Source organism: Ovis canadensis, chromosome X (genome assembly GCF_042477335.2).
Source record: "Ovis canadensis isolate MfBH-ARS-UI-01 breed Bighorn chromosome X, ARS-UI_OviCan_v2, whole genome shotgun sequence".
Lineage (NCBI taxonomy): Eukaryota > Metazoa > Chordata > Mammalia > Artiodactyla > Bovidae > Ovis > Ovis canadensis.
The window spans coordinates 57,629,433-57,698,089 of NC_091727.1; the positions used below are offsets into that span (position 1 = coordinate 57,629,433).

Below are 68,657 nucleotides of genomic sequence, written 5' to 3' on the forward strand. Positions count from 1 at the left end.
GCTGAAGAACTCGTCGACCATTCTATGGTTGTTCAGCCTTTGAAGCAAATTAGAAAAATGAAAAAGCTTGATAAGTGGGTGCCTCCCCACTGTGCATGCGTGCTCTGTCCTTTAGTTGTGTCTGACTCTTTGTGACCCTATGGACAGAGGAGCCTGGCAGGCTCCTCTGTCCATAGGCTTCTCCAGGCAAGACTACTGGAGTGGGTTGCCATGCCTTCCTTCAGGGAATCTTCCTATTTTGGACCCAAGTCACCTGAGTCTCCTGCATTGCTGGCAATTCTTTGTTCACTGAGCCACCTGGGAAGCCTGCCTCATAGCTGACTGCAAATTAAAAAAAAAAAATCATTGTTTTGAAGTAACATCTTCTCTTATTCTGTGCAATGACAATGAACCATTTCTTGATCAGCTTGTGATGTGCAACAAATAGTGTATTTTATATGACCACTGGTGATGACCAGCTCAGTGGTTGGACAGAGAAGAAGCTCCACAGCACTTTCCAAAGCCAAACTTGCACCAAAAAAAGGTCATGGTCACTTTGGTGATCTGCTGCCAGTCTGATCCATTACAGCTTTCTGAATCCCAGCGAAACCATTACATCTGAGAAATAATGCTCAGCAAATTAATGAGATGTACTGAAAACTGCAACACCTGCAACCAGCACTGGTCGGCAGGGAAGGCCCAGTTCTTCTCCATGACAACGGCTGCTGGCACGTTGCATAACCAACACTTCAAAAGTTGAATGAATTGGGCTACGGAGTTTTGCCTCATCCACTTCATTCACCTGACCTCTTGCCAACTGGCTACCACTTCCTCAAGCATCAGGACAACTTATTGCAGGGAAAATGCTTCCTAAGAGTATGCCAAATCCTGAAACAAGGATTTTTATGCTACAAGAATGTGTGTGTTAGTCACTCAGTCATTGCTGACTCTTTTCGACCCCACAGACTGTAGCCTGCCAGGCTTTTATGTCCATGGGATTCTCCAGGCAAGAATACTGGAGTGGATCGCCATTCCCTTCTCCAGAGGATCTTTCTGACCCAGGGATCAAACCCTGATCTCCTGCGTCATAGGAATATTCTTCACAATTTGCGCTACAGGGAAGTCTGCTACAAGAATAAGCAAACTTATTTCTTGCTGGCAAAGATGTGTTGATTGTAATGGTTCCTATTTTGATTAATAAAGATGTGATTGAGCCTAGTTATATGATGGGCTGCAGTCCATGGTGTCGCTAAGAGTCGGACACGACTGAGTGGCTTCACTTTCACCTTTCACTTTCATGCATTGGAGAAGGAAATGGCAACCCACTCCAGTGTTCTTGCCTGGAGGATCCCAGGGACAGGGGAGCCTGGTGGTGAAAGGTTGTTGTTGAACGAAAAGACACCGGGATTCTTGGCCTCTGGAGGAGAAGAATTCAATCCGGGGCCAGAGACAAGGCTTGATTGCTCAGAGCTTTTGTGTACTAAAGTTTTATTAAAATATGAAGGAGATAGAGAAAGCTTCTGACATAGGCATCAGAAGGGGGCAGAAAGAGTACCCCCCTGCTAGTCTTCAGCTGGATGTTATATAGTCACTAACAGTCTGTTAATGAAAGAAAGGAATGTCTTAAAACTCAGAATGGCACCAAGCCATAAAATGATTAACTTGAATCATAAAATGATTAACTTGAATCTTGTAGAAGGGCAGAGTATCATACAAATAGTTTCATTTATATAGATTACTGGAACAATATCTGAGTATAACATACTGGTTTGTCAAGTAGGTTCTGAGCCATTAGGCGGAACCGACTTGAAGACAGATTTTGGGGTAAATGCATAGTACATTAACGTAGCTTGAGACAAATATTTTCATAAGAAAAATGCATTGGTTATCTCAAGGTTTGAGAATAGTTAACTTCAGGTGAAACCAAGTGTCATTATGGCAATACAGCATTTTAAGAGAAACCTCCTTTTAAATTTGTATAGAGAAGAAAAAAATATCACTGGTTTGTTTCCCCCTGCCGCTTAAGAGAGACAAAAATGTCTGATACTTGCAGGCTATTTTCTCTGTTTGGAGACCCCTGGCCTTCCTGCCTGTTACCCTCATTCCCCCCTTTTCTTTTAGGAGAATTATGTTGTCTAGGGAAGAGGGGCATCGTTTTCATTCCATAACTGCTTCAGGGAAAAGGGGCATCGTTTTCGTTCCATAACTGCTTCAGAGCTGACAAGGGGCGTTGTCCCTAAATTGATGAGGCAACATATTCTCTTAATCCTCATATTGAGGATATCTGATCCAGGGGCCCCAAATAGTAGTTGGAAGAAGCTGCAGCAGTAGCAGGAGTTTGAGCAACCATTTGTAATTTAAAAGCTTTCATGCGACTAGAAACAAATCCAGTTACACAGTTCCAGACGCAAGGCAAAATAGTCATTAAAACAAGTTAAAATCAAAATAAAAGTCATGTTATATCCATGAAGTGCAACGCGTTGCACCAGTCCATTTTACGGTTGTTAGATGCCATCAGATGAAGAAGAGGCATCACGTATGATTGTTGTCGAAGGTATTCACAGACTTGGAGAAAGTATTTTCCTTGAAGTGGAGATGTCCACCATGCGAAGCCTTCTACTGATGAAGAGGGGAGCACTCTGCAGACCCAGCAGTTAGACCGCTTGTGGAATGCAGCATAGGAGTGAGCCCAGGACAGGAAGGCATTGTCTTGAGGATCAAATGGCAGACTCAGGATTTTTGGAGTCAGCAGAAGTAAGCTCAGATAGATTATCAGGCCCATCTGAAAAGTACAAAGTCAGAGCATAGAAAGTAAAGACATAAAATGAGTCTCTTAGTTCTTGTTAGGATGCCACCTCTTAACTCGAGTGTGATGTACCCACGAATCAATTTCTGGCACTTTGACAGCTGTGGGAGAAGAAAGAATAACCTGGTAAGGGCTTTCCCAGAGGGGCTCTAGGGATGGGCCCCCAGATCCCAATGTTTTTATGAGGACCTCTGTTCCTGGCTCAAATAGAGGCTTGCTTGACTCAGAGGCTGGGTCAGGAGTCGTCTCCTGGAGTTCTGTTAATGCCTGTTGAAAAGTGGGCTGCTGTCTATGGGGTCGCACGGAGTCGGACACGAATGAAGCGACTTAGCAGCAGCAGTAGCAGCATAATGACTTAAAATTCATGATCTGAAACCACAATTACTTTTGTACCAACCTAATAGTTACCCTGAAGTTACCTTTAGCAAGTTTCTTTGTTTCTTCGTGTGAATTTGAGTTATTAATTTGGGGTCCGTTTTTTGCCATGTATCATGCAGGATCTTTTAATTTCTTTTCTTCCAAGGAGTAAGCGTCTTAATTTCATGGCTGCAGTCACCATCTGCAGTGATTTTGGAGCCCCCCCAAAATAAAGTCTGACACTGTTTCTACTGTTTCCCCATCTATTTCCCATGAAGTGATGGGACTGGATGCCATGATCTTTGTTTTCTGAATGTTGAGCTTTAAGCCAACTTTTCACTCTCCTCTTTCACTTTCATCAAGAGGCTTTTTAGTTCCTCTTCACTTTCTGTCATAAGGGTGGTGTCATCTCCATATCTGAGGTTATTGATATTTCTCCCGGCAATCTTGATTCCAGCTTGTGCTTCTTCCAGCCCAGCGTTTCTCATGATGTACTCTGCATATAAGTTAAATAAGCAGGGTGACAATATACAGCCTTGACATATTCCTTTTCCTATTTGGAACCAGTCTGTTGTTCCATGTCCAGTTCTAACTGTTGCTTCCTGACCTGCATATAGATTTCTCAAGAGGCAGGTCAGGTGGTCTGGTATTCCCATCTCTTGAAGAATTAGACAGTAAATCAACAGTTGGAGTTTGGGGACGTTAACATTGAAATGCTTATTTCTACCCAAGTAGAAGTGTTGAGGAGGCAGTTGGAGTTTGAATCCCAAGAGGCCTGGGCTAGAGATGTGAATTTGGGAGTAACAGTAATTACAGGCTACTTTTAAAGAATCAGACTGGGACTTCCCTGGTGGTCCAGTGGTTGAAAGTCCACCTTGCAGTGCTGGGGACACGGGTTCCATCCCCTGGTCAGGGAACTAGGATTCCACATGCTTTAAGGCCAGTAAGCCCCTGCACCACAATTAGAGAGCCCACGTGCCAACAACTGAGACCGGATGCAGCCAAATACATTTTTTAAAATAAATAAAATAAAAAGAATTAGAATGACAGAGCTCTGGAGGAGCTCATACTGGCCATCAAGTGCTCCAGCCTGAGGCCACACAGGCTGTTTCCACTCAGTCGTGAGGAAGTACAATCATCCCACCTTCCATGGTCCTGAAAGGGAGAAAAAAAAGAAAATCCTAGCAAACAGCAGGAATGACAACCACAGAGAGCCAATGGACTTATTTTTGTGTTTTTACTTCTGCAAAAGTCTATCCCCATCCATTGTAATTGGGGTTGAGTCTTAGCTCTCCCCCCTATCCCACCCTGCCACCCTGCATGGCTTGACTCCATCTGCAATCTGTCTCCTAAAGAATGCCTCAGAATAATTGGTCCTTTGATGGCTCCCTTGAAAAGCACCACTCAAGGTATTTTGGAGGGTTGCTTTGGGGGAATTTGGGGGAAGGAAGGGAGGTAGATGTGTCTGCTCATTAAACCATTTTGCCACACTCTCCCAGAAGGCTCCAAAATACAGCGAATTGGAACATGTCCCTCTGTGCTTCAGGCTCACCAGCCTTACTTCACTTCCTTGAACATGCCACGCTGCTTCTCAGCTTAGATCTTTCTCTTGTGCAATTCCCTTGCCTGAAATGCTTTCCCCCTATACCCATCTCCCTGGGTAACTCCTCCTGGACCTTTAGATCTCAGCATAGATACGCTTTCTCAGGGGGAATTTTCCCAGTCCCCTCCCCCACTATGGGTGGTAGACCCTCTTACACTGGGTACTTGACAACTCTGGTGTACAGGCTAAATTTGGTTGAGTACTGCCAGACAATTGCCCAAAATGGCTGCTCAAGCCCAGACTCTCACCAACAGTACGTGAAGGTCCCTGTATCTCCATAAGACTGCCAAATTCCATGTGGTTCAGTTTTCTAATTTTTTCCAGTATGATGGATATAAAGTAATATTTCATTTTATTGGCTTTTGAGCAGTGAGCAGCTGGACTCTACCTTTCAGGAACAAGTCTAAGGTGAAGAAGTCATATCACCTAACTTTTTTTCTATTAAAAATGGAAAAATTTGTTCAATTAAAAAAATTGCACTTCTCTAATGATTAGTAAAATTGAGCATGTCTTCACATGCTTGATAACCTCATGGGTTTCCTCTTGTGTGAGCTGTCTTTGCCCATTTTTCTTTGAGGCTCTTGTTTCTTTCTTGCTGTTTCTCAAAGTCACTTTTATATTCTGGATGTTTAATCTCTGGTGATTTCAGCTATAGCAAATAGATATTTGCTGTTTCATCTGTTAACTTTGTGTATAGGGTCTTTTATTAAACAGAAACTGTTAATTTTGATATGTACATTGTCATTAACATTCTTCCGTGTGGTTTGTGCTTTTGAAGTTTTGTTCAGGAAGTCCCTCCCCATCCCTAGGTCACATGGTATATTTTTCTATTAACCTATAGTGTTTTCTTTTACATGAAAATCTTTAACCTGTCCGGAGCTATTGTTTGTATATGGTGTGAGGTAGGATTCCAACTTATTTTCTTTCAGTTTTCCATACACCATCTTACCTTTCTGGCCTTAGAACACATCCTAATACCTGGTAAGTCAAGTCTACTTTTTTATCTTTTTCAGAAATGATTTAGCACTTCACAAATCTCTATTCTTTTTTATAGATATTTATTTATTGAGGTATAATCCACATACACAAGATTCATCATTTTAAAGTGTACAATTCAATGGTTTTTAGTATATTCACTAAGTTGGTCACCCATCACTGTTATCTAACACCAGAACATTTTCATCACCTCAAAAAGAAACCCTGTACTTATTTGCAGCCACCCCTGTTCCCTTCTCTTCTCCCCTCAGCCCCTGGCAACTACTAATCAACTATCTCTATGAATTTGCTTATTCTGAGCATTTCACATAAATGGAATCACAAATTATGTGACTTTTTGTGTCTGGCTCCTTTTCACTCTGCATATTTTCAGGTTTCATCCATATTGCAACATGTATCAGTACTTTGTTTCTTTTTATGGATGAGTAATATTCCATTTTATACCTCATTTTGTCTATCCAGGCATCAGTTGACAGATATTTGAGTTGTTTTTATTTGGGGGCTATTATGAAAAATGCTGCTTTGAACATTCATGTAAAAGTTTTGTGTGGACTCTTTATATACTTTACTGAATAAGATTTATTGATTTTCCTTAAAATGTTCAGCTGGGATTTAAATTTAGATTATATAGAAATTATATAGTAATTTGGATGTAACTGAAATAGTTATAATATGAAATGGTCTCACCCAAGAGAGTGAAACATGTCTTCTTTTATTCAGATTATCTTTTGTGTAACAATATTACCACAAACTTCTCAGCTTAAAACATTAACTAACAGTATCTGTGGGTCAGGAGTCAGGGTATGGTTTAACTGGGTTCTTTGCTTAGGGTCTCACAAAGTTGAAATGAAGGTGTTGACCAGGGCTACAGTCTCATCTGATGCTTGTCTGGGGAACGATCTGTTTTCAAGCTCACTCAGGTTGTTGGCATAATTCAGTTCCTTGCAGTCATAGGACAGAAGGCTTCAATTTCTTGCTGGCTGTCAGCTGGGGTCACTCTTAGCTCCTAAAGGCCACCCTCTATTCCTTGCCATGTGAGGTTCCCCAAAGTGGTCAACTGTTTCATGAAAGCCAGCAAGGGAGTGGGAGTTGCCTCACAAGTTGATCATTTCCACCTCATTTTTTAACATGATTATCTACATGTAATCACATACATCTGATCACCTTTGGACACACACATACTCAAAGGGAAGGGATTACCCAAGGATGATAATAAAAGGAGACAAGGATCATGGGAGCCATCTTAATTGTGTGTCCATTACATTATCCTGAGCATATAATCTTCAGGTTCATAAGGGGATGTGTATAAGGATTTGGGGGCTTCCCAGGTGGCTCAAGTGGTAAAGAATCCGCCTTCCAATGCAGGAGCCACAGGAGATGCAGGCTTGATCCCTGGATCAGGAAGATCCCCTGGCAACCCACTCCAGTATTCTCCTTTTTCCTCCAACCAGGTTTATTAAACTTAACAAAATTCTATATACAAGGTGACCTAAATATGCTGCTTCAAAACATGATACTTTCCTTAACTGGTATTTTGATACATCAATCCACAGAGTGTCAAAATGCAGCCTACTCTAAAATTAATAGAAAAGTGCTCAATACGTGTTACATGAATGGTCTAATAGTTCTATAAGATAATTAACATAAGGTACGACCGAGTCCCTGTGACAGGCTGCTGGAGAACTGATACGGGTTGTCAGGAGGCCATTTTACGAACTGCCACTGTAATGCCATTGTGTTTCTGGATCATAATGTTCGCATTATTTGATTCTAGATACACCACAAGAATATCAGTGGGGTCCGAGGTTAGCTTAGCTGCTTGCTGGGCTAGAACAGATATCACCCGAGCATGCTCATCTGATAGGGTTCCGCAGCAACCTAGATTGAGTCCCTGTGAATCTGTGCCCAGGACTCCGAAAATGGATGGGTTCTTCATTGTGTCCTCCAAGTGCTGCTCTAAGGTAGCCTCCATCCCGCTGCGTGTCACCTCCTTCTTTGCCATGGGTGTGAGGTGCTCCTTGGTCTCCACTCCATTATTCTCACCGAGCAAGAGTTGGACCTGACTGAGCATGCACAATAGAAGCAGTTAGAATGGATTAGATATACTCACAGCAACACAAATAGATCTTTCTTTTATTCACTTTTGATTTATGTCATGTTACCATACTTTTAAAATTCCAACCAAAATGAAAATACCTTTTAAAAATCTGGTTATAATAATGATACATATTCATTGAAACTTTTTTTCAGATAACAGAGAAAAATGTAAAGGAGAATGTGACAAAGCATCTGTCGTCTCCCCCTGCACCCACAATAACCACTGATATGCCCTTCCTATCATTTTTCCCCCGATAGATACAGAAATTTTACCAAAGTTTTGTTTTGTTTGCTGTATCATTTTACATGGCTTAAAATCCTTTTGGAATTTATGAGTGAAATCAATCTACGTATCTATGGAAGACAAGTAGATAGAGACAACAAAATAAAGACAGACACAGGAGGAAGATTGCAGAGATGAAGTGAGAGAAAGAATCAGAGGCAGGAAGAGATAGATGGGAGGGGAAGACAGAGAGACCTATGGGCAATAAGGTCAGAAAGAGAAACAGAGCAATGGAGAGATGAAGATACTGGGAAAGAGACAAGGAAAGGATAGAAAGGAGCTTTTATTGAGCTCCTTCTAAATGCCATTTTTTTAAAGTTTTTTTTTTTTAAATTGAATTTGTTATGACATTGCTTTGTTTTATGTTTTGGTTTTCCGCTAGGAGGCATGTAGGATCTTAGCTTCCTGATGAAGGATTGAATCCATGGCTCCCTGCATTGGAAGGTGAAGTCTCAACCACAGGACCACCAGGGAAGGCCTCTAAATACCATTCTTATTAAACCTTCAAAGCCACTCTGGGAGGCAGTTACTGGTAACTGCTTTATGCAGGTAAGGGACAGCACCTTAGAATGGTGGACTAATTGAACTCATCACTCTGTAAAGGCTATGGTCCATAGGCCTTCCGTAACTGTTTATCCAATGAACAAAATTGTATATCTCTTTCCCAAGAAGTGGGGCGGCAGGGGCGACCAGACCCCCATTCCACTTCACTGAGTCATTTTTCCTGCCTGTCTGCTGAGGCGACAGCAAGGTCTGTTGCTCTGGCTACTGGCCTCCGACTGCCATGGCAACCGCCATCAAAGGCTCCAGCTCATCACCTTGCCCCTCGGGAATCTCCTTGGCAACGGGCAGGATGCAGAGGCTGAAGGAGCTAAAGGCTGCGCCTGCGTAGAGTGACGGGATGGGGTGGGCAGGGAAAGGCAAGATTCCTCAGCGTGCGCAGCCGCAAAGCACCGCAGCGGTGCTGGGTAGCTCAGGCGCTGCGCACTTGCCAGTCAGTCCGCCCGTCCGGAGCCCGGCTCGCTGGGGCAGCATGGCGGGGTCGCCACTGCTCCACGGGCCGCGGGCCGGGGGCGTCAGCCTTTTGGTGCTTCTGCTCTTGGGCTTACTTGGGCCACCCCGCACTCTTTGCGCAAGGCCGGTAAAGGTGCGACCCGGGTCGGGCGCCGGGTGGGGGTGGGAGGGAGGATGCTACAGGTGAGTGTCGGTGCCTGGTCGCCTGCCCCTTATCCTCGCTGGCCCCAGTTCTCGGAACCTGTGGAGAGATCGGCCATGGGGGCCTGGGGTCCAGCCTCCAGCCTGCGCCCAGGCCATGCCAGCCTCTGTCTCTTGGGTGTGCGGGTGGCAGTGTCTGGGGGTCGTCTGGCCGCCGCGCCCTGCGCATCCCTCCGCACTAGGCGCTGGGCCCGGCCTCGCCCCGCCCGCCGCCTATGGCGCTGTCCACAGACGTAGCACACAGTAAGGCGGGGGATGCGGGCCCCAGTCTGTGTCCGCAAGATGTGATGACAGGGATATGAGTGTGTGCTGTCTCTGTGTGTTTCTTTTGATGTAAGCGCTTACGAGCGTCCATGCAAAGGTGCCATTGTGGGTCCAGGTGTGCATTGTGTGTGATGCTTCTGTGTGTGAGTTTTCTCAGTGTGACACCGGTGTGTTTGTGATTCCTGTGGTGATGGTGTGACTTATGGGTGTGTCTGTGTGTTTGGGTGTGTGTCTGTGTGATTGTCTTTTTGTTTGGGAGGGAGTGGTCTTTGCATCCCCTAGGTGCACACCCCATTTCAGTTCTGTTGAACTGAGAGACTGGGATTTTGTATATGTGTTGATGAGACTGTTTCTTTGTGGAGCTGTGTCATTGTAGAGAGAGGAGCCATGATGTCGCTCTCTGTGCAGCATTATGTCTTTAAGGGTGGTGCGTGTTCTTGCATCTAGATGGCTTGGCGATTGTAACTGCATAGCATGGTTAGTGTGAATGTGTGCAGCCCCCCCGAGTGTGGATGGGCAGTGTTGGGTTGCATATTTGACATCTCAAGGCTTGTCACTCCAAGTAGTGTGGGTGAGGCCACGATTGACGTGTGATTCCCTGGAGGGTCTCAGGGGTGGTAGCCATCAAGGGCACTTGGAGCACATCCTTCTCTAATGTAGAGTTCAAGGCTGTCTGCGTCAAGGATGGTTTTTTAAAAGTATTCTTTATATATGAGAATATATCTAAACATATGTATATATACAGTGTAAGAAATAATGATAAAATAATCCCTTTGTGTGCCCATTACTCAGCTTAAATCAAACATGACCAATAGTTAGAAGCTCCTGGGTGCCTCTCGCCACAGCAGTCTCTCTCTTCCATAATCATTATCCTGTATTTTCTGTTAATTGATCCCTTTTGTTTGTAGCTTATCATTTATGTCTGTATCTCTAAACAATATCTTGTTTAATTTTTCCTCACAGAGATGGAATCATACTGGGTGTCTGACTCCTGGTAGTCACTAGGGGTCACTAGGAAGTCATCAGGGTGTCTGGTTGTAACAGGTAGTCTGCAGTGGAATTCTGGAACTTGATTTTTTTAACGCATTGGTTGTGAGATTCATCCACATTGAAGTATGTGGCTATAATTAATTTATTTTTATTACTGAATAATATTTTACACTGTGAGTATATCATGAGTGTATCATGATTTATAGATGCATTTTCAATATGCCAGCAACAACATTTGGGTTGTTTCTAGGGTTTCTTTTTTCCTCCCTTCACTTTTGTGCTGTTGTGAACAGTGCTGCTGTAATTTTTCATGAACCCTTGTCCAGTAGTAATATGCACAAAAGCTACTCTTGGGTGTAACATCCCAGGAGTGGGGCATATGATATGTGCATCTTTCAAGACGTTGCCAAATTGTTCCTCAACGTTATTTTGACAGTTGAGTTCCCAGCAACAATGTATAAAAGCTTCCATTTTTTCTACGTCGACATCAACATTTGACATAGTCAGACTTTAATTTTGGCAGTCTTTTGCACTCCCCCTGCATAGTGTATCTCATTGGTGTTTTAATTTGCATTTTCCTGGTTACTAATGAGGTTCACTAGTTTTCATCTGCTTAGTAACTGTTTTTGGTTCCTTTTTTTGTGAAATACTTGATCATCAGTTTTGCCCATTTTTATATTAATTTGCTTTTCTCTTGCTGCTTTTTAGGAATTTTTGGTATATTGGACACTGTTCCTTTATTGATTATTTGTGTTACAAGCATATTCTCCTACTCTGATTTTACTTTTCATTCTTTTAATGGTGTCTTGGGATAAAAATAAATTCTTAGCTTGAATGTAGTCAAATTAAGTTTTTCCCTTTCCATTGTTCCCAAATTTGGATTACTTGTTTTTCCTGCACAATTTACTGAAGTTGTTCCCGTCCCTCACAGCTCTGCAGGGTCCCCTCTGTCATAGCAACTGTCAGTATGTATGAATCAGTTTCCAAGCTCTGTTCAATCCTATTTCTTTCACTGCACTGAATCTGTGGTTTAACTTGCCCATTCAATTTTTAATGTCATTTATTTTTCTAAATGTTCTGTATGTCTCTTTTTCAAACCTTTATGGCCATTTAATGGTCTTTTGTTCCTTTCTCATACTTGTGATATCTTTTATTTCTTTAAACTTACTGAAATTGCTTCAAAACTGCCTGAACTGAACATTAGGCATTGGGTAATTTATTTTACAGATAGACTTGTATATACAAATGATATATGTATACAAAAGATATATAAATGATACATGAACACAGTTTTTCATTACAACATTATTTATAAGAATAGAAAAAGATTGGAAACATCCTCAATGTTCATCAGTTGGACTGGTTAAATAAACTATTGTGTACATCCATAGGAGAAGGATTCAAAGCAGAAGAAAGGAAGGATCGAAGAGAGAAAGGATGCTTTTAGGGTAGGATCTAGACATAGATTCCAAAAAACAAGGCATAGAACAGTCTGCTACCTTTTGGGTAAAACAGATGGACAGTAGGAATCTGTAAAATGCAAATAGAAGTTCCTATTGTCCACAACATTAATATAGAAAAATCCATTGCTGTCATATCTACCATCTCTATTCCTATAAAGAAGCCTGGTCTTCAGCAGCCCCCGGGGTCAAAGTCTGAGTCACTAGGAAACCGTTCGCGGTGCGGGGGGTTGGGGTTGAATCTAGGGGTCTTTGGTGGCCCTAAGTGTGACCAGAGATATTTGTGGGTTTCCATTGGCCTTAGGGGTGTCTACTCATATTCGAGGGCCCACGGCACCTTTGGTGGCATCTAGGGATATTTGAGGTCCGCGGAGTCCTGCGGGTTGGGAGTCTCTGGCCGGGCGAACGCTGAAGACCTACCCCCTCCAACCTGTCTTCCCGCAGGAGCCCCGCAGCCTGGGCGCAGCCTCGCCGCCCTTGTCTGAGGCCAGTGGTCATCGCCGCTTCCGGCGGGCGGCGCCGAGGGGAGAGGCTGCGGGGGCTGTGCAGGAGCTGGCGCGGGCGCTGGCGCACCTGCTGGAAGCCGAACGGCAGGAGCGGGCGCGGGCTGAGGCGCAGGAGGCCGAGGATCAGCAGGCGCGCGTCCTGGCGCAGCTCCGGCGCATCTGGGGCGCACCCCGCACCAGTGACCCGGCCCTGGGCCTGGAGAACGACCCCGACGCGCCCGCCGCGCAGCTCGCCCGCGCCCTGCTCCGCGCCCGCCTGGACCCGGCGGCCCTGGCAGCCCAGCTTGTCCCCCCGCCTGCCCCCGCCGCGGCGCTCAGACTCCGGCCCCCAGTCTACGACGATGGCCCCGCGGGCCCCGATAGCGAGGACGCCGGCGACGAGTCGCCAGACCTGGACCCTGAGTTGCTGAGGTACCTCCACGAAGGGCGGTCGGGGGGCGGGCGCCATCATCCTAGGAGGAAGAGGGCGAGGAGCGGCGGAGGGCCTTCTTTACAGGGTGGAGGTGCGAACACCTAGGTCCTGGGACCCTAGGTGGGGGCAGAGGTGCCTGGCTGGCTCCCTTCATCCGAATGACTGGAGTGGGAGGCGAGGACCCTTGTCTCCAGAAAGCAGTGGGACGCCTGAGTGGGAGGAGGCTGCCAGGTCCCAGAGAGGTTAGAGGTGCCGGCGCCCTCCAGGTCCTAGGGCCGAGGCGTTGACTCACGGACACCTCCTCACTGCAGGTATTTGTTGGGGCGGATCCTAACGGGAATCGCCGACACCGAAGCCGTCGCTGCCCCGCGTCGCCTCCGCCGTGCCGCTGACCAGGATATGGGCCCTGAGCTACCCCCTGAGGGCGTGCTGGGGGCCCTGCTGCGTGTGAAGCGTCTGGAGACCCCTGCACCCCAAGCGCCCGCGCGCCGCCTCCTGCCCTGAGCACCGCCTGGATCCCGTGCACCCTCCTGTCCAGGACACCCTGCCATCTCCAGCCAGCCACAGTTGCTGCCCTCGAACCCCAGGATCCCCACCCAACCCCACAATAAATACAGTCTGAAGCAGCTATGTACTTGTTTGTGTGAGTGACTCTCTAGGGGGCTAGTGGACTAAGTTGTGATGGCCCTTCTTAGACAAAGGAAGAGGAGCCCCAGCCCTCGGTCCAGCACTTTTAAGACAACCCCCTCCCTGCAGTCTCTGCCTCTCCTCCCTGGGGAGATCTCCATGTGGGCAATGGCAGTGCCTACCAGATTTTGTGCCCCATTTCTAGGCCTCGGTTGGGAATAGGGGCCCCAGAAGTCTTTGAGGGCCACTTTCAGCAGCACCTTCTCGGAGTCCATCCCAAGGACCAAGCTGTTTGTGAGGCAGGTGAATAGAGCTTGGATGGTGCTGGGATGTCCACTTGCACACATGAACTCCCTGACATAGGGAGGGGCTACCTGAGGGAAGAGAAAGGGAGTGGGCTGCTGGCCAGGGGTCAGCCCTCCCAATGCTGTCACCTTCTGGGCCTTCAGATTATTGAGAAAATGTATTCATCAAGGTAGGAGGATAGGATGAATTTTGCTAGCTTGATATGTAATGTTTAAATATCTAATTAGATATTAATAGTATAGAGGCCACTCTTACTGTACTGTTATCCCAGCCCTAAAGATATTGGGAGTCAGGGTGGCGGTAACTGGTGCGCACTGGCTATTCCCTCTGCCCCTAGTTTTCCACAAGATTTTGCTCAAATATCACTAAGGCTTTCCTTGACCTCCACGACACTCTGTTCCTCCACCTGCCTTTACTACATAGCCTCATGTCCTATCTACAAGGGCAGGGATTTTCAGTGTCTTGGCTCTACATCTTCTGTATCCAAAGCAGGGCCTGGCACATAGGGGTTTTCCCCCACATTTCTTGAATGGAAGAATTCTCACAACTCAGTAACATTCTCCCCACTCAGTCTCATTCCCACCCACATAACACTTGGCATGGAGGCAGTTTTGAAACCTAAGAACACCATTTATTTAATTTTGCACAGAATCTCTCAACTTGACATAACACAACCAACACCATGTCCCACACTGCCAAAAAGCCCATCACCAAAAGAAAACCTCCCCAGGAGAAAGACACCAACAGTGTCCCACACAGCTACTTGCTGGTAGGGGGTTGCTCATGTGAAGGAACCATCACCCTGGTCTGGGGGAGGGTCCACTTTTCTAGACTGAAGACCTTCAGGCCACAGAGCAGCCACAGTGGCACATGGCTTTCTGGTGCCGGCCTTTATCCCCACCTGGCCCTGTCGTGGCCTCCTTTGCCATGGCCTCCCGGACCCTTTGGATCTCATGGATGAGTAGGGAAAAGGCCTCCACCACACCCTGGCGTGTCTTGGCTGAGGTCTCTACGAAAGGGGCCCCCCAGCTTTTTGCGAGGGCTGCAGCAGCGGCACGAGCATCTCCAGTACTGGTCACAAGGTCACATTTGTTGCCCACAAGGACAAGGGGCTGGGTGTGGTGTGGGCCCCAGGTGGCCCGCATCTGCTGCAGCTGGGCTAGAGATGAGGGGTCATCGAGGGCGAAGACACCCAGCACACCATCGCCAATCGCCACACACTGGTCACGCAGGGCCTGATGAGTGGCCAGCCCTGCCGTGTCCAGCACATTCAGAATGCAGCCTCCGTGGTCTAGGGCCATCTCCTTCCAGTAGGAATCCTGGATGGTGGGGTCGTGGTCTTCCACAAAGCACTGGTTGTTCAGTTGAATGGTCAGTGCACTCTTTCCCACACCACTTGCGCCCACCACCACTGCCTTGTACTCAGGCAGCTTCTTGCCTACACCCTTGGAGGGTGACCCCCAAGCCCTGTGGCTCTGCTCCCGGGATCTAGGGCTCCAGGTGCCCAGGCCCAAATCAAACATGTCAGGCTTTGTTGACTGTGCCATGACTCCAACGGGCAGCTCAGGGAAGAGATGTGGACAGCAGGCCCTGCAGATGGGAAGAAAAGAAAGACAATGGGGGTGGGGGGGGTGGGGGATTAGGTGAGACCATTTAGGGACGGGGGACAGCCAGGTGTCATTGAATCAACATTTATTGAGTGCCTAGTGTGTACCAATCACCTAACATAGTATATACATTATTCATGTTGTCTATTCTCTCTTATTCCCCTTTACAACATAAACTCTGTGAAGGCAGGGATTTTTAAAACACCTTGATTAACTTATATACCGTAAAGTTAACCTAAAGTCTATAATTGTTTTTTAAATTCATTCATGGAATTGTGTGACCATCACCGTAATCTAATTTTAGAACATTTCCAGTCACCTGGAAAAGATACCCCCTGCCCATTAACAGTTCCTTCCCATTCTGGAAGGACGGCAAGAATTTCATCAGTTTTGATTTCAGATCATGTCAGTGTTGGACCCCAGCCCAGCATACTGCCAGTCACAGTTTGTGCTGAGCAACATTCCTGCCCCCAGGAGTTTATGTTCTAAAAGAAGGAAACATCAAGAGGGAGGGAATATATGAATACCTATGGCTCATCCATGTTGATGTATTGAAGAAACCAATGCAATATTGTAATTATCCTTCAATTAAAAATAAAATTTAAAAAGATGGAAACAATAAACCAAAGAATTAAGGTAATTATGATGTCTGTTAATCATAATCATTGGAATTTAGTCTTTATTACTTATTCAACATATAGCTATTGAGAACCTACTGTGTGGCAAGGACAAAGAGGTGGGGGAAAAAAGAGATTAATAAACCCTGGCCCTCCTGAACGTGACTTTCTAGTCAGGAAAACAGACAACAAAGATAAATCAGTAAGAATGCTCCAGTAATAGGTGATAAGCAGGGAGAAGGTGCTTAGTTAATGTTAGGCATTTCTATTATAATTTAATTTTCATTCACTAATTCAGGGACCTTCCTGCATGCCAGGCATTGTGATGGGTGTGGAGATGGGAGGTAGGGTTGGGGGCAGGAGGTGTGGGGGTGGTGAAGTGGCTGAGAACAAAATAAAGTCCCTGCTCTTGGGAGGATTCTGGAAGTGAGAAAGAGACAATAAACAAGATAAGCAAGTAAATTACCATGCAGTTAGAAGACACAGCAGGTGCTCAATTAGCGTCTACTATTAATAGAATGTCACCATTAACCCTTTCTGGAGAAGGAAATGGCAACCCACTCCAGTATTCTTGCTTGGAGAATCCCATGGACGGAGGAGCTTGGTGGGCTACAGTCCACGGGTCACAAGGAGTAGGACACGGCTGAGCAACTTCACTTTCACTTTCATTAACCCTTTCAATACACATCCCTGATCCCGGTTTGGTGTGTGGCCTCAGGATATGCATCATAATGGTTGAGGCCCCAAGTCTCCCCGGAAGCCCCAGGGCAGTGGCAGCTAGGCGGGATGGGGGAATTCTGTGGCATTTGGGATCCGAGGGTCAGAGTTGGGGTTGGGGGGAAGGTCCCAGGTGGAGATCCAGCTGTGGGGCCTCAGCCCAGAGAGGATCCCTGAAAAGAGCTGTGGAATGTGCCCTCCCGCCAGGAAAGCGGACCTGATAGGGAGAGGTTAGCAGAAGACAGAGCTCTGGTGGTCCCCCCACCCCGGTTGGGGGCAGAAACGGAGAGATCCGATCATGAGGATGGGCTGAGGAGAGAGGGCCAGCCAGGAGCCAGGGCAGCAATGCAGGCCGTAGGGGACCTGTATGAGAGCAGAACGGGATTTGGGATGTTCCGGAGGCTGGCCTGACAGGGTTTTTGCTGAGGGTTTGGAGGCAGGGGACGGGGTGCAGGCGGCTGGAGAGGTGGCCGCTGTCACCTGAGACAGGGCCGGGTGTGAGGGGCCTTCGCTCTGGGCGGGGGTCACCAGGGCTGAGGCTGCCATGCAACGAGGAACCGGAACAGCGAGGCTTGGGAAAGTGAGTGGCGATGACTCACCCGAGGTCACACAGACCATTGCAGGGTGGCAGGGGAATGGGGAAGCAACGGTGCCAACTGCCAGTGGAGGGTGGTCGGGGACCCCTCCCCCAGGCATGGACCGCTGTCGCCTCCCTCACCCAAGGAGGCAGGGGCATGTCCACCCAACGGCAGTCCCCTCCATCTCCTCCCAAGGTGGCCTGGGCTCCGCACCACTTCAATTAGGCATCCCCTGACTAAAGCCCAAGAGGCTGGCCCGGTGTGGGGCTGGGATGGTCGCACACCCGGTTTCACCCCAAAGCCGCACTCGGCCTGCACCTTCCCGCCCGCTCCGCTTTGGGGCCTACACCCTCACCCAGGTCCATACTCACGTCCTCACAAAGGCGGCTGGAGGTTGCTGGTCTCTGAGGAGGGGAGACAAACAGGGGAAACTGCCCTCACACCTGACCTCGGCCACACCCCCACAGCCTTAAGTAGAAGGACCGCCCAGATCGGTGTGGGGGCGGGGCGCAGGGGGAGGCCTGGCGCCCCGGCTCACCTCAGTTCCAGGAAGGCCGGTGGCGACCCCCAACCGCCGCTCTGACAGAGGAGATGCTCCCTCAGGTCCCAGTGGCGGGATGGGGAAGGGGAGGAAGGGAGTGCACATGCGCATCAGGCTGCCCTCAGGCCCCTCTGCTGGCGCACCCCTGTCAGCGCTCCCAGGTGAGTGTGCCCTGAGGTATTCTTGAAGTGTGCTGTAAGCGCTGACTACCCTGTGTACCTCATGCATCCTTCTGTACCCCTTCTTTACCTTGCCCCCACCTGGGACGTGATTTTCTGTGTTTAGTATGGGGCGGTTGTCACATTTTTAACCTGAGTGTCCCGTCTTTGCGAAATGTTTTGTGAGGGCCTCTCTGAGGCCTGGGAGCTTGCGCTGCCTCAAGCAGGTGTTTTGGTAGCATGGGAGAGAGTTGCATCCGGTCCTGAAGGGAGGAGAAAGTTGCAAAGCAGGTGTTATTCTGTAAAGGTCTAAAGAACCTGATTTGAGATAGATATGTGCCAAGCTACATTTCCCAGACTCCCTTGCAGCTATGGCTGTCATGTGACACAATTCTGACCAATGAAATGTAAGTAGGAGTTGTGGAGGTGGGGCAACCAGAATGCTCCTTTAAAGGGGATGACTGAGCTGACCAGCAGCCCCTTTCCCCATTCTCTTTTCTTGATTGGGTGAGGCTCTGATAGTCATCTTGGGAGCACGAGGGTGGCCATGAAAAAAAGTCCAGGAAACATCAGCCTGGACTCCTCTGAGTAGCCAAAACAATTCTCATTATGTAGGGGAAATAAAACCCCCCAATTATCCTCCAATTCCCCACCCTTAGTAGTAGATAGATACTCAGTAGTAGATACCCCTTCCCCTAGGAAAGCTACCCATGACCACCAAATCTAAGCATGGTAAACCTGGACATTGTTCCCCCCTCCCCACCCCCACAATCAAGGCAAAAAGACATATGGGAAGGCTGAGGCCTAATGAGGACACTTCATGATCATTTTTCTCACCTTCCCAGCCCAGGGTGTAGCTGGGACTGGCTGTGAGCCTTCTGTTTCTAAGGCAGGTGCTCCTTGTCTCACAGAGTTCACCATTTAATCTCTTATGGAGCCAGTTAAGCTTCTTGCTCTATTGTCAGTTAATTTTGGGGGGGCACTGGTTGAACAAGGGGTTGACCTGATAAAGACCCATAAAGACCCACACCTTCATTCCTTCATCACTCATCAGCTCTGTTGGCCAGAAGGGTGGGCTTCTTTACCCACTCAAGGTTAAAAGCTTTCTCCAGGTGTTGTAAGAGTTTGTACTTTATTGCATATGCAACCCTGCCATACTTCAGTTGATTCTTCTGCCCTCCAAAGTAGGTTTATAGCAGGCCCCTTTGGGGTCACTGAGCTGTGCCCCCCTTTCCTTTTGGGGCAGAGTAGATAGAGTCCCTTGAGCAGGCAGTAGGCAGGGAGAGATACACAATCGATGACCACAGTCTTCATATAAGTACGTACACTTAAACCAGCACCCTGGGGGAGTTGGAAAGGGTCTTCAGGATGGGATGAACTAAGGCTGGTCTGTCTTGGGACTCTGAAGGTAAAGGAGCACATCCTGGGATTTAGTCTGAATGGGGTATGTCTTCCCCAAACTTGTTCCGGTGGACGATGTTCTTCACTGCTAGGAGATCCTGAGGAGGAGGCAAGAGAGGGGAGGTAAAGTGAGCACCCCTCTACCTTAGCTAGGAGGCTGCCCCAATTCCAGCCCTCAACCACACTGTCTCTTGGCCTATCCCACATGCAGAAGGGTTTCCAATTGTCCCTTACCCAATCACAAAAGGTGTGTGTGTAGGGGAGGGAGTATGAGTATGCACACATTAGAGGGTCTGCCCAGGGCCCACCTTGTGGTGGACATAGGCCTGACAGTGGTAACACCAGGCAGACAGGTCGGCATAGCTGAGTACTAGTGGGTGTCCCGAACTTTCATGGTGTTGGAGCATATGAGCGTTGATGTAACGGCCGCAATAGATCTGAGGTTGGGGAAAGAGTGTTGGGTAGAGATTAGACCCACCTAGGGTTTGCTCCTGGGTCAACCTCCACCCCACACTCTTCTTTAGCAGCATACCTGATAGCAAGACAGACACACCCAGTTCTCTTGGAGTGTTCCACAGTCCTGACAAGGCTGGGTCACATTCAGCCCTGTCTCAGGTATGGGGCATACTGCTGCCAAATGAGGACACCAAAGCAGTGGTCTCACAGCATAAAACATGACCTGAGGTGGGTAAAACTGAGTAAGCTAGGGACTCTATCTCCCCATTATACGTTCTTTTAGCACATACTCCTAGGTCGAGGCACAAATGGGTGTGAGAAGGAAGCCACCATTCTAGCCTCTCCCTGAGCTCACCTGGTCAGTGTCAGCATGATCTCCAAAGACCTGCACTGGCACTGACTCATTCGTGTCCTGACCTCCAGCTGCCTCTCCTAGTAGTCCTTCCTCTTCTGAGGGCTCCTGTACACATGGAGAGGAAAGATATATCTAGGAGGCCTGATCCTCATCCCTTCTTCCCCTTACCTGGGTGTGGTGGGCCTTACCTGAGTCGTGCTATCTAGGTCCAATATTCTGAGGTTTGCCGTCAGCTTACTAGGGGATGTCTGGGCTGCAGCTTCTTGCACGGGTAAGGCAGGAGGAATCCTGTTGTTGACGCATGAGGCTGGCGGGTTTTGGATCAACTCAGCTCCTCCTGTGGCCCCCTCTGAGATGGTCTGGTCCAGTGCAGCTCCTTGTGTGGCTGTGTCTGAGGACTGGCCCTGAGTAAGTTCTACTGGAGCTGTCGCTGACTCAGTCTGATCTGGAGTGGACTCTTTCACAGATGCTTCTGAGGCGGCCTGTCCCATGCCTGCCCCCAGGATGTTCCCTTCCACTGTGGTCGTCACATTGGCTAACTCAGAACTGGCTGGTTGGGATGGCTTCTTGGTGATCAACTTAGAACTGGACAGTCCCTCTATGTTTTTGCGCTCTGGAACCATGGGAGGGAGATTCTTGAATGTGGGTGCTATCTTTTCTCTCACCTCTGATCCCTGCCCTCCCCTGAGCCCCCATTGCCCCCAATGCCCTGTGCCCACTCACTCATGACCCGCAAACTGCGCCAGTATCTTCGATGGACTTGGATGGTTTTAGTGATAGAATCCTGGGCTCCAGATAGTGGGGGCCGCAGCCGGGTCAGCAGGGGCAGTGGATCCCCAAGGAGGGAACGAGTGCAGGCAGCCATGGACTCTGAGATGGACGTCAGGTTATAGCCACCCTTTGTTAAGGAAAAGAGGAGGGAAAGGTATGATGGGGTAGTCCTCAGGGAATTCAGGAGACACAATGTCTTGCCTCCCAATCTCCCCTTGGGGCCCTGAAAGTCTGGAGGGTGGGTACTGGGGACAAGTAAGTAGAACCCACATGTGTCAGATGAGTAGCACCTACTGTGTGAGATGGTTGTGAGGGTGATAAACTTGTGATGTAATGTGCAAGATAATATTAACCACAACCACAACAGCACTGATGGCAACAATAGTAAGAACTAATGTTCATCAAGTGCTTGCTATGTGCTAGACCCTAGGTTTTTTTGGCCAAGCCTTGCAGCATGTGGGATCTTAGTTCCCTAACCAGGGATCAAACCCCTTCCCTGCAGTGGAAGCACAGAGTCTTAACCACTGGACCACCAGGGAAGTCCTAGACCCTATTCTAAGCACTGAATCCTCACAGTCACATGGACCGAACTAGTGCAGGAACCTGCATCCACAGTAATGGGAACCCCTGGCCCCACCCACCCAGAAGCCCCTGCCCTGCCCTGGTATAGGAACAACTGATCTTTCTCTCTACATGAACCTCTGTCCTGATCTGGCAAGGGATCCCCTGTTTCTCACACTCTATAGGAACCCCAGTCTCTGCTCTTTTTCCTGATAAAGAAACTTTGGCTCAGAGTGATTAGATGACTTGTCGGAGATCCTAACAGATGGTAAGAAGTAGCACTGAGGTTGAAACCTGGGCTACCTGAGCAGAGAGTCCACCACTCCGCCCTGCCACAAGCAGGCCTGAGCACATGGTGGGACATCTTACTAGTCAATTAATCTTTCTGTGACTTTTTGTCCTCATCTGTAAAGGAGCAATAATAACAGCACAGAAGGTTGCTGAGAGAGTAAAACTAACATATGAACAATGTGTAACAATAAGCTACAGCTCTTGTACAAGGCTTATGACATTCCAGGCACCCCTCCACGATTAGCCAGCCACACCTTACAGACAAGGATACTGAGGTACAAGGGTCAGGGGCACTGAGTAATTTACAAAAGGTCAGTGAACTTCCTTTGTCCTGGGATTTTGTTGGATACAGCTCAAGCAGAGGTAAAAAGCACAGACTTTGGCGCCAGGCTTCTTGGGTCCAAGCCTGCCTCTGCCATTATTAAATGTGTGATCTCTGGCTAGTCACTACAGCTCTCTGTGTTTCAGCTTCCCTGATCTTGAGAGAGGAAAATGGTAAGGTCAGCAGACCTTACCTCCCAAGACTGCTTTAAGTAAATGCATTAGTTACGCATGTTAAGTACTGAGGGAAGTGTCCTGCACATAGTGAGTACTCAATTAAAGCTGCTCATGCTGGTGTTATTAATGCACAGTGTATGCCCACAATCCCAGGTGGGGACACCCAAGCCTTCCCGACCATCCTCCGACCATGGGAAGAGGGACTAAGAGAGTTACCTCTAGGATTAGGATGATATGGCCATTGGCCAAGCCCATCAGCAGGTGGGTGAGGTGGGCATAGCCCTCAGGCGACACCTGGCAGCCACCCAGAGGATCCCCCCGAGCAGCGTCGAAGCCAGCTGAGACCAGCACCAGTTCTGGGTTAAACTGAGGCAGAGAGAGAAGAGACACACTGAGCATGAAGGAGGGGGCATGGGGACTTAGTAGCTCAGGGAGACCCAGAGACATGGAGACAAGGACAAATGAAAACAGGGTGATGCAAGTCAGAGGGATTGAGACATGGGACCTGGAGCCCAGGAGACACAAGCCCAGAGCCCTGAAAATAGGGAGGGCAGGACATGGAGACACAAGAGAGACTTGGAGACATGGACACATCAGACACAGATTTTGAGACACAAGATAGAGAGATGCAGATGTGAGAAATGCATGGATGGGGACATGAAGCAGAATTGTAAGCTGTGGAGACTCATGTCAAGAGACAGTGACATGAAACAGAGAGATTATGTTCTCACAATATACACCCAAGGCTGAGACCAAGAGGCAAACACTCCCCTCCCTGGATCAAACATGGGACACATGTGCACAACACAGGGTTTTATACACAGTGCTAAAGAGAGGTACACACATGCTTCCATCATAGAAGATTACAACAAAAGTGCCACACACAGAAGACGGTCACACACAGCCACACACAATCAAACAGTCTCATACAGACTGGACTATTCATGGTATTAGTCACACATACACACACACACATAATTTCTCAGAGGGAACAGTAATCCACAGCTACTCCTGCACCAACACAATTATACACGTCACCACCAAAAGCAAAACAGTCATACATGCTGTTGCACCCACAGGAAATGGACACTTGCACAGTCACACACATACTATTTCAGAGTTACACAAACACAGATGGTAGTCACAGCCACTGTGCACAGACATACATACACATCTGAGCATGCATGTCTGCACAGAGGTCACAAAAATGGCACTCACATTCATCAACCCTCAGAGTAAATCATGCATACATGATTTGCCACGGACATACATGGTTTATACATGGAGAAGAGTTACCTATAGCTACTTAGTGTCAGGCAAATATATATTAATATATAGGCCATAGCAGACAGTTGGAGAGATGACTGTCAGAGAGAGAGCTGTGCACAATATCACAGCCATCACACAGAGCAATGGTAGTGACAAATAGCTACCCGTAGAGTCTCACACATACTCGAACCCCTCAACACCGTGCAGTTCCATAAAGATGGCAGTCACATGGGGCCACCATCACACACAGACCAGCACTAGTGATGGTGTACACATGGGACATGTTCACAACCAGCCATAATTGCAGGCAAGATTACTCTCACACACCCAGAAGTCCTCACAGTTACACACAGAGGGCAGTCACAGACAGATACTGCACAGACATACCCAAAGGCCATCACACAGTCACATCCCCTCACCCAAAGCCATCACTACTGTCACCCACAGGCCCTCTCACAGGATCAGTCACCTGTAAGTTGGACACATGCACACTCACTACCACATACAGAGTCTCATCACGTGCACCCCGAATCATACCTCATAAGCAATGGGAAGCACCAGACGGTGCCAGGCAGCCAGGTAGTCAGCATCACCCATGCGGGGCCCATTCCAGGCCACATTGACAGTGAATCCTGTGCCTGTAGCTTTACCTATCCGGGTACAGGCACCCTCATTCCCCATGGGAAAGAAGGTACCATGATCATAGCGGTGCAGGGAAATGTACAGCACACTGTGGGGACAGGGTGGGAAGGGGGGACAACAGCTGGTTAGCAAGGTGCCCCTGAGGCATGGCCTGCCCATCTCCCTGACCACACTCCAGCCCCTGCCCCAGCCCCTCACCTGGGGTCCTCCTCAAATATGTGCTGAGTTCCATTACCATGATGGATGTCCCAGTCCACGATCAGGATCCTGAGGAGGGGACAGCACCTTAGTTACCTGGCAACACTGGTTCCCTGGGGGAGGGCAGGGGCTACATCCCTGGAGTCTGTGTGCCGGGACATTTACTGCGGGTGGCAGGACCCTGAGTCCCTGGGGAAAGCGCTGGGTGGCAGGCTTGTGGGTCCTATCAGAGTCCTAAGGGCTTCACAGTGGGCCAGAGCAGGTGCTCAGGGCCAGATCCTGGGCCCCATGTGGATAAGTGCCATGGGCCTTTTGAAGTAAGCACCAGAAGCCAGCCCCTGGGTTCTGTTAGGATAGTCATCAAGGGCCAGAAATTCTGGGGCAGGGGACCTTGGATTCTGTTTGATAAGCACCTGCATGCCACAATCTGGGGATCCCATTTGGGTCAGGCCCCAGAAGCTAGATCCTCCTTGGTCCTTTTCTGGAAGTGCTGGGCAACTGGACCCTGGGGTGGTCCTGGGTAACTTTGGGGGCTGCATTACAGGGCCTGCTGAGTAAGCACTGGGCAGTGGAGGCAGGGAGCCTTACCGCAGTGCATGCCCACTGATGGCCTGGGCATGGCGAGCAGCCACAGCCACAGAATTAAAAAAACAGAAACCACAAGCTGCATCCGGCTCTGCATGGTGGCCAGGAGGTCGCACTACAGCAATGCCATTCAAAACCTGGGGGAGGGGCAGGAAGCAAAGATTAGACCACCCACCCTCACCGCTTTCCCTCCCCTTTCCTGTCTCTTGTGCCCCTACTACTCCACCAGCTGCTAAGGCCTCCTCCCCACAGCCCTGTAGGCCCCATCCCCCTGGGTGCACTTCCCTGTGAGTAAGGCCTCTGGCGAGCTGGGGCTGTAGTCCCCTTCCATTGCGGACTGCTCTCCAAGTCCCCTTTCCTCAGGCCTGGCCCAACTCTCAGAGCTGCCTCTTTCTTGCCCGCCCCCCCCCCCAGGACTTCCTTGCCAGGAGCCCAAGGTCCCCTCCCCAAAGCACAGGCACCTCTCCTGCCAGTACTGCCTCCACCAGGCGACAGGCGGCGCCTGCAGCCAGCTGTGCGCAGGCAAAAGTGCTGGAGCAGATGTAGATGGAGTCATAGTTGGCACCCTCACGGCGCAGCTCCCGGGTCTTCATCTTCTCCGTGGCCCGCAGACGTTCCAAGTGCTCAGCACTGGAGGTACAGAGGGGGCACTTGAGAAGACAGCCAGGTAATTCTGTCCCCTCCACATCCTTCCCCACCCCATGTCTTGTAACAGCTCCATGTATCAGAGAGGCAAGCCCAGGCTCCATGCTCTGAGGCCCATCCTACCCTGGCCACATGGGTCTGACCTGTGGCAGGTGAGCAGCTCAGCATCTGTAGCAGGCCTTGCGGGCAGGGAGTGGCAGCGCTTGGCAAGGCCCAGTTCGTCCAGGTGATGCATGATACAGTGGATGCGCTGGGGCATCTCAGGGTGGTAGCTAGGAGTGAGGGAACAGAGGCAGGGCTTACTACTGAAAGCGGGGGTCCCTCCCCACTTCCCACTTAGCCTGGTTCTCTGACTGCTTACTTATCCCACAAGTTGTAGTGCTCCATCATCCGCTGGTCATAGACCAACCCCGTGCGAGCCTGTAGCACCGGCCATATCGGAACGGAGAGCTCAGAGGACTGTGGCAGTTTCTCTTCCTCCTTCTCTTCCACATCATCCTTCTCCACAGTGTCCTTTTCTTCCAGGCTCTCAACTGCAAGGGGAGGCCACATTCACCCTACTCCCTTATGCCGCCCCCAACCTAGATCCCTGTAATACTCTGGAACGAGGTTTACCCAAACCTAAAAAGGGGTGGGAGGCCTGAAATCAGGGCCCAGTAAGAGAGAGGGCATGATTCCCCCCTCCCCCCAGCAAGGTGGCTTCCGGAAGGTCAGAGTGGGGTCTGAAGAGAAACTCCTCCCACAGCTCATTCCTTACCCAACCCCTGACCCAACATACTCCCTGACACCTACCTGATCTCACAAGGCTCTCCCAGAAGGGTTCCAGGGCTTCTAGAGCACAGGAGAGTGACACCTGGGCACTGGAGGTCAAGTGAGGGAGAAATGTGACCAACCAGCTCCTGAATGAGCAGTGAGGGGCCTGCTTCTCCCCTCCTCCACCTGGGCTTACCTCGGGCAGGGGGCACCAGGAGACTCTAACATAGGACAAGGGTCACCCAGAAGGGTGTGGAGGGAGGCGCTGACACCTTCAGCCAGAGAGCGGAGATTATAGCCACCCTGGGAGAAGGAATTCATGTGAGGGTGGGCAGGAAAGAGCCAGATGTTATCAGAGAAGAGTATGAATGACACTGGGGTGGTGCTGGCTGCATGCCAAGGCATTTGAAGGGTGATTTCATTTGCTGAGCAAATAGTCTGAGGTGGTTACAACTATTATGATACACCTCTGACATAAGGGAAGCAGAGGCCTAGGGAAGTTGAGGGACGTAGGTGAGGTTGTCCAGCTAGTAAGTGGAAATGCTGGGACAGGAACTTCTGCCAGATTTGAATGTTGTTCTTCTGTCTTCCAGGATCCATGGGCTGAAGTGGAATGAGTCACTCACCTCCAGTGAGAGGATCAGCTTGCCTTCTGCCAGACCCATGAGCAGATGGGTGAGCTGGGCGAACCCTGCTGGAGTGGCGGCCATCTCACCCTGGGGGGGACACGGAGGGTCAGCCTGGCTCCACAGGGCCTCCTTCTGCCCTCCCGCCATCCCCAAGTACCTGCCTTACCTTGGGGTCCCCTTGGAGGGCATCAAATCCAGCGGCTACCAGGACCAGCTGGGGCTGGAACTGAAGGAGGGAGGAATCACATGAGGCCACCTGCTATCATGGCCCATTCCTCAACATCACCTCTGCCCCAGCACACCCCAGAGCCCCAGGACCTCAAATGCAACTGGCAGGAGGACGTGAAGGAAAGCGGCGATGTAGTCAGCATCTTGCATCCCCACCTGCAGACAGGGAGGTATAATGGGGACGTGCTGCCATCTGCTCTGAAGGGCAGGAGTGGGTCTCACTTTGGGGGTGAAGGGTAGGCAGACACTGACCTGGTTCCAAGGCACATTGATGGTGTATCCCTGGCCTTGGCCTAAACCTGTGGTGGACCAATTAGAGGCCTTAAGATGGGGCCAGAACCGACCTTGCTCATAGCGGTGGATGGAGAAATAGAGGACACTGGAGGCAGAGAAAAAAAAAGAGGTGGGGGGTTCAGTCAGTATTCCCCAGAAACCTCCAACCCACAGCTACCACAGTTGACTTAACCACTCATTCATTCTCTCAATAATTTCCCCATGAATTTTTAAATTCATATATTCATTCTTCCATTCAGTTGCCAAATTATTCATCCTCCCATTCATTAATTCTTCCATTTATCCATTACCTCACTTACTCATTCATTTGGTCTCTTACTGAAATTCCTCCCACAGCAAACACTGCTGCCCCTTTCAGTGCCCATACAGTTCTACCTCTGAGACCCCAGGAGCTATCAGGTCTATTCCACCCCTAAGGGCTCCTGACCCCATTGGGAACTCTAGATCATGCCTGCTTACCCACCTGCCTCTGTTACCACGGTAGTGAACACAGAACACTGTGACACTGAAGGCCCATAGGGGCATGTGGCTCTTAGTGGGAGCCAGGTAAGGCTGAAAAGAATGCCAGGCAAGGCTAGGGAGCTTAGTATTTTCACTGAAGGAAGTGGGGAGACTCAGGAGCTATGTGGGGCTAGAGTGAGGATGCTGGCTGGGGCTCCATGAGGCCAGTGAGGGGGCAATTCCTTCTCTCCAATACCTTACAGGCCACCTCTATCACTTCTGTTTTCTAGAGAAACTGAGCACTCAGAGCAGTGAGGAAGACTGACACAGAACAGATACTGAAAAGTCACAATGGTATATGTTCTGATAGTAAGCCCAGTAGGAGGGCCTGATTTTGACTGAGGCAATCAAAATGAATATCTCTCATCCATCCTTCTATCCATCTGTTCATTCACTTCCTGCCTTGTTCCAGAAAGGATTTAAGGCAGCATTTTTTTTTCTATTTTAGGAAAAGGCAAGAAATAGTGGTAAGCAATGAATCTAGGCAAACTTAACAGTCACATTTTAATAAATGTTGATACTGTAGTTGTGAAATTAAATGCAAACTGGTACAAAAGGATTTCTGAAATCAAAGAAAACTATCTTGGAATTAGGGGATGAAGTCCATGCGAAAACTCTGGTCTTTGAGCAGATGAGGGGGTGATTGTTTCACTTTTGACTCTGATAGATAAATATATAGTAGAACATAAAGATTATCATCAGGGAAAGAAAGGAATAAAGAAAAGATCTGAAGAAAGTCCAAGTTTATAAAACAAACAGAAGGAGATAAAATAAATTCAACTGGGAATTCCCTAATGGCCCAGTGGTTAGGACTCTGTGCTTTCATTGCCAAGGGTCTGGGTTCCATCCCTGATCAGGGAACTAAGATCCCACAAGCTGATGCATGGCCAAAAATAAGTAAATAAATAAAATAAGTTCAATCAACTTCCAGTAAAAGAATGGTAGATTAATAGCACAGGTTTACCTCCTCACTCCCCTACAATCCTATCAAAAGATAGTAAAGATATTTTAAACAAGAATCAACGCAGGAAAACAGAGTGGGAGAAAGGACGTCAGACAATTAGCGACTTCAACAAATCCCTGGAAAGTTGTCTGAGGGTCCAGGGCCCCAGTGAGCCCTCTCCCATACTGAACATGTTGGGAGGATACCCAAGACAGTTTTGAAGTTTCCCTTCTGGAGAAGTCAAGCACAAATCTAGGTCAATGCACTCAAAGTCAATTCTGTCACTGAATGACAAACTCACTAAATTTATTTTTTCCTTTTAAGTTTTAGTTTATTAATGGAATTCTTGTTAATTTTCTTAGGCATGATAATAAGATTTCCTTAATATGATTAGTCATTCTTTTTAATAAATGCCTTGGAGGCAACAGCTGTATTTTTCTGTGGATATATGACTGACTATATGTATAGGTATGAAGAACTATGAATATATTCTTCCTTATGAATAAGAATGTATAAATGAAAAATAAATCTATCCATGACCTTCAATCATCCAGCTTCCTTATCTCTGTCTCTTAACTCCATCAGGAGGATAGTTCTTAAAACACTGTTATGAAGACAAAGAAAATAAACTAAAGCTTAGAGCATAGACACAGAGAGCAAGAAAGTGTTCTTGGAAATTAAAAGAATTCATAAACACACAATTCAACAGAAGGACTGTTGAATTAGAAGGTGAAGTTGAGTAAATCTCCCAGGACACAGAGCAAAAGGAAAAAGAGACAGAAGATATGAGATAAAAAATAAGAGATACAGAGGATCAACCCAGAAGTCTAACATCTGACTAACAAGAGAGACCAGAGAGGACACAGTAGAAGAAATCATCAACAATCTAACAGAAAACTTCTGAGGATTTAAGAAAGGTGTGAATATTCTGACGTAAAAATGTCTACCACTGGTAAGTAGAATCAGTGGTGAAATGAAAATTTAGGGCACCAGGAAGAACCTAAAACCATCCAGAAAGGAAAATATATTGGAAAGGAATGAAATCAGACTGATATCTGAACATGTGTCGGCAACACTGAATGATGGAAAATAAACAAAGCAATGTCTGGAGAACCACCAACCTAGATTAGATAAAGTGCTACAGGAGCGCAAGAGCCCTTTTACAAGGAAGAAAGTAGAATTTATGCAGTCAATTCAATAAAAGCCCAGATAAAACATCCTACAGAGAAGCATAAAATTATTTATTTACCAGACTATTCACTGTAGAATTGTTCGTAATAGCAAAGACTGGGAAGCACTATAAATGTCCTAGGATTAAATGACCAAAGTTACAGCCATACCATGGAACATGGTAGAGCCTTACAAAGAATGAGATGCTTTTCAGAGGTACTAACATGGAGAGGTGCCCACACCATACTGTTAAAAACAAAAAAGCAAGTTGCCGAAGAAAATGTAGTGGTAGTATATTAATAATAGTAATGATAATGATGAATATTTGTACATCTACAGGAAAAATTCAGTTACTTTTGAGGTGATGGGAATTACAGGAGAGTCACTGCTTTAGACATTTTGATATTATTTACTTTTTTTTGGCTGTGCCATACAGCTTGTGGGATCTCAGTTCCCTGACCAGGGATTGAACCCCAGCTGTGGCAGTGAAAGCCCAGAATCCTAACCACTAGGTGACCAGGGAATTAACTCCCTTTAATTTTTTAACAAATAATTGGAAAACAAAATAGTATTTTGAGGTTCACTTCAGCTCCTGGGTAACTTGGTAAATGAGCTCTCCAAATACCTGTGGGCTCAAATTTTGTCTCTTCAACTTCTCTGTATGACCTCTTAACCTGTAAGCCTCAGTTCCCTGATCTGTAAAATGGGGACCCCAATAGCCCCTGCCTCAGAGTTAAATTCTGAGAGAGACAGCAGACATGCAGAGGGCAGCATTGAGCCTGTTCCCAGGACAGGTCCAACCAACGAATATGAATGCCTTCCCTTCCCTCTGGGGCCCCTTCTGGCTGCGCCTGTAAAGGTAGGGGGTGTCTGGGAGTCTAGCATTTGGGGTAGTACTCTAACATCACGGCATACCTAGGATCTTGGTCAAAGGCGAACTGTATTCCCTGACCATGGTGCACATCCCAATCCACGATAAGGACCCTGTGAGTGGGAGAGAAGGGGGGCACTATGTAAGAAGATCAAGGAACAAGTGCCCAGACCAGGACACCCCACCTCATATCACCCTCATTACACCCGCCCTGCTGTTTGCTGCTGACCTCTGAATATCATGCTTCTGTTGAGCATAACGGGCAGCCACGGCCACGTGGTTGAACATGCAATATCCATCCATGAGACTGTGCTGGGCATGGTGTCCAGGAGGCCTGGGCAGGGCAGGGAAGGCCAGAGATTGCTGGTGGTGGGGTTCTCCTCGGCAGAGATGGACTCTTCCTGCTCTCTACTCCTGGACCACCAACACCCTCAGTGCTGATGCCTGTGCAGCTGCCAGGAACTGAGTACTTGGGGCCCTCAGACCCTCACCCCTAGTCTACTCTTCTCTCTCTGAAGGAAATTTGAAAATGCTTATTAAAATGATCAGTGCATACACCCTCATAGCAAGTCCTTCTGCTCCTGGGGACTTAGTCCACAACCTATGTAACAAAAAGGGTGAAATAACATGTTTATAATTGGATGATATTTGCTGCAGCATTTTTTGGAAGCAGCAATTGATTGGAGAGAACTAAAATGCCCAATGGTAGGGGCTGGTTAACATACTGTGTGTTTGTATAATGGTGTTCTACATAGGTCTAGCCTATACACCATTAAAGAGAAAAGCTTTCCAAGATATAAAAGTGAAAAACGCATGGTACAGGGAGTGTGCTGAATGCTACCATAATTTGTGGCTAATAAAGGGGAGGGGGGCTTCCCTTGTAGCTCAGTCGGTAAAGAATCTGCCTGCAATGCAGGAGACCCGGGTTTGATTCCTGGATCAGGAAGATCCCCTGGAGAAGGGAATGGCAACCCACTCTAGTATTCTTGCCTAGAGAATCCCATGGACAGAGGAGTCTGGCGGGCTACAGGGAATGGGGTCACAAGAGTTGGGCACAATCAAGCAACTAAAACCAAAGAGGAGGGAGAAAAAAAGCTATATCTTCTGCATTTCATCACTTCTGGGGTGCCAAGGCTGATAAGATGGACTGTGAGTTTTTCACATGCCAACAACAAAGCAGGAAATGATGCAAAGGAATTCTGAGGCATTACTGTTTCTAAGATGCATCTGAATTTCAAGATGTTACAAATATGAAATAATATACATCTTAGAATCAACAAAATATGGTATTTATCCCACAAATAGGCACAGACTGTTTCCAGGAGGACACATGAGTCATTGGTTACAGTGATTACCTCCAGAAGAGGAAGCAGGGGTCTAGAGATGGGGTGAGGGGTAGGGAGGACTTTCACTTGTAGCTGACTGCCAACTTTTTTAACATTTGATTCTTGAACCATGTAAATATACTATCCATATCACTACCTTTCACATTTGAGAAAGGAATTTTTTTTAAATGTAAAAAGCCAAATGCCAGTGGGCCCTACCTGATGATGGCCATGCCATTCCGGATCTCAGCCTCCAGGACTGCATCCACCAGCCTGAGGACAGAGCCTGAGGCCAGGCAGGCACAGGTGTATGAGTTCTGGAGAAGACAGCAGGGAGTCAGAGAGGGGAATGAGGGAGAGAGGGGAGAGAGTGGCTCTGTCCACTTAGCTACTCCCTCCAGGGTGGTGTAGATGTGGGAATGGGGAATCCCAGGATGGCCACCACCCTCTGCCCTCACAGTTCCCATCCATACCGGATGCAGATAAACTGAGTCATAGGTATCTGCTAGGACGTGGAGCTCCCCCTCGTTCATGTACTGGGTCGTTTCCATCAGATCAATATATTCTAGGCTGGGTACATAGATGGGGGATGGGATTCAGGGGTCCGCCTCCCTCCCTGGCCCTGAACCGGGGCCCCATACCCTCCCCAACTGAGTCCTCCATGCATCAAACCACTGGACAAATCAGGCCTCCTCACCTGTCAATGTGGGGGATAGCTGGGGTAGAGGACACCTTCCGTGCTCCTTCCCCAGTCTGCCTCATTTCTAGTAATAGCCTTTGTCTTCTGCTCTGGCCATACCAGATCCTACCTCCAGGCCTTTGGCCAGACTGTCCCAGCTGTCGGGACCTTCCTCTCCTCAGCCTTCTTCACTGGACTCATTCTTTTTCTCTTCTCAGCTCCGATACTCCCTCTGACAAGCTAACTTTCCTTGAGACATACCACAACAGGCCTCTTATTCCGGGTTCCTTCAGCCCCACTGGGGGAATCCTCTGATCATTCCATCTACATATCCATTGTCTGTTTACACATCAGATTACAGTAACAAAAAGGGCTCACCAGGGACTGATGATATGCCAGGCACCATTCTAAGTACATATCACATCCTCCTTATGTTTACTAGTTCCCAGGTTACAGGCATGACACTGAGATTCAGAGAGGCTCAGTGACTTTCCTTCTCAAAGCATTGGCCCAGGGGCAGCCTCCTCCCTATCCCCGACAAGGCTCCTAAACCTTCACCTGTGAACCAACATCAGCTCCTCCTTTTCGGCGAATCGGGCCTGGGGAGACAAGAGAGAGACAAAGGGCTAAGGCTCGGCTCTGGCTGTGCCTGGGTCCCTCCCTCAGACACTACCTTCCGCCCAGGATGTTGGCTGGGGGACTCACCTGAAAGGACACGCAGCGGTCCAGGAGGCCCTCCTGGATCAGTTGCTCCTTGATGGCATGGAGCCGCTCTGGGCGTTCCGGGAAGCTGGGTTAACAGAGATACAGATATGACACTGGTGAGCACCACATCTGCCCCATCTGCCTTCCACGGCTGCTGACACGTGAAACTTTGGAGTCACCTCCGGCACCTGGTGGCTCTGTTCTCACAACATATCCAGAGCCTGACCCTCTCCTATCACCTCCACTGCTGCTACCATAACCTCTGGCCTGGGTTATTGAACTCAGCTGGCCTCCTCCTGGCTTCTGCCTTTGCTCCCCCCGCAGTCCTTTCTCCGCACAGCAGCCTCGACATTGGTTAAAACTCAAATCAGGTCACATCCTTCCTCTACTCAAAACCTTCTCCTGGCTCCCATCTCATTCAGGGTAAAAGCTAAAGTCCTCCCCATGCCCCAGAAGTCCTGTGACCACCTGCTCCCATCACCTCTCTGACCCCCATCTCCTACTGCTCGCTTCTACATTGGGCTCCTCCCTATTCCTTAATCAAACCAAGTGCGTTTCCACTTGCTTTCCTTCCTGCCCAGGACAACCTTCTCCCAAATGTCTCTCTAGTTCACTCCCTTACCTCCTTCAGATCTCTGCTCAGATAGTGAGGCCTTACCTGATCATCATATTTAAAACAGAAGAGTCTCCTCCACTGCACTTTCTGCTACTCTCCCTCCTGCTTCAGCATTTCTCCATAGCACTTCTCCTTCTAACACACTTTATCCCTTGTTTTTTGTTTGTTTACTGTGTCTCCCTCCCTGGTGGCTCAGACGGTAAAGCGTCTGCCTACAATGCGAGAGACCCAGTTTCAATCCCTGGGTCAGGAAGATCTCCTGGAAAAGGAAATGGCAACGCACTCTAGTATTCTTGCCTGGAAAATCCCATGAACAGAGAAGCCTGGTAGGCTACAGTCCATGGGGTCGCAAAGAGTCAGTCACGACTGAGCGACTTCACTTTCTCCTCTACAATGGAATCTCCACAAAGGCAGGAGTTTTGTTTGTTTTGTCTACTGCCTGTCCCTAGTGCCTCAGGAGATAGATATGTATTTGGTAATGAAGCTTTTTGCCATCCAGAGTCTTCCACTGGAAGACGGGCAATAGAAATTAAACTGGTAAACACTTAAGCATGTTGTTTTTAGTCACTAAGTCATGTCCGACTCTGCGACTCCATAGACGGTAGCCCACCAGGCTCCTCTGTCCATGGGATTTCCCAGGCAAGAATACTGGAGTGGATTGCCATTTCATTCTCCACATAAGAATAATAATGGACAAAACAATGGCATCGGTTAGGGATATCTCAGGTGTGGGGAAAGGGGAGTGGCCAGGCAAAGCCCTCTCCAAGGGTCTCCTTGAGATCTGAATGTTAACTGGGAGAGGAGGCTGAGATGAGAGAATGCCAGGCATGTTGGAAGAACAGCAAGGGGATCAGTGTGCATGAAGTGAAGTGAAGCAAATGAGGGGTAGGATTGGCTGAAGAGGTCATGGAGGTGATATGGAACCAGGTCACACGGAACGCTGAAGGCCAGGATGAAGAATTTAAACTTTACCTTCAGGGAAACAGTCTGTCCTTGAAAGACTTTAAGAGAGAGAACATCATTGTATGTATTCTTTTAGGCTGTTGTATGGAGAACAGGCAATAGGGGTGAGGGTGGAAGCAAGGAGGCCTCTGCAAGTCTAGGTGAGTCATAATGGTGGTGGCAGTGGAGATGGCAAGGAGAGGTCAGATTCTGAATCCATTTCAAACAGAGCCAAAAGAATTTGCTGATGGATTGCAACATGTGACTGAATGGGAAGTGTAATTCTTCCATTTCAGCACAAAGGTCCCTTCTTCAAGGAAGCCTCCTGAGAACCCTGGTTACTAATCTAAGGTCCTCTAGTAAACACTCTTGAAAGCCCTGGTCTTAAGTCCTCCTTCACCAAATACCTCACGTTGCTGACGGCTATTTAGCGACCTGTTCTACTTACTTGTCAGCTCCCTGTCTGTCTTGTCTGACACATTCGTATCATGTCTGGCACACAGTAGGCACTCAATAAATGTTCGTTGGCTAAATGAAAAGAACCCATTCGAGCCTGATCCCCATCTCCCTAAATCACTTGCTTCCAGTCTCTAGGCTAGAGTAAGAAAGGGTTCATTCTTGCTAATGGGCTCTAAGTGCATATATTTGTGCACTGGGTATGGCCTGGAGGAGCCAGCCTCACCTGTCATCCCAGAGGCAGTGGAATTCATTTAGCTGTTCATCGAACACCAAACCAGTGCCAGACAGTGTCCTGGCCTCCAGGTTCAGATTCTGCGAGGAAAAAAATGGGAGAGACTGATGCATTGAGGGCCTGAATCAGAGGGAACATCCCACACTGTCCAGGATGGAGAACCTTAGGGTTTTGATTGTCCCAGGAGCCTCTCACCAGCCCTTGCAGCCCCATGATGAGGTCTTGCTCGGCTGTTTGGCTAAGCTTCTTCATTCTGCCTTTCTTCTTTACCTCCGCTAGACTGGGGCTGGAGCGGAGCATGGCACCCTTTTTAATACCTCGCTTCTGCCAAACAGAGAGAAGGGTCAGAGTCCAATGCACAGCCCGCTGCTCCCCCTCCCCCTCATCAAGGCAGGTTGGGGGGCCTCACCGAGGTGATGCTGGAGTCATGGGTGGGGGAGGGGGGATTGTGCCTACTCCTTCGCTCCTTGGGTGTGGTGGAATCCTGACCGGTGGAGGTCATGGCTGGGGAGACTTCACCCCTGACGCGGTCCTGGGGGGTGGGGTGGAGGTGACGGTGAAGGAGCCCGAACGCCCTGAAGACCCCACATACCAGCCCCTTCCCAGACCCCGCCCCCTAGGCTAGTCTCCTTCCCTTATGCTGGCTCTTCCCGACCGCCTTTTAAACTCCACCTCTCAAGGCTCTCTCCCTCCAACCGGGTGTCCATCCTACCTGGTCCCGCCCATTCCACTAGGCTCCATCCCTTTAACACTATTCTTTCTCCTTTCAAAGTCTTGCCCTTTAACAGAGCAATTAACCCCCAAGCTCAGTCCGTTCTCTCCGCCCCTTCCGCTCTATCAACCCTTTCATTCCCCAAAGCCTCGCGCAGACCCCACCCCTTCGCAAACCTGCCCCTTCCAGCCAATCTCCCAAGATCATCAGCCACCCTTTCACTCAGCCAGACCCAGCCCCGGCCCCGGCCCCGACTCCACCCTTAACGATCCACTTAACTCCACCCCTTATCGGGCCAGCCCAGCACCTTCCATTTGGCTAGATCCTGACCCTAACGTTTTGACAAGCCCAGCTCCTCAGGGGACTGCCTCTTTCCCTCCAACAGGCCCCACCCCCTACCCAAGTCCAACCCCTAGCGCTTCACCAAGCTCCTTCAGTCAGTTCGAGCCGCCTTCCGCTGGCCCCTCCTCCTTCTCGCCCCGCCATTGGCACCGACCAATCCCTTCCGCGCCACTCACCGGGTGCAGCCCCTTTCTCAAACTCCGCCCTTGTCTGGAGCCTCCAAATTCCTGACGACCGCAGGTGCGTGATTCCCCTCTTTTACATTGGGCCGAGTCTCTCCATAGACCGCCCCGATTCCGCCCACACAGGGGACCGTGCCGCACCGCCGCGCCCCCACAGCGGGCCACACCTCCCGTGGACTCACTATCGGCTACTCCACTTCTCTGCGCTCGACGCTGGCCGTACTGCGCCTGCGTGAGGCGCCTACAGGCGGCTCGACCAAGCGCCGGGGCTCAAGCCCGACCCTCTCCCAACCACCCCCGCTGTCGTCCTATCGGCCATGGCCGCCGTCCCTTATTCCCTGTCCACTTACCTTAGGGCCCCTCCAGACCCGCGCCACCCTACCGTGCGATGACTCAAGAGTGGAAGCAAGCAAACAAGGGCGTTAGGAAGGGGCGCTTTCTCACCTCCCCGTGGCTTCCCGCGCGACGCGCCGTAATGACGTAGCCCGGGCGGGCTGGTGGTAGTGCCTGGAAAGCGTTGGAATCTGGACAAGGCTGGTGGCGGCCAAAATGGGAGTGGTGATGATGATAAATGTGAGGATTTTCTGAGTTCATGTTCACTAAGGTAGTGCACAAGAAACATTCACCAAATGTTAGATACTAATATTCTGCCGCGAAACTGGTGGAGCAGAAGGAGTCTTGGTAGGGGCAAATAATTGTGATAATAGCAAGTATTATGTGACAGGCATTGTCGTAAGACAAAATACTATGAGGTCGTTCCTGGAGGCTGCTTTGCAGATGAGGAAACTAAGGTTACGTGACTTAACCATGTGACCTTGGGCAAGTTACTGAACATCTCTGTGCTTCAGTTTCCTCATCTGGAAAATTGTGATAATGATAGTGCCCAGAGACAGAATGGACCTCAGGAGGGGAGTTTTTATTTGGGCGGTGGCCCTCCACAGTGTCACTTCTACTCCCATGGTGTAATAGAAAGTGTGTGCCTAGCACGTAGGGGAGGTTGCCCCTGTGCACCCCATCCCCAGCTACCTCACATCACATGTCTAAATGTCAGCCCCACAGTAAGCCAGTTTGTCCTCCTAATCTCCCTGTCTCATTCTTCACCATTTCCTACTGGGCTGTAGGCTGGGGTGGGAGAGATAAGCAGTCTGGGGTTCAACATCGCTTACTAACAAACAGATTGACAGCCCCATTGCCCGGTAGCTGGGTCCTCTGACCGTCTTGCAAACCCCTGTTCGAGCCTTCTCGTCCCTTACAGTCTTTTCCTACCTGACCATGTCTTTTGTCCCAGTGGAAGAGGGTTACAGCTTTAAGACCTTTAAACCTCTGCATAGACCAAAGAAAGCATGTAGACAGTGATACACCCTGAGGAGCATTTTGAGACTGTGATGCAGGGTAAAAGAGTAGGGAGTCATGAAAAAGCCAAGGCCCATATTTTTCTGAATAGTCAGAAGAGAGATTTCTCTAGAGCTGACGTTGGCAAACTTTTTCTGTAAAGGGGCTGATAACAAATATTTTAGGCTTTGCAGGTCACATATGGCCACTGTGGCATTGTCTTCCTTCCTGTTCTCCTTCCCCCTCTTCCTTCCTTTTCCTTTCTTTTGCTTCCCTTTCTTTCTTTTCTCCATCCCTTCCCCTCCTTTTCTCTCCTTTATGTTCTTTTTGTCTCTTTAAAAGTGTAAAAACAGGTTGCAGTCTGGCTTTGGCCTGAAGGTCACGGTTTGTGGATCCCTGCTGTACAGTGTCAGTCTTCGGTTTCCTTTATCTGGCTGGGATTCTTTTACAGGATGAGTGCAGAGGTTCCATGCTTCCTGAGGAGTGGCATTCCTTTTATGTGAGATGTGAGGATAGGGATTCATAGAAAAGGTCAGGTTATTTCTGGTGTTCTTGTACTGGGTCAAGCAAATGTTCCTGGACAGGGATTCCTATAGTTTCTGTAGTGGTGTTCCTCTACGGAACTAGGCAGGGGTTTCCATACAGGAAATAGCCAGTTGTTTCTAGGGAACTCCAGGCTATGCATTCCCATACAAATTCAGGATGAGGCTCCATAGACTGCATTATAACAGGTTCCTATAAAGAGGTGGTTGTGGTTGTTTAGTTGCAAAGTTGTGTCCAACTCTCGCAGCCCCATGGACTATAGCCCACCAGGCTCCTCTGTCCATGGGATTTCCCAGGGAAGAATACTGGAGTGGCTTGCCATTTCATTCTCCAGGGGATCTTCCCCTGCTGCTGCTGCTTAGTCACTTCAGTCGTTTCTGACTCTGTGTGACGATATGGACTGTAGCCCACCAGGCAACTCTGTCCATGGAATTCTCCAGGCAAGGATACTGAAGTGGGTTGCCATGTCCTCCTCCAGGGGATCTTCCCAACCCAGGGATTGAACCCTGGTTTCCTGCATTCCAGGTGGATTCTTTACTGCTGAGCCACCAGGGAAGCCCCAAAAGAGATTATGTAGCCCAATTCAGGGTCAGCACAGGTGTTTCTGTAAAGGTTCAGAGCTGTATTCATACAAATTTAGGATTAGGTGTTCATGTCCAGATTCAGTCTAGATATTATTAATTGTGCTAAATTATGTTAGCTGTTGTAAAACCTAGAATCTCAGAGGCTTCACAGATGCATGTTTATTTCTTACTCATACAAAATCCATTGGGAATATTTATTACTGATCATTCATGGACCCAGGCAACTTCCATTTTGCAGCTCTGCTCTCCTCTGAGCCCTTGGAGTCCTCACTATTCAGCTAGTAGATGGGGAAAGAGAGAGTCGAAGAGTCTATGACAGAATTTTATGGAAGAGGTGTGAAAGTGTAGTATGTCAATCTGCCCACATTCCATTGGTCAGAGCTCTGTCACATGCCTGTATCTAATTATAAGGGAGGTGGGAAAAGTGGGTGAGCCTAGAAAGAAAAGGAACAGGTTTCAGAGCCTACAGCAATGCCTGCTACAGGATTCTATAGACTCCACAGAGCTATGCTGTCCAATGTGGTAGTTACTAGCCACACACTGAGCCCTTGAAATGTGACTAGTCCAACTTGAGATGTACTGTAAGTATAGAATACACACTGAGTCTTTTTTTTTTGAATTGGTATAAATAAATGTATCAATAATATTTTGGGGGGGGGTGAGCTGTGTAATGGGGGATATTAGTTCCCTGACCAGGGATCAAACCTGAGACCCATAAAGTGGAGAAAGAGTTAGTCGCCCAGTCGTGCCCGATTCTTTGCAACCCAATGTACTATAGCCCACAAGGCTCCTCTATCCATGGGATATTTCAGGAAAGGATACTGGAGTGGGTTGCCATTTCCTTTGCCAGGGGATCATCCTGACCCAGGGATCGAACCTGGGTCTCCTGCAGTGCAGGCACATTCTTTACCAATGAAACTACGAGGGAAGGGCCCCTAGAGTGGAAGTGCGGAGTTCTAACCACTGGACTGCCAGGAAGTCCCAGCAATAACTTTTAAGTTGATTAAAATAATTTTATTTATTACTGACTGGGCTCAATCTTCATTGCTGTGTGATCATTCCTCTCATTGTGGAGAGCAGGAGTAACTCTAGTTGTGGTGCTTGGGCTTCTCATTGCAGTGGCTTCTCTTGTTGCAAAGCACAGGCTCTAGGGCACTTGGGCTCAGTAATTATGGTTCCTGGGCTCTAGAGCACAGGCTCAATAGTTGTGGTGCTCGGGCTCAGTTGCTCCGCAGCATGTGGGATCATCCTGGATCAGGGATTGAACCCACGTCTCCTGCATTGTCAGGTGGATTCTTTACCACTGGGCCACCAGGGAAGCCACTATATCGATTACATATTGAAATGAAATACTATTGGTCCTTGAACAAAATGGATTTCAATTTGTGGGTTCACTTGTATGCAACTTTTTTTTCAATACATATTACTGCTACATGATCCAAGGTTGGTCGAATCTGTGCTTAGTAACTCAGTCTTGTCTGACTCTTTGCGAGTCTACAGATGTGAAACTGCTGATGTGGAGAAACCAAATATAGAGGACTGACTATAAAGTTATACACGATTTTCACTGCTCGGAGTTGTCAGTGCCCCTCCCACCTTGTTGTTAAAGTGTCAACTGTACTCAATTATAGTGGGTAAAGTATAAAATATATCATTTAAATTAACGTCACCTGTTTTTCTCTCTTTTTAATGCAGCCACGTGAAAATTTAAAATTACACATGTGACTAGAATTGTACTTCTTTTGGACAGCACTGCTATCGAGAATTCTCTTTAATGTATCAGGACAGGGGTGGAGGTGGAGGTTTCTCCACCTGTAGAGGTTTCTCTACAGGGTCGGGTTGTTTTTTCTTGTCTGAGGTCTGAAGAATGACCCTATTATCTGGTAAGACAGGTTTGTAGAAAAATATGAGGGTTGGAGACATTGTGGAGTGAGAGGGGAGGATGTGAAGGCATTGTTTTCTTGGGCAGATTAAGCATGGCTGTTCCTTTAGAGGACAGAGGGTGGTTTTCTGTAGAGGGTCAGGCCAAAGGATCATAACATACTGAGGCCAGGTATTTCTGCATGGGATCAGAGCTGGGTGGCAAGAGATGCAGATCGAGAGACTCTTAGGGGTTAGGCCAGGGTTTGTTTGTTTGCTTGCTTGCTTGTTTGTTTTTCATTTTGTTGGGGTTATAGCCAATTAACAGACAATATTATGATAGTTTCAGGTGAACAGCAAAGGGACTCACCCATACATATACACGTATCCATTCTCCTCCCAACACCCCTCCCATCCAAGTTGCCGCATGACATTGAACAAAGTTCTCCGTGCTACAGTATGTCTTTGTTGGTCATCCATTTTAAATGTAGCAGTGTGCATGGTAAGTCACTTCAGTGTTGTCCGACTGTTTGCGACCCTGTGGACTGTTGCCCGCCAGGCTCCACTGTCCATTGGATTTTGCAGGCAAGAATACTGGAGTGACTTGCCATTTTCTACTCCAGGAGGCCAGGGTTCTTGTACAGACTCAGGACAGGTGATCATGGTGATTCAGATTTTGGATTGTTTAACAAGGTCAGAGCAGAAGTTCCTGTGCAGGATAGATGTTTTTATACTGGTTCATTTCTTGGATGTCTCTCAAGTCAGAGGTTCCCTTTGAGTGTGAGAGCAGGGTTTTCTGTACCAGCTCAGGACACAAGTTCCTGAAGGGACTCAGAGGGTGGTCCCACGCAGCATCAGGACAGAGATCCTGTGCAGATGTAGGACACAGTCACCTTCACAGATTCAGGTGAGGGTTTCTTCTGTTGGATCAGGACAGTGGCTCCTGTAAAGGGCAAAAGTGGGGCTTCTGGGACAAGGCCGGGGAAGGGGCTGTCATAGAGAGTCACAGGGCTTCCCATGCAGGGTCACAGGGGTGTTCCACAGGGGAAGGTTAGGAGTTCCTGTAAAGGATCAGGTCAGAGGTTCCTATAAATGAGTCAAGTTAAGGATTTCTGTGGAGAGTCAGGATAAAGGTTTTCTGCTTAAAGTCTGGTTAGAAGTTCCAGAACAGTTATAGTCAAGGCCTCCTGTAGAGAGTCATGGCCCTGGCGCAAACATAGGGTGAGGAGGGGAAGCCGTGTACAGTGTCTGGGAGGGGGATCCTGTGCCAAGTGAGACCATGGGTGGCTGCATAGGATGAGATATGGGCTTAAAGTTGAGGATTAGGACAGGTGTCCCTAATACAGGGCTTCCTGTGTAAGCTCAAGACTGAGGTTCATGTTGAGAGTTAGAGCATGAGTTCCTGCATGCTCTGTGTGGTGGGTTGTGAAATCAGCTTGTTGTGCAGAGTGACGTTAGGAGTTATTGTCCACCATGGAGGCAAGGGCTTCTAAACTCAGTCTGGATTTTCTGAACTCACTAGATTTTCTAGTGAGTGAGGTATTTTGAAAATGCTACCTGGAGGGCAGGGCTCCAGTACGTTGTGAGGACAGAGGTGTCCTGTCCAAGGTCAAGATAGGATTCCTATAGAGAGTGAGACTTGGGAAGAGGGTCAGGACAGGCATTTCTGTTAGGGGTGGTACAGGGACTTTCTTTCAGTGGGAGTTCCAGATTGCCAGCAGGAGTAAGGCAGAGGTTCTTGTGCCATGGGAGGCCAGGGGTTCCTCCTGTGCAAGGTGCGGGCTGGTGTTCCTGTCCAGAGTCAGGCTGGGTTTCCTATTGATAATTAGAAAAAGGGGTTCCCTTAGAGTCCCAGAACTAGGTTTCTGTACTGGGCTCGGGCAGCCATTCTTATAGCGGGTGCAGACCCAGATTCCTGAGCAAGGTGGGGCCAGGCACATTTCCACACCGGTTCTGAGAGGGGTTTCTATTCAAGATGAAGACTAGGCCTCCTCCAGGCTGAGAGGGCTGGGGTCCTGTAGGGGCAACCAGGCTTTTACAGGGCCAGGGCCCTTGTGGACAGTTCCTGTAAGGAGTGTGTGGACCACTATGATTCTCACATGGGCTAATGTAGTGACTGCTCTGAAGGGATGCTGCTCTGTTCAGGACAGCTACTCACACCTGCTGTGTTCAAGATATGTGGGCCCACAGTCCCCACCTTGGGGCTCCAGGGGAGAAGCTGTACAGAGAACCAGACCAATTAAGTGTGAGGTTTTTGGGCTCCAAAATCACTGCAGATGCTGATTGCAGCCATGAAATTAAAAGACACTTACTCCTTGGAAGGAAAGTTATGACCAACCTAGATAGCATATTCAAAAGCAGAGATATTACTTTGCCAACAAAGGTCCGTCTAGTCAAGGCTATGGTTTTTCCAGTAGTCATGTATGGATGTGAGAGTTGGACTGTGAAGAAAGCTGAGCGCTGAAGAATTAATGGTTTTGAACTGTGGTGTTGGAGAAGACTCTTGAGAGTCCCTTGGACTGCAAGGAGATCCAACCAGTCCATCCTAAAGGATATTAGCCCTGGGTGTTCTTTGGAAGGAATGATGCTAAAGCTGAAACTCTAGTACTTTGGCCACCTCATGCGAAGAGTTGACTCATTGGAAAAGACTTTGATGCTGGGAGGGATAGGGGGCAGGAGGAGAAGGGGATGACAGAGGATGAGATGGCTGGATGGCATCACCGACTCGATGGATGTGAGTTTGAATGGACTCTGGAGTTGGTGATGGACAGGGAGGCCTGGCGTGCTGCAGTTCATGGGGTCACAAAGAGTTGGACACGACTGAGCAACTGAACTGAAGACTCACTATAGTGAAGGGAGGGTCACCCATCTAAAATCCACTCCTTAAACTCAGTGTGGTCAGGGTGAGTTCTGAGCCTAGCTTTTCATTAGTCAAATGAGCATGAATGCAATTTCCTCAGGCTTTTTTTTTTTTTCCAGGTGTTCATGAACTAAGGCAGCTGAAGTCTCTCAGCTGTTGCTGACCCACAGTGAGCACTTAGTTAAAGGTGCTGCTTGCTGTTAGGAGCTGCTGGAAAGCCTCTGCCAGCTGTGGCGAGCCACTTAACCTGTCTGGTTTAGGATGTCACCTGACTGCTCCTGTGTAAGGGTTTGTTAAATGGAAGTACAGGTTCCACGTTCGGGGAAGCAGTTCACCCTGGTGAGTAGGTAGGTGTGTTGGGGCGGGAGCTGGTACTGTGGGGAGCTCCCCGACCTTCAGGGTCTAAATATCACCCCCAGAGGGCACTTTGTCCTCCTAATCTCCCCAGCTAATTCTCTACCATTTCCCACAGGGCTGCAGGCCTATCTGGGTTGAGAGAGTTAAGAGATAAGTGACAGAAAGGCTCATAAACAGCCTCACAGTCCTGCACTGGCCTTCTGACCTACTTGACGGCTACCATTCCGCCCCCCCCTTCCTCCCTTTCCTGTCCTCAGATGTCTGATGTCCCTTAGAAGAGGGTTCCTGGCTTACACCAAATGAAACTGGTGGCTCAGATGGTAAAGAATCTGCCTGCAATGCAGGACACCCGGGTTCAATCTCTGGGTTGGGAAGATCCCCTGGAGAAAGAAATGGCAACCCACTCCAGTATTCTTGCCTGGAGAATTCCATGGACAGAGGAGCCTGGCGGGCTACAGTCCATGGGGCTGCAAAGAGTCAGACACAGCTGAACAACTAACACATACGTTGTCAGCCACTCGGAGACACTGGGACATGGCCCACGCCACACGATATGCTCAGACACATACAGACTTGCATGGAAATACTGTTGTCACCAGACCCACAAAGACATTCTAAGACTCAGACCCTCACGGTCCCACTGCTGTGCCTCACACACCATCATATAGCAGTTCTTATTCAATGTTCCGAAATGTGTATGGATCCACTTCTGTGCCCAGTGCACATGCCGTCATGCTGTATCAAAGATCACCCCACTGGTGCACAACCCCACACGTTTACTCAGCACATGATGCCGCTGACACACTTCCACATACTTCACACATTCACCCCTGCCCGGCCTTTCAGGGGAACCTGGAGTCACGCACGTCATGTCACACAGCCTCATCCCTATTGCCCGTTGCACACTGGCTCCCACCATGATGTGTCGGTGCACGTGCTATCTCGTACCACCTGGACGCTGTCACACTTGGTTTCACATATACCATTACAACTGTGAAGCCCCATGTGCCATCTCCCATGGTCACACATGGCAGCTCACAGTGTCATGAAATAATTGTGGACACAGATACATACACACACCCCAGTCCCACACAGACTCACACCTCCATTTTCAGGACTCTGGCGGTTTTATTTTACGGAAGCTTTGAAGGTCCAGCCCAAGGTTTTTCTGGGTCCCAGAAGGTTGGATAGGACACACTGCTGGCTAGAAATGGGGAGGGAACACCAGACCCTGCCCTGAGGCCATGCTCTGTACTCTCATGAGCTGAGTGGGGCCACCACAGTGGTGGTGGTGGTGGGAGGCACAGGGCCTGTGGGGAAGGAGCCTGTGGGTGAGCCCAACAGGGGTCCTGGGAATGGCATGATATGGCTGACAGGCCCTGACAGCACTACGGGGCCCAGGCCTTGGTAGACATGGGCAGTACCAGGTGGGCCCAATGTCAAGCCTGAGGTCACCTCCCCACAATTCCCACTACTGCTGCCCCCAGCCACCACCATGAAGCCGCCAGATGGTCCTTCTGCTGCTCCTGTAGCTCCTAGGCTGGATCCCCGTTTCTTTTTCCCTTTCCCAGATGCCTTGCGGTTTCGAGTCTGGATACCATCCTTCCTCATGGTCAGTGGTCGGTTCACCTGCCAAGAGGGAGGCCATGGCTGTTTCCCAGCTCCACATCTTGCTCTATGACTCCTCCAGGGATGACCAATTCACCCCACTTCTAAGAACAGAGAACTTATTCAAGGATTAGGGAATGTGACCCTGATATGACAAGAATCCTGAAGTTTTCAGGCTGTGAGTTTGGGAAAGCCTCTCAGGTTGATGGGAGCTGCCCCTGGTCTAGGGCAGGGCAGGGGAGTGGAAATTAGCTGATGGCCTAGGGAGGAGGTGACAGGTGGGAATCAGGAGAGAGGGTGGAGGGGTGAGAGGGAGTGGGGGGTGGAGGAAGGGTGAAGGAGGAGGAAGGAAGAAAATATCTAATGGAGAAAGGAAGAGGGATGGGTGGAGGGGAAGGAAGGGAAATGGGAGGAAGGAGAGGAGGGAGGCTCCAAGGGCCCCAGGTCACCTGGTGTAGTTTGTAGTAGAGGCCGCAGGCGTTGCACACAGGGTCCCCGCTGGCGTTTCTCCGCCACAGTGTCGTGGTGGTAGTCTGGCAGTTGGTACACTGGGTCCCTGCCCTTTTGCTGACAATCTGGGGGAGGGAGCAAGTAAGTATGGACACACTGCCGGGTGGAGGACCAAAGAGGTGAGGGTCAGTATGAGGGCAGGGTTTGCTTCAGGGAAAGGGCTAGGGTTTCTGTGTGGGTAAGGAGAGGGCCTCCCTGCCAGGATAGGCATTGGGGGTATTTTATGGGGCGCTACACAATTTGCATGTAACTTTGGCCATCCACTGGAATCATTATGGGAATTAGAAGTAATCATGATTCCCCCGCATCCCAGCCAGTTCAACCAACACATCTGAGGAGGGTCTCAATCCCTAGTGGTTCAAAGTGCCCCAAGGTGATCCCAGTGTGATGCAAAGGAAGAGAAGTGCAGGGAGAGGATAGAATTCCTGCTTGTAGCCTATGTTTGGTCAAGGATAAGAGGCACTGTACACAGCTGGTGGATGGGGAAGGAGCGGAGCGTGTGGGTTCTTATAGGTCATCAGGACTGGGATTTCTGTGAAGGTTGAGAACAGCAGGGATGGCAGGGCTTGGTGTTACCAGGCGCTTCTTGGGCCGGATGAGAGGCCTGTTCTGCCCATTCATCTTGTGATAGAGGCCACAGGCGTTGCACAGGTAGTGGCCTGTCCTGTCCCGCCGCCACAATGGTGTCGCCGTTGCTCCGCAGTTCACGCATTCTCTGGCCTCTGGTGGGGTAGACAGAGGGGAGGAAGGAGTTAGTCTCAGACCAGCTCTCCCTTGGTCACCCCCACCAGCCTCAACCTCCCAGTCCCTTTTTGAGAACCTCACCGCAGGGGGTTAAGGGCAGAGTTCCACGAAGCTTAGGGGAGGAATAAGGTGCTGGATTAAGGGGGCTCCCAGTGGGAGAAAAGTAGGTACTAGAAAAGTCAGGACCCCCGTAGGCACTGCTAGGGACTGGAATTGATGAAGGTGGTGCAGTCCCCAGTGTCAAGAGGTCTGGACTCATCCGCTCCGTCTTTAAAGTCTCCAGGAAGCTGCTTCCCCCTTTCCCATCCAGATCTTCTGAGGCCTGGGGAGAGGAGTCCTCACGGGTGGGGCACACAGTTGAGGCAGGGTAGAGCCCAGTCTTGCCATAGGCCCAGCTAGCATACGGTGAGCCCCCGGGGATCCCCTCCATACAGTTGATCAGTGGGTACACCTGAAAGACTATGGGGGTATGGGAAAGAAAGAGGAAAGAGAAACAATCAGTCTAAATTCATCTTACTTTCAGGGTCTAATGATGCCCAAGAGCCTCAATATAGTGACCAAGTTTCCATGCTTTGAACAGGTGACCAGAAGAACTGCTGGCGTTTGAGTGACTCCAGTGTCTGGGCCCTGTGGTTGCTAGTGGTTGCTCTGTCCCCGACCTCCAACATTTCCAAATGAGCTTTGAGGATGACTTGTTGGGATTTGGAGCCCCATATATTACCTGGCAACTCCAGCCACTGTCTACTTCCATCATTGCTTCCTGGTATGGCTACCCCAAGAGGACAGGTTGGGGAGCAATGGCATTCCCAGTTCTGGACTTGACTAGGAGTCAGCACAGAGATGTGAAGCCTTATCTCATTTTCCAGAATTGACTCTTTGAAGTCAATTGACTCTGGGTCTCCATGGCAACCTTGACAGCACAGAGCCAGTGCCAAGATAGCCACCCAAAGAAGTTACCTGGGGAGTGTCTGTAGGCCTCAGCGTCCCTGTAGTAGGCCAGTGCGGCAGCTGCAGCTGTGGCGGTGCTGGCAGCAGTGGAGGAGGCTGCTGTATCCAAGCCCTCAGACCCGGGGGGAAAGAAGACCCCCGATTCTGGTGGTGAAGATACCAAGGCAGGGTCCATAAATTGGGGTAGGGGCTCAGAGGTCCCCAAGGCCCCGAGGCCAGGGAACTCCATGGGGCTTCTGGGGTTTGACCTGTGAGGACAGGAGGGGTCCTCAGACACAGAAACCCCCCTCTCCCCTCTCTTCCTCCTTTCTCCCTCCTCCCACTCCATTCCCTTAGTCCTCTTACCCCCCTTTTCCACCTCCCTAGTACCCTCCTCTTGCCTCCTCTGTCCACCCTCATCTCTCCCTTTTCTTCCACTCAGTTCTCTTACTCCCTGTCCTGCCCCTTTTCCCTTCTTCCTCTTATCTTTCCTCTCCTCCTTTTCTCTCCTTCACACCCTCCTTTTACTCCTCTTCTGTTTTGTCTCCTCTCCATTTTCTCTCCCCATCTCTTCTTTCTCCTCCTCTCCCCCTCTTCCTTCACTTTCTGCTCTTCCTCCTCCTTCCTTCCTCCCTGCTCTCTCTTTTTCCCTTCTTCCTCTTCCTCTCCGTGTCCTTTTCTCCCTGGTCCCCTATCTCTTCTCTCCTTCCGTCTCTTCCTCCTCTCCCTCTGCTTTTCTTAGCCTCCCCCCTTCCCCATTCAACAACTGCTTCACTCCTCTTTCCTTCTCCTCCTTTGTCCTCCCCTCCCCTCTTCTGTCTTCATCATTCTCCTTTGCCTCCCTTTCTGTTCATCTCTTTCTCCTTTTCCTCATTCTCTCCTCTCCTCCTCCTCCACTTTCTCTTCTCCCTCTATCTCCACCCCCTCACCCTCCTAGGAGTGTGTAGGTGGGGTGGGCTGAGCTGCAGAACCAGAGTCCCTTGAACTCCTTGGTCATTCCCCAGACCTTGGGGTTCAGCCTCCTGTCTCCCCAACTTCATCCCTATCTGTTGCATCTTGCCTTCTGACTTTCTCAGAAACCCCATGGTTTCCGGCTTGACTCTCCCCTCCTCCACCTCCGTTGAGTGTGCAGACAGAGGGCCCCCTCAGTTCCTCCCTATTTCATGGGGGGGTCAGTACCCCCACTGCTTATCTCTGCCATCCCCGCCCAACTTTTGAAATCACCCCAAGGCCTGTGGCTTCCTCTGAGGAGGGGGACAGGTGGGAGGTGTTCCCTCTGCCTGTGCCGTGTCCTCTGGAGAGGTCTGCCATAGTTCTGCTTTCCAGCTCCTTCAGTCCCCAACATGCCCAGGCCTTAGTTTCCCCATCTGCTGGATAGGAGGTGCTGACAGGGATCTTTGCCCCTTTGCCTCTATTCTTCTCTGTGCGTATCTCTTGTCTCCTGTGTCTCTTTTCCCCTACCCTGCTTCTTGTCAAGTCTGGCTCTCTATTTCCCTCCCATTTTTCTATGCTACCATGATTCATCTTGCTCTCTCTGTGCTTTTATAAATGTCTGTTTTTCCTCCTCCCCTTGTCTGTCTGCCCATGTCTCTGATTCTCTTTCCATCTTTATCTCTCTTTTATCTCTTTCTTTGCTCTCTCTATATTTTTCTGTTTCTCTTTTTCCCTCTCCACTCATCTCTCTGAATGTCTGTATATCTCTCCTGCTCTGTCACTTTCTGCTTGTTTGTCTCTTCCTTCGTGTTTCTCTCTGGGTCCTCTGGCCTTATTTTAATGTATTTCTAAAATGTTCCCATACCCCTAATCATACCCTTTTGCACACAACCCCAGTTGAGGAGTCAGGAAACCTACTGTTACCCTTGACTTGCCCTGTGAATCTGAAGGCCTTGGTCTCCCTGTCTGTAGGGTGAAGTGACAGAGATAAAGAAGACCACCTTCCCCTGCCTAAGTGACCCATTGTATTGCCTATGTAGACAGGCTCACAGCTGGGCCCTGGGTTGGGGTTGTGCTAGGAAACAGACAGGCCTGTCATTGTACCCACCATCAACCTTCTCTAGGCCCTGGGCCGCCTTCTGTCTTCTCTGGGAACAGTGTCTTGCCTCCTCATCTCCAACTCCATCTCTTTCCTGTCTGTCTCGCCATGATTCTATCTGTGAGTCTCTCTTTGCATTTCTGTCTCACTCTCCTTTTCTGCTCCCGAATCTCCCACTCTTTCCTGTCTCTCCGTCTCTCTTACTCTTCCTTTGAGTCTCTGTTTTTCTTCTTTCTCTTCATGTCTCTGTATTTTGCTCCTTTTCTCCCTCTCCATCTCACTTTTTTTTCCTCCTTTTTCTCCGTCTCGATTTGTTTCTTACTCTTTTTGTCTCTGTTAACCACTGTTCTTTTATCCCCTCATCCTCTCCTCACCAGCACCCCACCCCAGTCTCCTTCCAACCCCACTGCCCCTGTCCCTACACCTTGTACCTTGGCAGGTCCAGGACTGCCCACCCCTCTGTGGCAGGGACCCAACTCCCCCCGCCCTCCCCCCCCCAGTTATCACTCTCTGGACAGAGATAAAGTTTATCTCGAGGCTGGGGGATATGAAAACTCCTTATCAGCTGCCCCACTAGAGTAAGTGCTGCCCCAACGGGTGGCAGGCAGCTGGCCGGCCCTCAGCTTTCCCTCAGTCCAGCCCCTCACCCCAGGTAACATCCCCACCCCAGCCCTCAAGGGAGGGTCCCTTGGGACTGAAGGGAGTACAGATGGGATCTGGGGGCAGATGAGTCTTGGGAGAGTCTGAGATGGAGTTTGAGGATTAGATATGGGGTTAAGGAGTCAGGGGTTTGGGGAACAACTGGAGTTTAGGGTAAACAAATGCGAGTTTAAGAAGCAGTGAAAGGTTTGCTTGAAAAGTCACATTTTGGGATCAGAAATAAGTTGGGAAGGCAGAAACAGGGTTGGGGATCAGAGGCAAAGTTTGAGAGAGAGAGAGAAAGTTGAGAAGTTGGAGCTATAGTTTAGGGGTTGGGGTGGATTCTGAGAGTCATAGAAAAGTGTGAGGGTCCAAGGGTTTTGCTGGAGCGGAGATGGAGTTATGATAGGCAGGCAGAGGTGTGTCTGATGACTAGAGATGGCTTATGGGAGCACAGGAGGAGTTTGAGAATAGAGATACAATTGGAGTGAAGAAAGATTGGGGGCCAGAGAGGGCACCTAGGGGGACAGAGAAATATCGGGAAGCTAAGATGGGGTTTAGAGAAGGCAGACAGGAGGATTCATGTGACAGAACAGATTGAAGGGGTGGACTTGGTGTTTGGAGTGATGAAGACATTTTTGTGCTTAGGCAAGGAGTTGAGAGAGAGAAATGGTTTTAGGGCATCAGAGAGAAGTCACAGGGAACAAGTATGGGATTTAAGAGGCATCGATGGGGTTAAGAGCGTGGAGCTAGGGTTTGGCAGTCCAGAGACAGGTTTGGGAGGTCAGAGAGAGAATTAGGGGCAGAGACAGGGGAGTTGTGGAGTAGGCAGGGGCTTCAGAGCAGAAATAGGTATGTGTGTTGGGGGGGCACAAAAGTGAGCCTTTGTGGTGAATTCAGAGACAAGTTTGGGTTAGAGAAAGTCATATTTGGGGCAGAGGTTAGGATTTGGTGAGATGAAAGCATATTGCAGGTCAGAGATGGAGCATGGTGGGCAGAGTTAACGGATCAGGAGAGCATAAATATCTTGGAAGCAGTGGATGGGAGTCAGGGCAGAGAGAATTGGGTTTAGGGGGCAGATTTGGGGTACAGATGGGGGTTGGAAAGATAGAGGTGGTCTAGAAGAGCTGTCAGGGGATTCAGGGGTGGTAGGCACTTTGGGGACCAGTGGTGGGTTGGGGAGCCTAGAGCAGGCTGGGGGAGTAGCCTTGAAGTAAGGGGCAGCAGGCCCAGGGTTTGCCTTGCTGGGGGCTCTTAGGGGGCTGAGACTGACCTGGGCTGGTTGGTGCAGAGGGTTCAGCTGCTTTGGGGATGTGACGAGCTCAATGTGATCCCGGGGGGTGTCCTGGCTGGCCTTGGCCTTTGAGGCTCCCTTCCTCCTTCCCTCCCTCCCTCCCCTCTCCCTCCTCCCTCCTCTCCAGGGAGTGGCTGGTGCCCCAGTGGGTGGGGCAGGCCAGGGGAGGGGGCGGGCCCCCTACTGGTGGGGCACCTCTTGGGCAGTGAGGCCTTCTTCCACCCCACCGGCCCACCCTGTAGATTCTTGGACCCTGTTTGACTTGGGCTTCTGTGGGCTTCAGTGTCCAGTCAAACAAAAATGGGCTGAAAGCAAGATAAAATGAAAATAGCAGATATGGTTTCATGACCCAGCTGGGCTTTTCAGTGAGTTTTACAAACGTAAAGCCCCTACTGTGTGCCTAGCCAGATGAGGGCTGGCCCCTTGTGTATGTGTCCTCCTGGCCAAAGGGAGCGAAGGGCTGTGACTGTACCCATTTTGCAGGTGACAAGAATGAGGCTCAAAGAGTTTGGTGGGAATTTGAATCAAGATGTTGGTGGGACATCTTCAGGACCCAGGCCCACCCCAGGGATCAGGCCAAGACTGGCGGGAAGCAGAGGCACATTCACTCAGCGCCCCACTGGGGCTTACGCCAGCTCTGGCCTGCCCTGGGGCAGCAGATAAGTCTTATCAGATGGAGGCCAGCGTGGCTGTTGGCTCCGCGGTGGTAACAGGCTGTCTTGGGCTCGGGTGGGGGGCGGAGCTGGGGGGGTACCCAGGGACAGTGGCCTCAACTTCTTGCCCGCCATGCGGCTTTGGAGGCGGGAAACAGGTGGGACTAGGGGTTGGTTCCTCTGCAGGTCCTTGAATAGGATAAAGTGGGGGAAAGGAAGGAGGGAGGGATAGAGAAGGGAGAGAGGTAGAGAGATGGGAATGACGGGATGCAGATAAATAGAGAAAGAGACAGAAAGAGACGTAGATGGAAGGAGACAGAGAGGGCACAGAAAGGAAGGAGAGACAGAGGGTGAGAGACTCACAGAGAGGGCCAGAAACAGTGAAGGGCAGACAGCGGCTAAGAGAAAGGGAGACAGGCAGAGATGGACAGAAGGTGCAAGATAAAGCCTGAAAGCGACAGAGGCCGAGGACATAGGTGGAAAAGCTGAGAAGGGAGACAAAGATGATACAGAGAAGGGGAGGACAGAGACACAGATTCAGTGACAAAGAGTTTGAGAGGAAGTCATGAGACCCCAGGTAGCAGCCTGGCATATGCCCTGGGTAGGTGGTGCCAGGGTGGGTGGGATGGGAGGGGGTGTGGACTGATGTGGACCCATGTGGCCTGTGGCCTGAGAGGGACCTCCAGAGAGCCACTGGGCCCCTGTGCCTTGTCCTGTTCTCCTTCCCCCAAATAGTAACAATGGTGACAATGACCACTGGCTCATTGCTGGCACAGACCCGTGTCCTATTCTGAGTGCCCCATGTAAAGTCATTGAATAAACGTGTAAACATAGCCATCCAACTTGGGCCCCTGTAGGGCAGGGGGTAAGACTAACCAGCCATGGCCCTGGGACTCCACGAGCCAGGGAGTTCCCTGGTCCACCCATTCTATGGATGAGGTGACCGAGACACACCAAGGGCAGAGGGCAAGGATGAGTAGGCTCTGCTCGCTCACTGGCCCACCCCAGAGGGATTTTATCATCCTCATCTTACCTGTCTGGGCCTCACTGTCCTCATATGCAAAATGGAAGCTTTGAGGAGGAAAGGAGGCTATTTATTGAGCTCCTGCTCTGTGCCCGTCTGTGCCAAGCCCTTGTCAGTAACAGAGAGGACAAAGACCCCTATGACTCAAGTGATGACTTCAGGACATCCACTCTGGAGCTGGCCCACCTTCATTTGTGGGCCACTGACTGGCGTGTGGCCTTGGGCAGTTACTGTCGCCTCTAGACTTCAGTTCCTCATCTGAAAAGATGGGGTACTAGCGGCCACTCCACAGGGTGATTAGAGTGACTCAATGAGACTTATTCATTAAGTGATTTCAACTCATTTGATTCTGAAATCTCAATAAATGTTAAGTATTCTTATTTATTCATTGAGTGCCTACTGTGTGTGAAGGATGGTATTTGGCCCTGTTTTATCAGCACTACTTCTAATTCTAGTACTGATGCTAGTAATGTGCTGATACCAATACCAGTACTAATTCTAATTACTAACATTCTAATATTGATACTAGCACTAATGCTAATTTTAATAGTGATACTAATAATGCTTATTATTAGCAGTAAGCATTAATAGTAATGGGCTTCCTGGTGGCTCAGAAGGTAAAGAATCTGCCTGCAATGCAGGAGACCCAAGTTCGATCCCTGGGTCGGGAAGATCCCCTGGAGAAGGAAGTGGCCACCCACTTCAGTATTCTTGCCTAGAGAAGTCCATGGACAGGGGAGCCTAGTAGGCTACAGTCCATGGGGTCGCAAAGAGTTGGACACGACTGAGTGACTAACATAGCATAACATAAATAATAATGCTAATTCTAATCTATATGAGTACTTTATTAATATCCATACTAATTCTAGAACTAATAATTATTCATTTTAATTCTATCAATGACTCCATTGACTAATAATAATACTAATTCTGATACTAATATTTTTCCTAGCACTAATATAATAACCACAGTAGCATTATTTGCCAAGCCACCCCAGGCACTGTGCTCAATGCTGTCCGTGCATCATATTTATCCTGATCTCACCAATCCTTGTGGTGTAAGTGCATATAATTGCCCCCATCTTCTGGACTGGGAATAGGTGCAGAGAAATGAAAATGTTCGTCCAAGGCCTTGAGTTCTTTCTTGTCTCAGCTCTGACTGATTTGCTGCCGATTCCTGGGCAGGCCAACCTCTGAGCCTCAGTTTCTTTGCTTGGAAAATGGGTATAATCATAGAACCCACCTTAAATGTTGTTGAGAGACTGCTCAACACAGGGCCTGCATGCACATCGTAAATGGTAAGCTCTGTAGTAGTAACTCTCCTCACTGTTACTAGAAATAGCAGGTGCAGTGTTGGGGTAAGGTGGGGAAGTCTGCCCTCTTCAGAGGCATGTCTCAGACAAGGGTTTGCCTGCTGGACTCACAGCCCATTTCTTCATAACTGGAGTGGAGAAAGGGTTGAGAACGGAAGTAAAGAATGGGGAGTGGGGCCTCAGGGCTCTGCCTCCATCAAGAACCAAAACCCTGAGGCTCTGAGGCCAGGCCTCACCCCATTCCCTCCCCCATCCCTGTGGAGGGGGCACAGGCCCAGAAGTCTGTGGTGACAGTTCAGCCAGCAGGGAGGCAGCTGGGAGTGGGCAGATAAGGGAATCGCCAGGGCCAGGCCAGGCTTTGGGGGAGCCCTATGAGGGCGGGGGTGGGGGCAGGGGTGGGTGTCTGGGCCAAGCATCCTTTCCCTCAGGCCTCCATTTGAGACTCAGCCCCAACGGCCTCTCTTCCTCTCTCTTCCCAGAAGCCTTCCCTGACTGGTTCCCTCCCTCCTGGCATCTTCTGGGGCTCCAGAGCTTGGTCCAAGCCCATGGCATTTGGACTATTCTTGTCTCTTCCAGACTGTGGAGTCCACTAGGGCTGGGACGAGCTTGGCTCCCCTCCGTGTCAGTAGCACCTGGAGAAGCATCAACCAAAGTCGACTAAGGAATCAGATGTTTGCCTTAAAACCACACTATTTTGTTTTTAAGAGAAAAGTATAAAAGATACTATAATAAGCACTCACCTTTGTCAAATGTTAATATTTTGTCCTATTTACTTCAGATCCTTTTTAAAAGAAATATATTACAGATACAGTTGACACCCTTGCACCAATTGAATTTCATCTCCCCCTCTCCTTCCACTACCTTGAATTTGGTGTTTATCTTTTTCATGAATGTTTTGATGTTTTACATTACATTACTGCATATGTATGTACCCATGAACAGCAAATGATACTGGGGGGTTTTGGCCTGTTTTTGACCTTCATATAAATGAAATCATATAGTATGTGCTTATTTTGCTCAGCATAATATCTATGAGATTCATCCAAGTTGTTGTATAGCTCATTCTTTTTTGTTATTGAGATGTAATTAGCATACCACAAAATTCACCCTTTAAAGTATACATTTCAGTGGTAAGTTAATTCACAAGGTTGTACAACTGTTATCACTTTCTGATTCCAGAACATTTTCATCATCCCATAAAGAAACCCTGTGCCCATTAGTAGCCATTTCCCTTTCCATTTCCCCCTCCCCACAGCCCCTGGCAACCACTAATCTACTTTATATCTCTATGGATTTGCCTGTTATGGGTATTTCATATAAATGGAATCATACAACATGTGGGCTTTTGTGACTGGCTGCTTTTACTTCACATAAAGTTTTCAAGGTTCATTCATGTTGTAGCGGAGAAGGTGATGGCACCCCACTCCAGTACTCCTGCTTGGAGAATCCCATGGGCGGAGGAGCCTGGTAGGCTGCAGTCCACGGGGTCGCGAAGAGTTGGACACGAATGAGCGACTTCACTTTCACTTTTCACTTTCATGCACTGGAGAAGGAAATGGCAACCCACTCCAGTGTTCTTGCCTGGAGAATCCCAGGGACGGCGGAGCCTGGTGGGCTGCCATCTATGGGGTCGCACAGAGTCAGACACGACTGAGGTGACTTAGCAGCAGCAGCAGCAGCATGTTGTAGCATGGATCAGTACTTCATTCCTTTTTAAGGCTGAATAATTTTCTATCACATGAAAACTTCATTCTGCTACCAATTAGTGAATAGTTTTGGCTGTCGTGAATAATGCTACTATGAACAGTCATGTGGAAATTTTTATGTGTATATATTTTTTCAGTTCTCTTGGGTGTATATCTAGGAATGGAATTGCAAAGTCCTGTGGTAATTCTGTTTTCAGCTTTTTGAGGAGCCTCAAAGGTATTCTACAGAGTAGCTATAGGAAGGTTATACATCCTTTCCAGCACTTGTTACTGTGCTCATTTTTGATCCTAGTAAATGAGATATGGTATCTCATTGTGCTTTTGACTTGTATTTCCCTGACGGCTAATGATATTGAGCATCTTTTCATGTGTTTGTTGGCCTTTTTTTTTTTTAACCATACCATGAAGCCTGCAGAATCTTAGTTCCCTGACCAGGGATTGAACCCAGGCCCCAGCAGTGAAAGCACTGAATTCTAACCACTGGACCACCAGGGAATTTCTGGTTGGCCATTTTTATATATTCTTTATAGAAATGTCTATTCAAATCCTTTGCCCATTTTAATTGGGTTGTCTTTTTATTTTTGAGTATTAAGAATTCTTTGTTCTGTATGCTAGACCCTTATCATATATGTGATTGCACATATTTTTCTCTTATTTGTGGATTATCTTTTCACTTTCTTGAGAGTGTCCTTTGAAGCACAAAAGCTTTTAGCCTTTTTTTTCTTGGATGCATCTTGCAGCTTGTGGAATCTTAGTTCTCTGCCCAGAGGTTGAACCCAGGATCTTGACAGTGAGAACATGGAGTCCTAACCACTGGGCAACCAGGGAATTCCCAAAAGTTTTTAGCTTTGAAGAAGTCCAGTTTGTTTATTTTTCTCTTTGGCTGCTTTGCTCTAGGTGTCATATCTAGGAAACCGTTGCCTAATCCAAGGTTGTGAAGATTTATGCCTAGGTTTTCTTCTAAAAGTTTTATAGTTTTAGTGCTTAATATTTAAGTCTTTGATCCATTTTGAGTTACTTTAATGCAAAGTAGGAGTCCAGGTAAATTCTTTCCATGTGTATATCCAGCTGTCCCTGCACCATTTGTTGAAAAGACTATTCCTTCCCCCATTGAAATGTCTTGGCACTGTTGTCAAAAATCAATTGCCCATGGTGCATAAATTTATTTCTGGACTCTCAATTCTATTCCATTGACCTGTATATTTATCTTTATGTCAATACCACTCAGTCTTGATTGCCATATTATGTAGTAAGTTTTTAAATTGGGATGTGCAAGTATTCCCACTCTGTTTCTTTTTCAATAGTTTTGTAGCTATTCTGGATCCCCAACATTTCCACTTGAATTTTAGGGTCAGTCTGTCAACTTCTGCAAAGAAGTAAGCTGGGATTCTGATAGGAATTGCACTAAATTTGTAGATCAATTTGGGGAGTATTGCTGTCCTAATGCTATGAAGTTTTTAATTCATAAACATGTGATGTTTTTATTTAGGTATTCTTAATTTCTTTCAACAATGTTTTATAGTTTTCAATGTATAAATCTTGCCCATCTTTTGTTAAGTTTATTACTAAGTATTTTATTTTTCTGATGCTGTTGTAAATGAAATTGTTTTATTAATTTCACTTGTGGGTTTTTCTTTGCTAGTATATAGAAATACAATCAAGTTTTCTATGATCTTGTGTCTTACAACCTTACAGAGCTTTGTTGTAGTGTTTTTGTTGTGGATTCCTTAAGATTTTCTGTGTACAAGATCATGTTATCTGCAAATAGAGATTGTATAATTCTTTCTTTCCAATATGGATGTCTTTTATTTCTTTTTCTTGCCTAATTACCCAGACTAGAACCTCCAGTACAATATTGAAGTGCTGAGAGGGGATATCCTTGTTTTGTTCCTCATCTTCAGGAAAAAATATTCAGTCTTTCACCATTAAATATGATGTTAGCTGTAGATTTTTTGTAGATGCCCTTTATCAGGTTGAGGAAGTTCTCTTCTATTCCTAGTTTTTTGAGTGTTTTGTGTTTTTGTTTTAATTTACTTGTAATTGGAGGATAATTGCTTTAAATGTTGTGTTGGTTTCTGCTGTACATCACTGTGAATCAGCCATTGTTGAGTGTTTTATCATGAAAGGGTATTGAATTTTGTCAAATGCTTTTTTCTGTATCTATTAAGATCCTGTGGATTTTGTCTTTTATTCTCTTAATATGGTATATTACATTAATTGATTTTCACATGTTGAACTAATCTTACATCCCAGGGATAAATCCTACTTGGTTATGGTGTATAATCCTTTTATATGTTACTGCATTCTAGTATTTACTAGTATTTTGTTGAAGATTTTTATATCTATATTCATAAGTGATATTGGTCTATAGTTGTTTTTTCTTACTATGTCTTTGTCTGGTTTTGGTATCAAGTAATGATGACCTCTTAAGTTCATTCCCTTTAATTGCCAAGTAGTATTCCATGGAATGGATATACCATATTTTGGTTAATCATTCATCTGCTGATGGACATCTGGGTTGTTTACAGTCTCTTCTTTATTACAGCACACCTGCAACTTACAAACTCATATGTCTCTGTGCACACACATGTGGAAGAGTTTTTTTCCTGGGGCAGGGGATATCAGTCTATCCATCCTTCCACCTCCCCACCCATCTATCCATCCACCTGTCCACCTACCCCTTTATTCATCTATCCATTTACTGCCCTTCCTTCCTTCTTTCTTCCCTTCCATTATTCCTTTCCTTCCATCCTTCCTTTGTTCCTTCCTTCCTTCCATAAATCATCTGTCTCTTGGCACATAGCATCTGGGTCCAAGGCAAGTTATTTTTGTAAAAAATAGGCAGGAAACCTGCTACAGCTTTTGGCAAAGCCTTTCATGTGCTAAAACTCACATCCTTAACCATCCTCTATCCCCAGCATTTTGGGGGCTCCCTGGGAATTTGCTCATAGGGCATGGCTAAACTACCACCTGGAGACTGTTTAAGAGACCAGAGTCCACAAGACTAGGGGCTCCCTCACCTTAAAGAGAGTCTCATATGTACTCCTTCATCCATCTCTTATTTGCCTAAGGATCTGTACTCTCCCCTGTCCTCTTTGCCTGCCTCATTCACTGGTTCCTCCTCTTGTTTCAGAGCTCTAAATGTCCTTGGGCCTCTTCTCTAGTTGACATGTTCTCTCTTGGTGAACTCATGCAGTCTCTGTCTTCAGAGTATCTCCAGAATCTAACCACTTTTTACCACCTCTCCCACCAGCACCAGTGTTACTCATCTCAACCACTGTAGTAACCTCCTCCTCAGGGTCCCCCAGCTTCCACCCTCAACCTTGTAGTCTATTTTCCTCAAAGCATCCAAAGGGAGCTTGTTAAATCCTAAGTCAGATCACGGTTCTCCCCTGCTCATGACCTTCCTGTGGCTCCCCTGTCACTCAGAGTAAAACCCGGAGTCCTCTCCATGGCCCATGAGGCCCCACACCATCTGTCCCCCCAACCTCTCCCACCTCACCTCCTGCCGCTCCCCCTACTCACTCTTCCTCCGTACTAGCCTCCTCGCTGCTCCTCACAGACTCCAGGCCCCTGCATGTATCAGGGCCTTTGCACTGGCTATCCTCTCTGCCTGCTATGGTCTTCCTGTAGCTATTGGCACAGCTCCCTCCCTCATCTTTTCATGTCTGGACTAAAATGTCTCTTTCTCAGTGAGGTTTCCCTGACCATTACATATTGGAAAATGCTTCAGTTTTTTTTTTAATCTGTTGCCACTTTCCCAAAGCACCTATCATCCTCTAACACACTTGATATTTTCCTTACTTAATTTTGTTTCTTTTCTGTCTCTCCCACCAGAATGGCAGCTCCACAAACATAGATAAGCTTATCTCTTCTGTTCAACACTGTCTTTCCAATGCCTGGAACAGGCCCAAGCACACAGTAGGTGTTCAATGTATGTTTATTGATTGACTGAATCAGTAAATGGTAGGGGAAGAGGATAGGAACAGAGAAAATTTGTTCTCGTCCCATCTGTCTCCTCTTGTTTGGAGCAGAGCCTCAGCTGAGATGAGTCTGAACCTACCAGATCCAAATGTAGAAAGTGCCACATTCTGCAGGGCTGAAACCAGCTAAGGTGCTCTAGGAGGAGGTAGTATTATCTGGGCTGGCCCTTGAAGGCCCCATGGGAATTGCAGAGATCTTGGAGTTCAGTCAAACCAGTTGGGTGGAATAAACATCAGGTAGTACCTGGCTGGAGTGAGCTGAATCAAAAAGGATGAAAAGGGTAAGCTCACTGACAAGGAGAAATCTATCAGGGGTCTTGAGTCCCAAGCTGATGACCCTGAATTTGGTCCTCAGAGATGTCATACCCCCTGGCCACTGACCCCCAAATAGCTCAGAGACCTTATGTTCTAGAAAAACAGCCATATATAATGCTGAGACAGTAATAATAAAGAGCTCATGTTAATTGAAAGTTATTTATTGGGGCAGCTTGGATAGGGGACTCTCAGACATGTTGGTCCCAAACCCACTTCAGATTGCCCAGCAAAATGCATAAAGTGCCTGAGTCCTCAGTCCTTAGAGGTTTCTGGACCTGGGTGAGGGTTTGCAGGAAGGAAGGGAGGGATGACATGGCAGGGGATAGAATGGCAGAGAACTAACCTCCATCATGAGGAGATATAGTTGGGACCCCTCAGTCAGGTTTCTGTCAGGGTATTGGAGGTAGATGGACATAATGGGCCCTTTTGCCCCTGTTCTGGGGACTGGACCCTCCTCAATGACATCACAAGTCTGAAGTGGGAGGAGAGAACAAAAATCATTCATTCACAGACCATGTTTGAGACCAAAATTTCATTCTTTACCGTGGCCTAGAACACCCCTGTATCTTTCACACTTCATCTCCTACCATTCTCCTCTCCCTCATTCTGTTCCAGCTATGTAACAGCTATATGACCTCAAGCAGAGTACTGCCGGGGTCCAGCCCCGGTGGATCCAGGGAATTCGAAGGGTGGACTGCGTTGGCGTGAGAAAAACTTATTTATTGATTGATATAAGATTAGATTAGGAAGAAATAGTGTAGTAGGGAGATTAAGTGGAGGAAGAGGGCTGAATAGCTTGGTTTACTCGGAAAGCCAATAAAGTTCCAGACAAGGAGCTTGCACCATCTACGTTGGGCCACCGGCGCTCGCTTGAATATCTAAGGGTGCCACGCCTTAGGCTCCCTTTCGAGTGGGTCTTAACAGCCAGGGCAAGTAAGTAGACCTGGCGGGCCTCCGTGCCCCAGGTGGAAATTCAGCCTGAAATTAAAGTAAAGAGCAGAGGGAGGGAAAGGGAGAGAAGAAGAAGAGAGAGAGACACGGTGGGAAGCCAAATTCCCAAGAAACCAGGCTGAGAGACTAGTCCGAGAAACTGGTCCAATCCTTTATTGTTCAGAAGGCCTTTTATACTTTTCATAAAACATGGAGATCAATGGGTAACACAAAATTATGTAGCGTCCGCAACCCAGACTCTTTCTGTATATCATTTTGTATACAAAAGGTCTCAGGTCATTTACATTATCTTCTGACCAAGAGGCTTGTTAACTTTTTGGCTCTCTTCCTTAATGAATGTTAATTTTGTTTCCCCTGAAGTGTTTTTCTTTAATCTACATCTCCTTAAGGCGCTGAAGTTACATCTCTATAGAACAAAGGTGCAGTGGGTTATAACAAAGAAGGTACTTAACTCAAAGATCTAATGTTGCTAATACCAGGTCTACTACTTGTTTTTCTATATACCAACTATATCTACAAATAAAGGATATGAAAATTTGGCAGCAAGTATTGACTCAACAAATGAAACTTTTAATCAGTCCTATTCTAATGACTTTGACTCCTCGGAAGCCCCTACATTCCTAGGATGTTTTAAGCTTCCTGTGCCTCCTGCGGTCAGGAGGCCTCAAACAATCACACGCGCAGCTGCATGAGTCCTGCAGGCAGGCTAAAAATCCATCAGAGGGGTTTTTGGATTGAAAACACTCTTTCAAATGCAGAAGACTAAAGCCCTGAATTGACTTTTCCCAGAGAATGTCAGAAGAGTGGAAAAGCAGAGCACAAAAACCGGCAGATTTTTGTTGGGGTACATGCTTAGGAATTTCCAGAGGGGCCCCTGAAGTCTGAGCACGCCTTGCGTATGTCAGCTTCCTTCCTCATGACCTTGTCACGGGCGGGATTCCTCACACTGGCTCCTGGCAGAGTACCTAACTGCTCAGCACCTCAGTTTCCTCATCCATCAAATGGGGATGATAATGTGCCTAGTAAGTGGCAGAGTCAGAATTCAAACCCAGGCAAGTCTGGGCCAAAGTCCATACCCTTAACCCCTGTGCTTTACCCACTTTACTTCCAAGCCAGACTTTTTCACTGATATTTTCCAAAAGAGTCCAGGTCAATTTGCACAAAATATATTTAATACCTCAATCTTTGTTCCCCCAAAGGAGAACCAATGTCCCCTTCACATGAAATCATCTTAAGTATTACAAGGATACTAAATTAAATTACAGTGAGTAAAAAAAAAAATTACAGTGAGTCAGAAATTATTCCCTGTTCAGTCCTGTTTCAATCCTTCTGATTATACCAAGAAGAAAGTGTCTGGTGGATGCGAAGTCCTTGATACCTCTCTAACCAACCTAACTTTGTCAAGCCCAGAGATTGGGGGAAGCAGAAGTGGCTAGAATCTAATGACACAGTGATGCTTTTACAGCTGTTTGTTTTTATAATTGCCTCCCCTTTATGCCAAGATATGATGGATTTCCACTTACTTGGTTGAACATTTTCTTTTTACACAAATGTATTTATATAAATAGAGTTTAGGTATACTGTTTTCCACAAGGGTGAGATAAAGTTTTCTTTTAAAATACATTTGTTTATGGGGAAAATTATGTCCATGATAATGAGTAAACAATGGTGTGCAAACCTTATATGGATGTGATGAAACCTGTTATGTCTGAAGTTTGAGTCATGCTTCTGTTTTCATTGCATCTGTAGCAGCTTTCTCAAAAGAAGATGGAAGTTTGACTCACCTTGAGGCACTGGACCATTTCCTCCAAATGCATCTTTGTGATCAGGAGCTGGGGACCAGGTGAGTGGCTTTGGATTCAAATTCCTTTCCCACCTCGTGGAGGTTAAATTTCTGGTCTCCAAAACACAATGCTTTCTGGTCTCCCTATATGGGGGGAGAAAACAACCTGGAACTAAACCTCCAAGGTGAGTGTGAGGCACAGCCCCCTATCTACCCCAACAAGGTTAAAAAAAGAAATAGAACAAGGCTTTGATGAAAAATAGCCACTTGGTACCCACTCTTATCTTGTTCCCTAGAGGCAAATGCTTTCAATGTGTGTATGTGTTTCTTCTGGAAATTATTTCCATACCTCCAAATAATATGTTGATACTATCCATGGCAGAGACTATAATCTGCCTGCTTTATATAAATTTCTCCCCTTTTTCTTTTAAACACAACCCAAGTTTTAGTGGGGTCTATTGTGCACCCAGCTTTAAAAACCTGCATTTCCCAGCATTCATTGCTGGGCAGCCATGGAAGGCTGGACAATGAAACGTTAGCAGAGGCTCTGAGCCATGCTTCTGAAAACCTTCCCACCCCACTGAGCTGACGCTTTTTGCCTACTCATTTCCTCCTTTCAGCCACTGCCCACACCCTGCCTGCCTACCTCTAGACTGATTGTTGAATGAGAGAAAGAGAAAACTCTATTTTATTTAGCCCACTTAGCTTAACCCAGTTAAGTTTTCTCCCACATGCCTCCAAACACAGTCCCTAACTGACATGCCACTATTTCTTGATTTGGCAACTTCAGACATTTTCTATCTTTTTCCTGCTATGATAAATGAGAATTTAGCTCATCCACAATACTACCCCTCCCAATAGTATTATGTCGTCAGTTTTAGCTCCTCTTTTGATTCCTTTACAATTTAAAAATAGCCCACTTGCACCTTAATGTTTTGATGGATGAACATAGTATCTCATTGACCCAAGCGATACCCAAGTATCTCTTCATCTTGCCTCTTTCTCCTATGCCTATCAACTTCTGCCATTTTTATTTATTTATGTATTTAATGGCAAAATATTTTAATTTTTCATAAAACTATTTCCCCCACTCCATAGACACCATGCAGAAAAGAATCTGTATGCATGTGTTCTGGTTGAGCCAGAGGATGAGACTTCTTCCATTAAAAAAAAAAATCACTTTTGTACTCCCTTCATATCACCATGGCTGATACTACATTCATTCTATCAGAAAATGACTTTATTTCAAATGATAGTTCAGCTGAGTATAGAACTTGAGATTGTAGGTTATTTTCCCATAGCCTTTTATATGTGGCTTCATTGTCTTCCTGAATCTGGTATTGCTGATAAGACGTCTGATGTTAATCTGTTTTCATTTCTTTTAGATATGATGCATCCACCCTCCACTCTTGCAGCTTTTAAGACTTTTCTTGATCCTAGATGTACTGAAATTTCACTCCAGTGTGTCCAGATACCAAGGGCTGAGGCTTCACATGCCTATTATTGTTGATGCATGCAAGGCCCTTCTCTAGTTTTATTTGTATACTTAATCTCTTTATCTCCAGTCTTCATTCCTGTCCTCAACATAGGCAATGATTATAATGTGTTTGATGTTCATTCTTTGGTTTTCATAAGTTATTGTAAAAGGTGTATTATTGTTTTATGTGTGTATGTTATAAGTGATATTGTGCTATGGACATGATTTGGCTTTGCCATTTTTCGTTCAGCATGGTCTTTTTAAGACCCGCCCATCTTGCTGTGTATAAATCCAGTCTGATACTGCATAATTCTATTTTTATGCATGACATTCGATGTTGGAGCTTCCCAGGTGGTGCTAGTAGTAAAGAATCCATCTGGAAGTTCAGGAGATCCAAGAGACTCGGGTCCAATCCCTGAGTTGGTAAGATCTCCTGGAGTAGGAAATGGCACCCTACTCCAATATCCTTGCCTGGAGAATTCTATGGGCAGAGGGGCCTGGCGGGCTACAGTCCATAGGGTAGTAGAGTTGGACACAACTGAGAGACCAAGCACACAGCACAGAGCACACATTCCATGTTAATTTTACATTTTTTTTTACTCTGTTTGCCATTCATGGGCCCTTTCCATTGAAGGCAATCAGTGTCTCTGCATCTCCCACATTGGGAGTTGTTCCAAATTCTCAAGGATTGTATTCAATCTCTGGAAATCTTTTTACCTTGGATCCGTTTTTCTTGGGGACATTCGTTTTCCTGACCCAAACTGGACTGATTGTGTTCTAGGTATCTTTCTGGATCTTCCTCTTAGAATCCACTGTTTCCTGACTTTGATGTCTTATTCCTGGATTAATCACTCATTTTGATAACATATTCTCAAGTAATTTTGAAAGCAAGTAGGCCAAGTTTCTGAGTCTTTTTCTTAATATGTCTAAGAATGTTTTATTCTACACCCACCTTGATTAATAATTTGTCTGGTCATAGAATCCTAGGTTGAAATGTTTTCCCTCAGAATCTTGAAGTTGTTATTCTGTTGTCTTCTGGTCTCTGACTCTTGGGAAATCTGAAGTCTACATTTCCTTTTCCTTTGTAGTTGAACTACTTTTTAACCTCTCTGCAAACTTCTAGGAGCTTTGTATTTATTTTGATGTTCTATAATTTCTTAGGAACATATCTAGGTGTAAACATGCTGGATACTCAGTTAACTCTCCATATAAGGACTGGAAAGATCTCTCACATTATTCTGTGGTTATTTCCTCCCTCCCTTCCCTCCCTTTATTCACTGAATAGTGAAGTCCCACTATTCAGAGTTTGGAATCTCCTCCACTGGTCCTTTTTAAATTTTTAAATTGTGTGTGTGTGTTTTGGAGTTTTAGGCTACTTTTTAAAATAGCATAATCAAATTTTACCCCAGCTGCAGTTTGGAATTTGGGGAAGTTGTTACCTCAAAAGTCATGACCTCCATGCCCAGGATCTTGGAATAAAATAGAGTGGTGTCTTTGAGGCTCTTTACTGTCATCACAATGTGGTCAAGTCTATGGATAAGACACAGGGAAGGGGTCCGACTGTTGTCCCTCCATGACTAAAAAAAGAAAAAAAAAAGAGTCAAAAGAGACCACACTGCCACTGGTCACACCCATGTTTCCTGTGTTTCCTTCTCCCTGCTTTCCCTCACCTCCCCAGTGACTATACTTCCTTCTACCCCCATTCCAAGGGGAAAGTCCTGGGAGGAATCTTCAGTACTTATTGCTCATGTGTGGGTTCACAAGAGTCCATGTGTCTGCCATGACCACCCTCCACTGTTTTCTTATTCTTTTCCTCCTTCCAGAGGGATAGAGGTGAAGATAGGAGTGAAGTGAAAGTCACTCAGTGGTGTCTGACTCTTGCGATCCCATGGACTGTAGCCTGCAAGGTTCCTCTATCTATGGGATTCTCCAGGCAAGAATACTGGAGTGGGTTGCTATTTCCTTCTCCAAAGGTGATCAACTTAAGTCAGGTTTAAATCCCTTATGAGTTTACCGATGGCATTTTGTTGATGCTGATCACCACAATTCTTTCTCTGAACTACCATACTACAATGCCCTGTCATTTTTTTTTTAAAGGAGGTGTGTGTTTAAAAATGGACTCATTTGTTGTTTTTTTAAGACAATTCCACATAATGTTACTAGTGGGCTAATGATGGAATTCAGCTTGCCACCCCCCAGGCCACTCTTCAAAACAAGCTGCTTTATAGAACAAGGGAGAGTTTGGTTTTTGGAAGATAGGAGAGGTGAGACCAAAACCCAAACTCTCCCTTGTTTTCCCAGAGCTGAAATTCATCTCTTTTATAAGAAATAATAAGAACACTGTCATGTGAATTGAATCGCCAGTCTATGTCTGACGCAGGGTGCAGCATGCTTGGGGCTGGTGCATGGGGATGACCCAGAAAGATGTTATGGGGAGGGAGGTGGGAGGGGGGTTCATGTTTGGGAATGCATGTAAGAATTAAAGATTTTAAAATTTAAAAAAATAAATAAATAAAATAAAATGTTAATACTCATAAAGAAAAAAAAATAAACAAATACTAATAGAAAAAAAAAAAAGAAATAATAAGAACAGAGGAGGCCTGAGTATAAGCCCTTTATTGGCCAGTTTAAAACTCAGTCCCTTCCTTTATCACTCCACAGTTAATCACAGAGGACAGGACAAGAAGGGAGCATCTCAGATGCAGTGATGTTTCTGGGCATGTGTGCCTACAGATCAGCACTGACACCTAGGGGGAGGGCACACCAACCACCACTCATTTCCTGCCTT

The 68,657-nt window shown here is 47.7% G+C and overlaps 5 protein-coding genes, 1 long non-coding RNA gene and 1 pseudogene across 34 annotated transcripts in view; 2 read left to right on the plus strand and 5 right to left on the minus strand.

Annotated features, from left to right (window-relative positions):
• Positions 1-6,535: 6,535 nt before the first annotated feature.
• On the minus strand, positions 6,536-7,713 carry LOC138929927 (ragulator complex protein LAMTOR5 pseudogene; annotated as a pseudogene).
• A 1,290-nt stretch (positions 7,714-9,003) lies between these two features.
• Positions 9,004-13,596, plus strand: PCSK1N (proprotein convertase subtilisin/kexin type 1 inhibitor). The gene is made up of 3 exons (XM_070290098.1): positions 9,004-9,268; positions 12,495-12,967; positions 13,280-13,596. Exons 1-3 carry the CDS (start codon positions 9,023-9,025, stop codon positions 13,470-13,472), a joined length of 912 nt encoding a protein of 303 aa, XP_070146199.1. The 5' UTR covers positions 9,004-9,022; the 3' UTR covers positions 13,473-13,596.
• Positions 13,597-14,510: 914 nt separating this feature from the next.
• On the minus strand, positions 14,511-19,232 carry ERAS (ES cell expressed Ras). Of its 9 annotated transcripts, none has more exons than XM_070290128.1 (4): positions 18,957-19,135; positions 17,959-18,382; positions 17,792-17,824; positions 14,511-15,491 (listed from the first exon to the last, which is right to left on the minus strand). In XM_070290128.1, exon 4 carries the CDS (start codon positions 15,446-15,448, stop codon positions 14,744-14,746), a length of 705 nt encoding a protein of 234 aa, XP_070146229.1. In that variant the 5' UTR covers positions 15,449-15,491; positions 17,792-17,824; positions 17,959-18,382; positions 18,957-19,135; the 3' UTR covers positions 14,511-14,743. The 9 variants fall into 9 exon arrangements, with proteins under 9 accessions (XP_070146229.1, XP_070146227.1, XP_070146230.1 ...); XM_070290126.1 differs by lacking the exon at positions 18,957-19,135 and adding an exon at positions 17,060-17,205 and having other exon boundaries at positions 17,323-17,824; XM_070290129.1 differs by lacking the exon at positions 18,957-19,135 and adding an exon at positions 17,060-17,205 and having other exon boundaries at positions 17,959-18,116.
• HDAC6 (histone deacetylase 6) lies at positions 19,233-37,856 on the minus strand. 21 transcript variants are annotated; one of them, XR_011446141.1, is made up of 29 exons: positions 37,725-37,848; positions 36,548-36,670; positions 36,334-36,462; positions 36,130-36,218; positions 33,890-33,974; positions 33,743-33,783; positions 32,979-33,075; positions 32,725-32,822; positions 31,410-31,514; positions 31,225-31,293; positions 27,654-27,780; positions 27,492-27,557; positions 27,340-27,399; positions 27,171-27,260; positions 26,741-26,847; positions 26,584-26,651; positions 26,153-26,324; positions 25,935-26,063; positions 25,608-25,776; positions 25,150-25,283; positions 24,562-24,630; positions 24,259-24,451; positions 22,669-22,818; positions 21,055-21,229; positions 20,520-20,944; positions 20,332-20,436; positions 20,053-20,199; positions 19,755-19,957; positions 19,233-19,618 (listed from the first exon to the last, which is right to left on the minus strand). XR_011446141.1 is itself a non-coding variant. In XM_070290106.1 (29 exons), exons 2-29 carry the CDS (start codon positions 36,638-36,640, stop codon positions 19,550-19,552), a joined length of 3,390 nt encoding a protein of 1,129 aa, XP_070146207.1. In that variant the 5' UTR covers positions 36,641-36,670; positions 37,725-37,856; the 3' UTR covers positions 19,233-19,549. The 21 variants fall into 21 exon arrangements, 19 of the variants coding, with proteins under 19 accessions (XP_070146207.1, XP_070146209.1, XP_070146204.1 ...); XR_011446140.1 differs by having other exon boundaries at positions 36,301-36,462; positions 37,725-37,846; XM_070290106.1 differs by having other exon boundaries at positions 19,829-19,957; positions 37,725-37,856.
• Positions 37,857-46,018: 8,162 nt separating this feature from the next.
• GATA1 (GATA binding protein 1) lies at positions 46,019-52,902 on the minus strand. Its single transcript, XM_070290121.1, has 6 exons — positions 52,644-52,902; positions 48,730-48,968; positions 47,854-48,231; positions 47,605-47,750; positions 46,968-47,093; positions 46,019-46,539 (listed from the first exon to the last, which is right to left on the minus strand). The coding sequence occupies exons 2-6, from the start codon at positions 48,947-48,949 to the stop codon at positions 46,168-46,170; spliced, it is 1,242 nt and encodes a 413-aa protein (XP_070146222.1). The 5' UTR covers positions 48,950-48,968; positions 52,644-52,902; the 3' UTR covers positions 46,019-46,167.
• Positions 51,308-56,992, plus strand: LOC138930274 (uncharacterized). Its single transcript, XR_011446142.1, has 2 exons — positions 51,308-51,383; positions 56,134-56,992. It is a non-coding gene; the product is annotated as an uncharacterized lncRNA (long non-coding RNA).
• A 4,555-nt stretch (positions 56,993-61,547) lies between these two features.
• The window catches only part of GLOD5 (glyoxalase domain containing 5), a 10,292-nt gene continuing 3,182 nt past the window's right edge, over positions 61,548-68,657 (minus strand). Inside the window, 5 exon segments of the mRNA XM_070291186.1 lie at positions 61,548-61,601; positions 62,002-62,130; positions 64,394-64,440; positions 64,443-64,536; positions 67,309-67,446. Of these exon segments, the coding sequence (XP_070147287.1) occupies positions 61,548-61,601; positions 62,002-62,130; positions 64,394-64,440; positions 64,443-64,536; positions 67,309-67,446 (462 nt within the window).

What these genes read in the sequence shown, in the direction of transcription:
- PCSK1N (XM_070290098.1), top strand. Translation starts at nt 9,023, where the DNA reads ATGGGGTGGGCAGGGAAAGGCAAGATTCCTCAGCGTGCGCAGCCGCAA. An exon ending in TTTGCGCAAGGCCGGTAAAG is followed by an intron (nt 9,269 to 12,494) that starts GTGCGACCCGGG and finishes GTCTTCCCGCAG; the next exon opens with GAGCCCCGCAGCCTGGGCGC. An exon ending in CTGGACCCTGAGTTGCTGAG is followed by an intron (nt 12,968 to 13,279) that starts GTACCTCCACGA and finishes TCCTCACTGCAG; the next exon opens with GTATTTGTTGGGGCGGATCC.
- HDAC6 (XM_070290103.1), bottom strand. Translation starts at nt 36,640, where the DNA reads ATGACCTCCACCGGTCAGGATTCCACCACACCCAAGGAGCGAAGGAGT. An exon ending in GAGCTGATGTTGGTTCACAG is followed by an intron (nt 33,076 to 33,742) that starts GTGAAGGTTTAG and finishes CTATGTACCCAG; the next exon opens with CCTAGAATATATTGATCTGA. An exon ending in AATGGCATGGCCATCATCAG is followed by an intron (nt 31,515 to 32,724) that starts GTAGGGCCCACT and finishes TGCCCTGCCCAG; the next exon opens with GCCTCCTGGACACCATGCCC.
- GATA1 (XM_070290121.1), bottom strand. Translation starts at nt 48,949, where the DNA reads ATGGAGTTCCCTGGCCTCGGGGCCTTGGGGACCTCTGAGCCCCTACCC. An exon ending in GGCCTACAGACACTCCCCAG is followed by an intron (nt 48,232 to 48,729) that starts GTAACTTCTTTG and finishes ATACCCCCATAG; the next exon opens with TCTTTCAGGTGTACCCACTG. An exon ending in TCTACTACAAACTACACCAG is followed by an intron (nt 46,540 to 46,967) that starts GTGACCTGGGGC and finishes CCCTCTTGGCAG; the next exon opens with GTGAACCGACCACTGACCAT.